Below are 60,948 nucleotides of genomic sequence, written 5' to 3'. Positions count from 1 at the left end.
TGGTGGTGGGATATTAATGTATAAAAAATCATAAAGACAAAAAAAATTTGGTATAGAACGTGGCAAAAATGTAGAAACAGAAATAACTTTGAAAAATATAAGAAGACAAGAAAAGATACAAAAAAGACCGTTAGTGAAGTTAAATATAAATCATTTAATAGTTTGTATGATAAATTAGCTACAAAAAAAGGGGAAATAGATATATTTAAACTTACTAAAGTTAGAGAAAGGAAGAGTAAGGACTTAGAAAATGTAAAATGTATAAAAAGTGAGGATGATATTGTCTTGGTTAAGGACGAAGACATTAAAGAAAGATGGTGAAATTACTTTAATAAGTTGTTTAATAAAAACCAAATAGAAAACTTAAATTTAGAATTGTCACATGAGGAAAAGACTAAAAATATGAGATTTATTTGCAAAATTAGAGTTAACAAAGTTAAGTTTACACTAAAAAAGATAAAAAATGGGAAAGTTCATGGGACCAGATAACATCCCAATTGAAGTTTCGAAATGCTTAGGTGATAACGGAATTATATGGTTAACTAATTTATTTAATAAAATTGTAAACTAAGAAAATGTCAGATAAATGAAGGAAAAACACTTTAATATCTATATACAAAAATAAAGGAGATATTCAAAATTATAATAACTATCATGAAATTAAACTTACGAGTCATACGATGAAACAATGGGAAAGGGTAGTTGAACAAATATTTAGCTTATAAACTAAGGTCTCAGAAAATCAATTTGGTTTTATGCTAGGGAGGTTTACCACATAAGTTATTTATCTTTTAAGAAGATTAATAGAAAAAGTTTAGAGAAAAGAAGAGGGACTTGCATATGATATTTATTGACCTTCAGAAAGCATATGATAGGATACCTAGGGAAGTTCTATGTTGGGTTTTAGGAAAAAAGGGTGTATGTAGTAGGTATACCGATATCATTAAGGATATGTATGATAGAGTAATGACTAGTGTAAGAACTATAAATGGAGAAACTAGAGAATTTCCAATTACCATAGGTGTACATCAAGGATCTGTTTTGAGTCCTTATCTTTTTGCTTTAGTGATGGACCAATTGACTAAAAGTATTCAAAAAGAAGTTCTATAGTGTATGTTGTTTGCAGATGATATTGTATAAATTGACGAAATTAGGGATGGAGTAGAGGCCGAGTTAGAATTATGGAGAGAAGTTTTGGAATTTAGAGGCTTTAGGATAAGTAAAAATAAGACAGAATATATGAAATGTAATTTTAGTAATGATAGGAGAAATATTGGAGACAAAGTTAAACTTGATGATTAAAAAGTAAATAACACTTGTAGATTTCGATACCTTGGATCTATTATACAAACTGAAAGAGAAATTGAAGATGATGTAATGCATAGAGTTAAAGCAGGTTGAGTAAAATGGAGAAGTGCTTCAAATGTGTTCTATGATCGTAGAATATCCTTAAAAATTAAAAAGAAAGTTTTAAAGGACAGCTATAAGACCAACTATGCTATATGGATCGAAATGTTGGGTGACGAAAAAACATAATATTCAAAAAGTAAAAGTTGTCAAGATGAAAATGCTTAGATAAATGAGTGGTATAACATTGAAAGATAAATTAAGGAATGAACATATTCGTGGTAAATTAGGTATAACTCCTATAGAAGATAAGATAAGGGAGGGACGAATCAGATGGTATAGACACTTGCAACGTAGGGCACATAGTGCACCTATGAGAAAATGACTTAGTTACTACGGGGGCAGTAAAAGGGATAGACCTAAAATAACTTGAGAGGAGATAGTGATTTAGTATTTAATATTCTTGAATTTATCAAAAGAAGTGGTCCATAATCGCATAAATTGGCAAAAAATGATTCATATAACCGACCCCACCTAATGGGACTAAGGCTTGATTTTGTTTTTATTGTTATTATTATTTCCTACTAAATTATATAATATCATAATAATTCACAAACTAAACAAAATTAGTAGATCCCGATTCTTATGTTTTTGTCTACCATATATTTTTTCAGACATGTATATCTCATATTACAATACAACTCTATTTCTGATTCCTATTCAATGCAATTCCTTCAGATTCAAATTTCAGTCAAAAAAGGAGCGTCACCTTAGTAATAAAAGCAAATATCCTTTGTCATCTTAGTGAGCGCAAAAGTTCAATTTTTGTCAGAATAAAATCATTAGTCCCTATGCTCTTAATCGCAACCTATTTTTAGTTCCTATATTTTCAATTATAGTACGCTTAAAAGCTTGTACTTACTAATTTTGTGCAATTATTTTTATTATGGTAACTAAATTTAAAAATATTTATAATTTTTCCTTATATTTATTGAATATTGTTGGACTAACATTACATGTTTTGTCACAATTACTTGCATGGAGCCTAAGGCTTAACAAACATTTCAAGAAGTTTTATATGTGAAGTGATTTTACTTCCAAGTGCATAATTAGTCTACAATGATTCAAAAACTTGTAATAATTTGGCCATTATTTTAGATGATTACTTTAATTGGACAATGTTATTAAGTATAAATCCTCAATTGTACAAATTAAAAGTATAGAGACAAACAAATTTGTTAATACTACAATGACTAACTTATCATTTCACTCTAATGAATTTGAAATTCAATTTTACAAGCCAAGTAATTGCTAACACAAGAACTTCGAAAGCTTTCATGAAAATTAAAAGTACTTCATGGTCCCCATTTCTACTCAAGAAATCAATTTTTTAAGCTTCCAATTTTCTAGTAAAGAACCCCGAATACAACCTCCTTATGGTCCAAATCATTTGCAGATCTTTGTAAGCTTTTACTATTTTGACAAGTTACAATTTGTACTATGAACTCGTTCCATCTTTGCATCAAATGATAAATTCAATTCTATTAAGTCTAATTTTATTCTATAATTTTCATTCATATGTTCTAGACATGAGTTCAGATACTGTTTTTTTGGCTGTTATTGTTATTATCATTATTATTTGAGTGTCGGGGTGCCAACAAGCTGTTTCTTGAGCAGAAAACCATGATATATCAGTAAAAGAGTAGAAATCAGAATAAAAACTTTACCCATTTCAGAGTAAATATAGTCCCCAATATTGAACCTATAATATAAATATATATCAAGCACAAGAATAGGAAAACAAAGAAAGATGTTACATGGACAAAGGTAAGGGTCAGCTTCAGCAGCACCCACTGGTTGAGGCATCAGATTGTGGGGGCTTCTGCTTAAAGATGTTCCTCTTCACACCCGCCGAGCCCTCAGCCAAAAGGCTTGGTGTTTCCAGAATCTGCATGACATATAGTTACCATTCAATTCCCACAACACATGAGCAACAAAATCAAAAGAAATGGCTATGTCAGCTAACACAAATGCATCTTATGAATTTACATTTCTAGTCTAGGTATATAACAAGTACCAATGTGTTGTGAATGCAAAACATAGTGTTTCAACCAAAAAGACTATTGGCTTTTTCAAAATACCACTAGTTACGAACCACACTGTCATATAATATAGTTGCAGTGTTGATACGAATTCTAGAATATCTCTAGTTACATATCTCCATCACCTAACAACCTACCATATCAAGAACATTGTCATTGTTAACAGTTATAGCCTTTATTTTTCTTGGATTTCCATGATGCCAAGAACTATTTCATCTAATTTCTAAATTATGTAAACATAACTGCATTTAGGATCAAGTTTGTCAGACCCTTTGAGTAGCTTAACATTACCAAGGTACACCAGCTTGAGATGGCCTGTCATGGGTTGTCTTGACAATGGTTTGTTGGTTAAACTATGTTGCTCTAGGGGGAGCACGTAGGAGAGAAGTTGCCTACTTGACATGGTCAGGGATGGACATGGTTGGTGCCATGGTTCTTGACAAGGTTGCTTAGGTGGCTGGCTTCGGTTAACACAGTTGGATGTGGTTAACATGTTTTGGATGGTTAACTTGGTTACATCAAATGCCTCAGTGACATTTGCTGCTGTTGGGAGATAGACAAGTCATGGTTAAAGGGAAATCATGCTAAACACAAGTATTGACTCATTGGGTCTACAATGTTAATTTCAACTACTCACAATGTTGACAGTTGACCATATAAGGCAGTTACTTGACAGTTTACCCTTTGCATAGCTGGCAAACAAGCTTGGTTAGTAAGTAAATTCGTGGGTAGACATTTGGGCATTTTAGCCATTTATTTGCAAGCATAACTTATTTTAGCCTCGTTGGCAGTTGTTGGTTATGTCCAGCACAACCTAGACAATTGGGATTGTCAACTGCAGACCCTATGCAATTGGAGGTGTCAACTCTGTATCAATTTAACATATAGTTGTAGGGAGAATGGTGGATGGACGAGTTGTGTGTTTCCTGTACATTTTGGTGTATTTCCTTGTCTTTAAATAAAAGAAAGATTAGGAGGTGTTGCTCCTGTAATGCTTGTTGCCTTATGAATGTTTACTTGAATTGTTATACACTTGTAGGATTCAACCAACCATTGTGTGTGCATGAGACATTGGCTTAACCAGGTGTCACTTGGTGCCGCACAGTGTCAAGCTTAAGCGCTATGATCTCAGACCCTGTGACAATAAACTTAACTGCATTATGACCAAGAGTCAGATTTACTTATCATTTTTTGCAATTAATGTAAGATACTACAGAACTTCTTGAAATAAAAAAAAAACCATACATTATCAAAAGCAAACATTTTGTAATTGGTATGATCTCTATCTTCCTCTCTTTTCTTTATTTTTTCGCTTAGTAAAAAGTAAACCCATTTGCAGGGCACTAACCCAAGTATAAAAATTACTCACAATTGAAAAAGTCAATAATAACTGCATCTATAACACGTTTGTCACTATGCCAAAAAATTCAAAAGGCCTATTTAGTTGTAAAATTAATTTTTTCTTTTTTTTTTGTATTCCTACAACTTCCAGTTTTCAAAAAAAAAAAAAAAAAATTAAAAAAAAGAAAGAAAGAAAAAGAAAAAGAAAAATCCACGCCATTGTTTTCCAACTATCCAACATGTGTATAGGAAACTAGGAAAACATATATTTTTAATTGTTTTCCGAATTCTAAAATGTTAAAAAGAAAAACTGAAATGGGAATAAGAAAACTATTTCACACAACTAAACGAGTCCTAAGCTTTTAACATTCTCCACCTTAAACCATGTTGGAAATATGTTAGAAGGCATTCAACATGAATTAGCCTAACCCTATGTTTAGGAAAGGTCTTGGATTTGGATTTGGACAAAATGCAATACAAAATTGTATTAAGTTTTATCAAATCCACCCAAATCCAAATACAACCATCAAGGCCTAAAATTCATGCTTCCAAATGCAGCATAAAATATTTTGAGGAATATGACTCCAAAATAATGAGTGGCTACATTTAGAAGCACACAGAAATCTTATGCGATTGTTATCCTAAATTCCCAAGGAATTCAAGCATTAAGATCCCCAACAGTAAAAAACTTGGGAATCCAAAACCCACCATCCTAGGTCATCTTGAATTGTCTTGAGAATTCAAATTAATGGGAGAAACTCCATAGCCACCAGAATTGTGCGTTTTCTAAAAGATTATCTGCTTATTATGGCTTGTTCTGAAATCTGAATCAATAATCACTCATAAACCAAATGTCTCTTCCTCTTAAGGATTCTTGCCTTATCATCTAAGTATTTGTCCACCAGTTAAAAGCGTGCTTTCCTCAAGGCATACTAGACTATCACCCTGTACAACCACTGCTGCTCTACCCACCAATTCTTGAATTATTGGCAATACTGTCACCATCGTTTTTCCTGCATCCCATCAAGGATTATCAGGGCTGCTTTAACCTTGATTTGAGAACCTTTGTAAGGCCATTAGCCCTAACTGTCCATAGCCAAGGGCTTATTTTAGTGAACCAAAACCTTGCCAGATTAAAAGTTCTCTTGAAACTAAAAATCTTCCTCTCAACGAGCAGCCTGTCTATTTGAGCCTGCATCTTCTCGTTAATCAATTAAAACTGATCAGAAATCGGGGCATTCAGCAGAAGAACTTAAGCACCAACAACGCACACCCACTCCATCTTTTTTATACATTCTTTTTGCCCTTCAGAGGTATGTGGCAATTAGTGAATTTGTTGCCTTTAGCATCTGTTAATTGGTTTTCTTTTTTGCACCTCCCCAGAACCCATATTTTTGTTATCCAAAGTCCTGAATCTTAGCAATATATCTCCTTCTCCATTGCAGATGCCCACTATCACAGAATCTCTCTTCAACCTAGAGCCTTGAACCAATAATCTAAAATCCATCAACTTCCCAAAAACTGCTCCCAACTTCAAGCTTCGTTGACATATGGAATATAAAACATCTGTACTGCACACTGAGGCAGAATTTTATCCAGCAACAAAAATCAACTATAATAACTTTCAGCCTGAGCAAAATCAAGTGTCAGAAGCCCTCAATGTTCTCATCCAATGGCTGAAATATAAGAAAATATGCAGCTGCAAGTGCCACCCTGTGTTTCACCTACACTCAATGTTCAGGAATAGACTGCACATTATTTTGTGATGATCAGACGTCCATCCTTCAAAAGAAAAAAAAAAGAAAAAAAAGAAAAAATATTTGATAAAAAAAAAACTACTTTCTGCCTTGGACATTGATTTTCGTGAGCAGCAAAACCATCAAATAAAACCATTTATCAGGGCCAGTAGTGCCTAACTACAATGTTTAAGAGCTGAAACTTCTAACAAAGTATTTCTCATATAACATTTGTTGTTGTTGTCATCCTCATTATAATCTTTTTCCCCTCTCGCCACATGGTATATTGAGAATGATTCATGAAAGAGAGGGAAAAAGTGAGAAGAAAAAGTAAAAAATAAAATAATTTTTTTGGCATAGCAGTCCTATAGCTGTTATGTAACGCCTGTAGCAGCCTTTACGTAATGGTTGAGGTCCATAACGGCCGTCGCTACAGCCGTGATTTTTCTTCTCACCGATTTCGCAATGTGTAACAGTATTGGTAACCCAAAAAATCATTACGTACAATAGTGGGCATTATTTAAAACCATGCCTATGTTATTTAATTTACAAGTGAATATATTTTATTAACATTAAATTTTAGAGTCATATTCAAGCACGGTGCAACTAGTGACATTAAATAAACAAGTAATTAGTTTGTTACTCATAAAACATTTTTTGGACTAGGTGACGTGCTACCGAGCAAAATGAGAGGTTTAATTCGTATGGATAAGATGAGTATTCCAAACCTTTGTATTTAATTGTCATCATTTAGTTCTCCTATGTTTTCCACGGGTTTTTTTTGTTTTGCAGGTATTTGACATCAGTTTGCAGGTAATTTTTTTTATTTGTGTTTGTTTGTTTTGATTACTTTTGGGCTTGTTTAGTTTGTTTTAGTTAGTTTTTGGTACATGTTTTGCTAGGCTTGTTTTGGTTTTGTAAATCCCTTATGACATGCTTGTAACCACGGTTTTCCTCCGCCATAAGTGAGGGCTATCAATAAATTTGGAGTTTTCGTTTAAAAAAAAAAAAAAAAAAACAACAACAACAACAAAACTAGACCTTAAGTCCCACTAGGTGGGGTCTGCTTTATGAATCTTTTTTCGCCAATTTATGCGATCATGGACCATTTCTTTTGATAGATTCAGGGATATTAAATCCTTACTATCTCTTTCCAAGTTATTTTAGGTCTACCCCTACCTCTTCTACTGCCCCCCACAGTAACTAACTCACTCTTCCTCATTGGCGCACTATGTGACCTACATTGCAAGTGTCCATACCATCTGAGTCATTCCTCCCTTATCTTATCTTCTATAGGAGCTACACCCAACTTTCCGCGAATATGTTTATTCCTTAATTTATCTTTCAGTGTTATATCATTCATCCATCTAAGCATTCTCATCTCGGCAACTTTTGTTGGATATTCTGTTTATTTGTTGCCCAACATTCTGATCCATATAACATAATTGGTCTTATAGATGTCCTATAAAACTTCCCTTTTAATTTTAAGGGTATTCTACAATCACAAAGCACACTTGAAGTACTTCTCCATTTTACTCAATCTTCTTTAACTCTATGCATTACATCATCTTCAATTTATCCTTCAACTTGCATAATAGATTCAAGGTATCAAAATCTACAAGTGCAATTTATTTCTTCATCATCAAGCTTAACTTTGTCTCCAATATTCCTCCTACCATTACTGAAATTACATTTCATATATTCTGTCTTATTTCCACTTATCCTAAAGTCTCTAGATTCCAAAGTTTCTCTCCATAATTCTAACTCAGCCTTTACTCCATTGCTAGTTTCATCAAATTAATACAATATCATCTGTAAAAAACATACACCATGGAACCTCCTTTTGAATACTCTTAGTCCCTTGGTTCAAATCACTAAATCAAAAAGATAAGGGCTAAAAGCAAATCTTTGATGTACACCTATGGTGATTGGAAATTCTCTAGTTCCTCTATCTATAGTCCTTACACTAGTCATTACTCCATCGTACATTCCTTAATGACATCAGTATACCTATTACATACACCTTTTTTTTTCTAAAACCTACCATAGAACTTCCCTAGGTATCCTATCATATGCTTTCTCAAAATCAATAAATATCATATGCAAGTCCTTCTTCTTTTCCCTAAACTTTTCCTTAAACTTCTTAAAAGATATATAGCTTTGGCGGTAGATCTCCTAGGCATAAAACCAAAATGATTTTTTGAGACCTTCGTTTCTAACCTTAATCTTTGTTCAACTACCATTTTCCATAGTTTCATCGTATCACTCATAAGTTTAATTCCACGATAGTCATTACAATTTTGAATATCTCCTTTATTTTTGTAAATAGGTATTAAAGTGTTTTTCCTCCATTCATCAGACATTTTCTTAGTTTTTATTATTGTATTAAATAAATTCGTTAACCATATAATTCCATTATCACCTAAACATTTCCAAACTTCAATTGGGATGTTATTTGGTCCTATAGCTTTCCCATTTTTTATCTTTTATAGTGCAAACTTAACTTCATTAACTCTAATTTTAGAATAAATCTCATATTTTTAGTCTTTTACTCATTTGTCAAATCTAAGTTTAAGTCTTCTATTTGGTTTTCATTAAACAACTTACTAAAGTAACTTTACTATTTTCTTTAATGTCTTCGTCTGTAACCAAGACAATATCATTCTCACTTTTTATACATCATGCATTTTCTAATTCCTTACTCTTTCTTTCTTTAACTTTAGCCAGTTTAAATATATCTCTTTCGCCTTCTTTTGTATCTAATCTATCATACAAACTATTAAATGATCTGTATTTAACTTCACTAACGACCTTTTTTGCATCTTTTCTTGCCTCCTTATGCTTTTCAAAGTTATCCCTGTTTCTACATTTTTGCCATGTTTTATACCAAATTCTTTTTGTCTTTATGTCTTTTTGGACATCTTTATCCCATCACCAACTTTCTTTGCTATTCGAGAATCTTCCCCTTGATTCACCTAAAATCTCTTTTGCTATCTTTTTACTAGAGCTAGCTAATCTACTCCAAAGAATATTTGTATCTATACCATCCTCTATAGTCCAATCCTCATCTTTGATCATTTTATCTTTAAATTTTATTATATTTTCTTCCTTTAGGATCCACCACCTAGTTCTCTTACACTGGTTTATTTTATCATTTTTCTTCCATTTTTTTATACATATATCTAACACTAAAATTCTATGTTGTGTGGTTAAACTTTTATCTGGAATAACTTTACAATCCTTGCATGATAAACGATCAACCTTCCTAGTTAAAAAAAAATCTATTTGACTTCTATTTTGTCCACTTTTAAAGGTTATTAAGTGTTATTCTCTCTTCTTAAAGCAAGTATTCATTATATTAAAATCATATGACATAGCTAAGTCTAAGATCATCTCCCCAGGCTCATTTTTGTCTCCAAATACATATCCACTATGTTTCCTCTCATAACTTTTATTATCTCCTTCCAACTTGTCCATTCAAATCTCCTCCTATAAATAGTTTCTCAGTCCCTAGTATGACTTGTATAATGCTATCCATATCTTCCCAAAATTGTTTCTTAAGATTTTCTATTAAGCCAACTTGAGGAGCATAAGCACTAATGATATTTATCATCTCTTGTCCTAATACCATCTTGATTTTTATAATTCTATCCCCTACTCTGTTTACATCAATAACGTTATCTTTTAAGTTTTTGTTTATAATAATTCTTACTCCATTCTTATGTTTTTCTTTTCCAATGTACCAAAGTTTAAATCTTGATTTATCAATTTCTCTAGCTTTCTCCTCCACCCACTTAGTTTTTTGAAGGCAAATTATATTAATTCTTCTTCTAATCATTGTGTTCACAATTTCCATCCTTTTACCCATAAGTGTCCCTATATTCCAAGTTGCTAATCTAATCCTAGTTTCTTGAACTAACTTCTTTACCTGCCTACGTCTAGAATGATGTAGGAATCCTTGCATATTTGACACTGTACCCGGGCGCCAACACAGCGTGTCGCTTCGGGGCGACGACCTAGCCCACCCTTCTTTTCTAGTTATTTTATATTTGTATTATTCGTATGTCTTATGTGTCTAATAGATTAATGGAGTACATAATGTATTTTATTTTATTGATTCAAAAAAGCACACATAAGAATTTATCACAGATAAGAACAATGAGAAGTATAAATACGCACACACATGTAATTTTTCTATCAATGGTGGCTTAAAACAAATGTAAACTTGTTGCCCATACCAAATAACTTAGTTGAACTAAAGGATCCAAAATACACAAACTTTTTCTAAGAAGGGTTAAAAGTTTAAAACATGCAAGTACACTAATATTCACAAGGTTGTGCGTGCTTGAAAAAAATTCACGGTCGTCAGATAACATTCGCTATTCCTGCTTCTCGTTACACCTGTTACCATTATGTTACGCTACCCGTTACCGCGATTTTAAACCATGAGCATAGGAAACATGTAATTAACATTATTCACTTACAAAATCTCACATGCAAAAAAGGTGAAATCTACTTACTGTGCGTGTAGAGAGAGTAATTTTATAAATTTCTTGGCAGAATAGTAATTTTTTTTTTAATTCTAAGTTATTTTCAGTGATTTACAAGGTAATTTCTTGAGAGATCTTAGTGAGTTTAGTTGTCAAGTTATTTGCTGTTAAGTCATGGATTGGTTGTAGAGATTCCTAGTTATCCAAGCAAATTGAATCCTACTAGAATTAGTAAATATGAATCCTTATCAAATATTCATTGAGGCGTCCCCCATGGGCGACACATTGCACTTATACCACCTGAGTGTAGCGAAAAGTGGGCGAGGGTGGTCTAGGTCATCGCCCGAAGTGATGCGACGTGTTGGCGCCCAAGTACGTTATCAAATATGCAAGGGTTCCCACACCATTCTAGACGTGGGCAGGCAAAGAAGTTAGTTCAGGAGACTAAAATTAGATTAGCAACTTGGAATATAGACACACTTACAGGTAAAAGCATGGAAATTAAGGATACAATGATTAGAAGAAAAATTAATATAATTTGCCTTCAAGAAGCTAAGTGGGTAGGGGAGAAAGCTAGAGAAATTGATAAATTAAGATTTAAACTTTAGTACATTGGGAAAAAAAAACATAAGAATGGGGTAGGAATTGCTATAGACAAAAACTTAAAAATAGTGTTGTAGATGTAAATAGAGTAGGGAACAAAATTATAAAAATCAAGATGGACTTAGGCCAAGAGATAATAAATATCATTAGTGCTTATGCTGCACAAGGAGGCTTATCAAAAAATCTTAAGAGGCAATTTTGGGAAGATATGGATAATATTATATGAGGCACATCAGGGACTGAGAAAATATTGATAAGAGCATATCTGAATGGACACATTGGAAGGGATAATAAAGGTTATGAGAGGATACATTGAGGATATGGATATGGAGACAAAAATGAGCCTAGAGAGATGATCTTAGACTTTGCTATGTCATATGATTTTATTACAATGAATACTTGCTTTAAGAAGAGAGAAAAACACTTAATAACCTTCAAAAGTGGACAAAATAAATGTCAGATAGATTTTTTCTTAACTAGGAAGGTAGATCATTTATCATATAAGGATTGTGAAGTTATCCTAGGTGAAAGCTTAACCACAAAACATAGAGTTTTAGTGTTAAATATATGTATTAAAAAATGGGAGAGAAAGGATAAAATAAATTAAGAAAACTAGATGGTAGAGCTAAAGAGAGAGAATATAATTAAATTTAAAAATAAAATTATCAAAGATGGTGACTGGACTATAAAGGATGGTGTAGACACAAACACTCTTTGGAGTAAGATAGCTAGCTCTATTATAAAAACGACAAAAAAGATTTTAGGTGAGTTAAGAGACAGATTCTTGTATAGCAAAGAAAGTTTGTGGTGGGACCAAGATGTTCAAAAAGTCGTAAAGGCAAAAAGAATTTGGTATAAACATGGAAAGAATGTAAAAACATGGATAACTTTGAAAAGTCTAAAGAGACAAAAAAATATGCAAAAAAGATCGTTAATGAAACTAAACCTAGATCATTTAATAATTTGTATGATAGATTAGATACAAAAGAAGGGGAAATAGATATATTTAAACTTGCTAGAGCTAAAGAAAGAAAAAGTAAGAACTTAGGTAATGTAAATTGTAGAAAAAGTGAAGATGATATTATCTTAGTTAAGGAAGAAGACATAAAAGAAAGATGGTGAAGTCACTTTAGTAAGTTACTTAATGAAAACCAAATAGAAGGCTTAAATTTAGAATTGACAAATGAAGAAAAGATCAAAAAATATGAGATTTATTTGCAAGATTAGAGTTAATGAAGTTATGTTTGCACTAAAAACGACAAAAAATGGAAAAGCTATAGCACTGGATAACATCCCAATTGAAGTTTGGAAATGCTTAGGTGATAATGGAATTATATGGTTAACTAATTTATTTAACACAAATATAAAAATTAAGAAAATGTCAGATGAATGAAAGAAAAACACTTTAATAGTTATATATAAAAATAAAGGAGATATTCAAAATTGTAATAACTATTGTGGAATTAAACGTATGAGTCATACGATGAAACTCTGGAAAAAGATAGTTGAATGAAGGTTAAGGCTAGAAATGAAGGTCTTAGAAAATCAATTTGGTTTTATGCCTGGGAGATCTACTACAGAAGTTATATATCCTTTACGAAGATTAATGAAAAAGTTTAGGGAAAAGAAGAGGATTTGCATATGGTGTTTATTGATTTAGAGAAAGCGTATGATAGGGTACCTAGGGAAGTTCTATGGTGGGTTTTAGAAAAAAAAAAAAAAAAGGAGGTGCATGTAGTAAATATACTGATGTTATTAAGGATATGTACGATGGAGTAATGACTAGTGTAAGGACTATAGACAGAGAGACGAGAGAATTCCCAATCACAACAGGTGTACATCAAGGATTTGCTTTGATCCCTTATCTTTTTGCTTTAGGGATGGATCAATTGATTGGGAGTATCTAACATCAGGTAGCATGGTATGAGTTGTTTGCAGATGATATTGTATTGATTGATAAAACTAGGGGTGGAGTAAAAGCTAAGTTAGAATTATGGAGAAAAGCTTTAGAATCTAAAGGCTTTGGGATAAATAGAAATAACATAGAATATATGAAATATAATTTCAATAATAGAAGAAAAATTGGAGACAAAGTTAAACTTGATGATATAGAAATAAATAGCACTTGTAGATTTCGATACTTTAGATCTATTATGCAAGCTGAAGTAATGCATAAAGTTAACGCAGGCTGGATAAAATGGAGAAGTGCTTCGAGTGTGCTTTGCGATCGTAGAAGATCCGTAAAATTAAAAGAAAAGTTTTATAATATGGCTATAAGACTAGCTATGCTATATGAATCAAAATGTTGGCCAACTAAGAAACAACATATCCATAAAGTGAAAACTTCCAAAATGAGAATGCTTAGATGGATGAATGGTATAACATTGAAAGATAAATTAAAAAATGAACACATTCGTAGTAAGTTAGGCATAGCTCCTATAGAAGATAAGATAGGGGATAGACAACTCAGATGGTTTGAGCACTTGCAACGTAGGCCACATAGTGCGCTAATGAGGAAGAGTGAGTTAGTTATTGGAACGGGTAAGAGTAGACTTAAAACAATTTGGAATGAGATTGTGATTAAGGATTTAATAACCTGAATTTGTTGAAAGAAATTGTCTATGATTGCATAAATTGGTAGAAAAGGATTCATGTAGCCGACTTCACCTAGTGGGACTTAAGGATTGGTTTTGTTGTTGTTGTTTCTTATAAAGGATTGTATTCTTTTGCTTTAGAGAATATTTTATAGCAAAAGAAAATTTATCAAGAGAACGAAAAAAGAGATTTTAAAGAGATGAAGGAATAAGAAATTTTAACATTTGTGCTTTCTACTTGCTAAAACACCAAGGTGGATCTCCTATGTTCATGTTTTTTTTTCTTATTCCTCTTTCTCTTTTTAATAGTTAAAGAAATATATTTTGGGAGACAAAAAAGAATATCCATCTAAAAGAGGTCATAAGGTTAGAAACCACTTTTTAACTCCTCTCCATTGTAACTTATCAAACACTACAGATTAGCTAGCTCATGTTTTTTTCCCCCCTAAGATGGACAGAAATTGTTGAGATTTTGGGTAAAATGAAAGACTTAACATAAATGATAACTCTAGTAAATACTAATAATGCTAAATGACCAATTATACTGTCAAGACTCCCCCATCAAGCTAGAGCATATATATCATATAATCCTATCTTGTTATCAATGAGCTTCATACAAGCACCTCCCAAGGCTTTAGTAAATAATTTAATTAACTGCAATCAAACTTCACAAGAGTGTTCATAAGGAGCTTTTGCACAAGTTTCTCCAGAACAAAGTGACAATTAGCTTCAATGTCTTCGCTCATGGAAGACCGAGTTGGAGGCAATATGAATAGAAGTTCGATTATCACACATCAACTGCATAGGCTAAGAATGTGGAAAAATCAGTTCTTCAAACATGTTCTTCAACCAAGCAAGTTCACATGTAGTGTGAGTCATGGCCCTATACCCTGACTCTGCACCACAGTTTGTTTCTTACTCTTCCAAGCAATGTTTTAATAGGCTCAGTCGAGGCTCGCCTCAAAGCAAGGCATGCTTAAAACGCCTTGAGGCTCAATCTAAAATACCAAATTCCAAAAAGGCTAATGCATTACATGCTGAGGCTTACGCATTTTAAAAAAGCAAGCCTTTTGAGCCTTTTTAGTTGAGGCTTACACATTTTGGGTGTGTGATTCTCAAGTTAGAATTGGTTAGAATATTTTAACTACATGTTTGTACAAAAGGAATGTCATAATATGAGTTTATTTCTATAACTCTTGAACTTCAACCTTTCCAAAATAACTGGACTTGTATCTTATGTCATGAAAATAGCTTGAACTTTGTAATAGTATAGCTATCAAGTTAGCAATTTTTGAATGGCCAACAAGTATTTTGCGAAGTAAATCTATTTTTTCTTTTTTACATTATATTTGCGATTTTCTTAATTTTTACTTTATTTCAAATATATATAATTTATTTAACAAATTTTTATCTTAAAAAACAAATTCTCAAAAGGCTTACGCCCCAATGCCTTAAGGCTTATGTCTCATCTGTTGAGGGTTAAAACACCTCGCCTTACGTCTTCGCCTTTTAATACATTGCTTCCAAGAAACCAAATTACCACCAAGGATACAATAGCGGTTGTGGATCTTTCATTGGAAGGTGGCTCGACCAAATCTACATTAATACATCCTTGAATACAAGTGTGTCCATAGTTTTGATATAAGAAACCTCACCCAAGTGCATCTTTGAGATATCTCAAGATGGCGAATTATTGCGTCTCAATAACTTGTCCTCAAAGAATCCAAAAATTGACTCACAACATAGCTGAGTGACTAAGGAAAATTCAACTTTCCAACAAGTCTCCAATACCATCCCGAGTTAGGCAACATATCACCTATATATGGCCAACAACCTAGTCTCATCTAAAAGATCAAGAACATAGTTACTCTATGACAAGACGACTTCCATACGAGATCTTGATACTTCTATACCAAAGAAATACGTTAATGGTCCCAAGTCCTAGGTATGTAATTTAGTCTGTAAGAAAAGCTCCTGAATGCCTTGATCATCATCACTAGTAATCACAACATCATCCGTATACACAATAAGCAAAATCCTGTTAGATGAAGTACGATGATAAAATATAGAATGATCTACTACACACTGTCGAAGGCCAAACTTAAGTACTACAACACTAAATTGACCAAATCATGCTCTAGATGTTGTTTTAAACTATACAATGATTTCTTGAGCCCACACTTTGAGCCTGACTCCCCCTAAGCAACAAACCCAGGTGGTTGCACTATATATAACTCCTCCTAAAGATCACCAATAGGAAAGTATTCTTCACATTTGACTGAAGTAGACACCAATGATAAGTAGTGGCTAAGAAGATGAACAAACATATTAAGACAAGTTTAGCGATTGGAGAGAATGTGCATGAATAACCCAAACCGTACACATAAGCATATCCCTTAGCAACAAGGTGGGCCTTCAAACAAGCCACAAAACCATAAAGATTGAATTTCACATTGTGCACCCAGCGACAACCAACAACAGATTTATCAAAAGGAGGAGGTACCAAAGTCCAAGTATCATTATCATGTAGTACATGCATCTCTTCAACCATTGCAGTTCTCTACCCAGAAGATAAGGCTCCAAAAATAAAATTTGGAAAAGCAATACAGAGTACTAACAAAATACTAATACAAGGGTGACAAGAAATCATGACAAACAAAACTAGAGATTGGATGTTGGGAACAAGTGCATTTACCTTTACTAATAGCTACAAGGGGAGTAACATCAGGAGAAATAGGATCTCTGACGAGGGAACTATAGGCACAAAAGTAGACGCTAGAGGAGGCTCTCCTTCATTGAGTTGCCATGTGTATAACTGCAAATTGGGATGATCCAAGCAATGAGAAGGACTCAAATTGGATGAAGATGTAGGAGGATTGAGTATAAATAATTGGTTAGGATCTGGAGAACAAGGCAAAGGAAGGGACTCGTCAAGGTCAACAGAACTCGAGGGATTAGAGTAGTTTAGTGTCATCAACAGAGACAAAAGAATCGATGTAAAGTAGGGCTATAACATTGATATCCCTTTTGAGTATAAGAACAAATTCCTTCGAGAAGATAACTAAATATGGGATTTTATCACCAAGGATATAGGATGACATTTTATTGTTGAGTAGATAGCACACCACTCAAAAAAAATTTGGGGGCATTCATTTGGTACAATAGGGTACAAGTGACTTCAAGAATATGTTTGCTTTTCCACTCTGCAACGCCATTTTGTTATGAAGATCAGGCACAATATGTGTGATGGATCATACCAAAATTAGTCATAGGTAGTGAATTGGGTACCAAAGTACTCAAAATTATCACTATGAAGTATCCTGACTGGCATATCAAACTGAGGAGTCTTTATTTGAGAACAAGAGGCATAAAAGATAATGAACAATTTAGAACAATCTTTCATCAAATAAAACCAAGTCATCTTGTAGTCATTGACGAATGTAACAAAGTACCGAAACCCCAATTTCGACGTGCCACAACTAGTACTCCAAACATTGGAATGGAATGGACTAGAATGAAAGGACTAATTGCCCATTTGTTGACCTGAGAAGCAAAGGGAACACAATGATGTTTTCCCAATTGACAAGACTTATACTCAAGATTAGACACAGAATTCGAGGCATGAACCAACTATTTCAACTTGTCAATGGATGACCAAGGTGACAATGGATTAGAAGTGGTAAAGTAGTAGCTGTGCACGCAACGGGAGAAGAGAAAGACAAAGTGGTAAAGTCCACAAGCTTCACATCATGTGCCAATTGTCTTTCTCATCTTTAGATCCTAAATAAGCACAAAATTAGGAAAGAAGATTACTAAACAATGTAGTGACTTCGTAAGCTTACTAATTGACATGAGATTGAAAGGGGATTTAGGAATATTCAAAACAAAAGAAAGAGAGATGGAGGAAGTAGGATTTATTGTTCCTATCTCCTTAACTATAGTAGTGTTCCCATTAGCATGGGTAACTTGAGGTAGAATTTTAGGATACCGAAGGGCAGAAAATAAGTTGGTTACATATGTCATATGGTCAGTTGCAGCAGAGTCAATAACTCAAGGACTAGTGGGAGAGAAACCAGAAGACCTAAAAACTGTAAGGTTACCCTTCTGAGAAAAAGATGCAATGTGATGAGATGCTTGTTGTGATGTCTGATGCTGTAAGAACCTTGAATATTTTTTCCTCTGAGACGGTAATAGTATGCTTACCTAAATAAGTGCCTGATGAGGGAACACACTTTTGGGATTTGGGGTCGCCATCCCAGCACACACACAACATCGATACAGCAAAAAATCAGAAATACACAGCAAACAAAATGCTCTTAAGACTCACAAACTCCATCCAACACACAAATGAAACCAACAACAAACAAGGAGAACTTCCAAAAATAACCACTAGATTAACCACAAATGAGTCACTGACCACCAGACATAGCACTGTGTCACGGGCTAAGCTTGTTCAGGGCATTATGCTTGCCTATGACCGCTTATCTCGTGTGTTTGGGATGGGTTTCCATCATGTAAATACTAGTGTAGGGTTATTTTCTAGTATTTCTTTCATTGTAAGCCAAATAAGGCAGTATGACTCCTCGGTCACTTTGATGTTTCCTAGTGCTAGAGTGAGAATGGCCTAGAAAGCTCTTTAGGGGAGGGTGAGTGTTCATCAGTCATTGTAAAACTCACTAGCAATTGTCAACGTGCTTAGCCTACTTGCCTCCCTCGCTAAGTACAACATGTCAACGGAGGATTTATTAATGAATTACGTTTGCTTCAATATTTACTGCTTGGTTACCACGGCTTTCATGAATTGATTATTATTTCCGCTGCTATCTGATTGAATGTTAATGAAAGTGCTTCGTGGATGAATGTTGGTAAACAAAAGGCTGGCTAGTTAAGCAAGAGTGCTTTAGCTAGCGCCGCACGGCCCTTCACAACGGTGTGAAAAAGGCGGACCGTGACATTTGGTATCAGAGCCCAAGTCGGTGACACTTGGTGAGAGCCCAAGGTTGAGTTGCTACGTGAATTCGATTGCCTTCGTTGTTGGGTTTGGAAAGCTTTGGTAAGTGACCATGGCACCAAACAATGCTGAGAGGATCAGCGTGCTGGAAGCACAGGTTGAAGAGTCAACCAACACTATGGCCGCGGAGGTGGCCCAGATGAGAGAACTTGTTGATGAAGTGAGGGGATCACAAAAACATCAAGCAGGTTTGATAGGCGACATGTCAGAGGACTTTCGCCACACTGTGGAAACTTTGCAAGCCCGGATGGCAGATCTGGATGCAAAGGTAAATGTGATGGTTCTTGCTATGGGGAACTCCAACACTCCGGGAGTTAGCAAGACCAAGGTGCCAGAACCCAGGACGTATGGGGGTGCCCGAGATGCCAAGGAGTTAGAGAACTTCTTGTTTGATGTGGAGCAGTACTTTCGCGTTGTGAGGATGGCCTCAGAACAGGCAAAGGTGGATACTACGACCATGTACTTGATTGGTGATGCCAAACTGTGGTGGCGTACCAAGTACAGAGAAATTGAAAATGGAAGCTGTGTGGTTGATAGTTGGGCAGACTTGAGGAGAGAGCTCAAGGCCCAATTCTTTCCTGAGAATGTTGAGTATAATGCAAGGAGAAAACTGAGAGATCTCAAGCATACGAGTTCAATCAGTGAATATGTGAAACAATTTTCTGCTTTAATGTTGGATATTCGGGATATGTCGGAGAAGGACAAGTTGTTCTATTTTCTTGAGGGGATGAAACCGTGGGCAAGAACTGAACTTCATAGGCAAAGGGTTCAAGACTTGTCAACTGCACAAGCGGCTGCAGAGCGCTTGACAGACTACGCTGGTGATGAGACCACTTCGTCCAAACGGTTTGGCGGAGAGGGAAACGGTGGAAAGTCTTTCAAGAATGGCAAACCCAAGAGTGGGGGAGCCGACCCGAAATCATCAACCTCACAGGAAGTTTCGTCGTCTCAAGGGTTCAACACACCCTATGGAAAGGGGAAGAGTAAAATTGAGTGTTTCTTGTGTCGGGGTCCTCATAGAGTTTTTGAGTGCCCTCACAAAGCATCACTTAATGCCTTACAGGCTTCTATTGCAGAACAGGCAGTGGAAGACGATGGGGAAGAGGATGATGCCCCGAGGGTGGGTTCAGTGCGGTTAGTGAACGGATTGGAAAAGCAAGCCAAAATACCGAAAGTTACACGAGCAAAAGGGTTAATGTTTGTGGACTTAAGGATAAATGGGAAGAGTACTCGCGCTATGGTGGATACGGGAGCTACTCATAATTTTGTTTCGCAGTTGGAAGCAGGAAGACTCAACTTATCCTTAGAGAAGGATACAGGACGCGTGAAAGCAGTTAACTCTGTAGCCCAGCCTACTCTGGGAGTAGCCAAGCAAGTGGTGATAAAGCTTGGACAGTGGGAAGGTCATGCGAATTTCACAGCGGTGCCATTGGATGACTATCCAGTCATTCTAGGAATGGAGTTCCTAATGGGGACGAGGGCAGTGCTGATGCCTTCGGCTGGTTCCCTGTGTCTGATGGGAGATCACTCGTGCATGGTGCAAGTCGTTGCAACGAAAGGAGACAAAGGGAAGTCCCTTTCAGCCATACCACTCAATGAAGGATTGGGTCAGGGTGAGCAGACACGTCTAGCCACGGTGGTGGTAGACAAAAAAGTAGGCCAAGAGCTGGAGCCTACGCCCATCCAAGCGGTGTTGGATGAGGATAAGGAGGTGTTGCCGGATAAGCTGCCTCAAAATTTGCTTTCACGACAGACTGTGGAGCAAGAGATCAAGTTGTTATCAGGAGTGAAACCACCTGCTAAAAGGCCATGTTGGATTGCGCCTCGAGAGATAGTAGAGTTGGGGAAACAGCTTGATGAAGTGGAAGCGGGATGTGTTCGCCCTTCCAAAACACCGTTGGGAGCATCGGTGTCGTTTCAGAGGAAACATGAAGAGCATCTACGGAAGGTGTTCGGCAGGCTGAAGGGAAACAGTCTGAATTTGAAGAAGGAGAATTTCTCTTTCGCTCGGCGGAGCAACAAATTCCTTGGTCAAGTCATTGAACAAGGTCGTATCCGGAGGGGTATGGAGAAGGTAAGGATGATTCAAGAATGGAAGATCCCCACGACAGTGAAGGAGTTGCGTTCCTTTCTTGGCCTTACTAGATGCTGCAGGAAGTTCGTTAAGGGGTATTCGCGGAGAATGACTCCAATGACAGGACTACTGGGGAGGTATTATTGGCCGCACACACGGGATGATGTGGTTGATTATACCAAAACTTGTCTCACTTGCCAACAAGACAAGGGGGAGCGGAAGAAGTATGGTACTTTCATGGCCGCACCAAAGTACTGTTCGGCAGAGGGGACGACACAATTGTTCCATGTGACTGTTGTGAAACATTGGGGTGTTCCCCAATTTATTCTTTGTGACCAAGATTTAATGTTCACTGACAACTTCTTGATAGAGTTTTTCAGGATATTCAGGTCACACCTTAACATCTCTTCGAGTTATCATCGACAGACAGACGAACAGATGAAGAGATTCAGAGAGCTGCTAGATGAGTACTTGTGCCATTTTGTCAACGACAACCAGAAGAATGGCGTGCAACTACTTGATGTGGCTCCATTCTGTGACAACGCCCAAAGGCGCTCCACGACCAACAAGAGCCCTTTTGTGCTTGTTATAGACCAGCTGCCGCTGTTACCTCACATAGTGGGCGAGCCGTACAGACGAAAGAGTCCTAAGGCGTACATCTTCACCAGTGAAGGGAGACAGAATGCAGACTTTGCCCAAGCCTATCTGGAGAAAGCTTCTAAGCAGATGAAGAAATGGGCAGAACAAGAGAGAAGACCGCAATTTCATGTCAATTGCCTCAAGCCATTCAACGCCAACACCAACAACCTGAGCAGGAGTCAGTCAAACAGCGTAGAGTTGAAGACAGTGCCACCCGACAGACATGATGTTGAAGAGATCCTTGCAAACAGAATGTTCATATCCTCAAGGAAGAAGCGGCAGAAGTTCCTAGTGGAGTGGAAATGCCTTAATGACAAAGAAATCAGCTGGATTTCTGCGGAAGATATTCAACTGTTCATGGACAAATTTGAAGTGTACCTACCGCTAAAAGTCTACGAGGACGTCGACCGCATAAGTGGGGGAGAATGTCACGGGCTAAGCTTGTTCAGGGCATTATGCTTGCCTATGACCGCTTATCTCGTGTGTTTGGGATGGGTTTCCATCATGTAAATACTAGTGTAGGGTTATTTTCTAGTATTTCTTTCATTGTAAGCCAAATAAGGCAGTATGACTCCTCGGTCACTTTGATGTTTCCTAGTGCTAGAGTGAGAATGGCCTAGAAAGCTCTTTAGGGGAGGGTGAGTGTTCATCAGTCATTGTAAAACTCACTAGCAATTGTCAACGTGCTTAGCCTACTTGCCTCCCTCGCTAAGTACAACATGTCAACGGAGGATTTATTAATGAATTACGTTTGCTTCAATATTTACTGTTTGGTTGCCACGGCTTTCATGAATTGATTATTATTTCCGCTGCTATCTGATTGAATGTTAATGAAAGTGTTTCGTGGATGAATGTTGGTAAACAAAAGGCTGGCTAGTTAAGCAGGAGTGCTTTAGCTAGCGCCGCACGGCCCTTCACAACGGTGTGAAAAAGGCGGACCGTGACACACTGCCACAACATCCTAAAATTTAGCTTATACAAGGCACCAATCAATAACCTTAATAATACTAGACAACCACAAAAAAGGTTAATCACCAAATCAACCACGAACTAATCACCAAAAACCAAACATAACAATGCCACAGCCTCACAAAATCAACGTATGAACACTGCGACTCCTCCAAGAGACTCACCAATGGCCTTTACTAACACTTAACAACTAACAAATTGCGACGATTGCATGATAAAAAAAGATTGGATCTTTGGATAGAACACATGCCCAACAGCTTGACACTTAACAACAACTAACAAATTGCCACGATTTCATGATAAAAAAAGATTGGATCTTTGGATAGAACACATGCCCAACAGCTTGATATTATGGTCTATGGAAGGAATCAGAACATGCTGGAGGAAAAAATTAGAAAAAAGGCATCCTGAAACTGTCTCACACGCTGGTGCGTGGGGTCAGGACTGCTGGCAGTCAGCTGCACACGGGATTGTTTCTGGTGATTGGGATTTTACAGGTTTATAGTTTGGAGGGTTCTGCTTTTGGCTATGTGACTGGTTTTGTGAAATATTGAAGGGTTGTGGTAGTTCTGAGAAGGGCAGCCATGGGAGGGTGTTTTCCGCAACAGCTGAGTTTGGTTTGGTGGTAGTGTTTAGGTTGGATCTTGCTCTGATACCATGTTGAGGTTTTGGGTAATGAAAACCAAGCATAAATGATAGGCCTTCCCCTCTATTTATAATATATTTCAAGTAGAACATACCGATAACCATAATAGCCTTACTTAACATAACTCTTGTACATACTAATAATGCTAAATGACCAACATAACCATCAACATAAATGTGTTAGAATGGAGGAAACATGCATCATAAGAAGGTCTCCTCCAGTAACAAAATGGAAAACAAAAAAGGAAAATGAAAGGGAAAAAAAATACAAAACTCTAGCGAAACAAAGAAATCCAATCATGCTCCAGATCTTCTAGAGAAACATTCCTAAACAAACTATTTTCCAAGCACCAAAGGGATTCAAGAAACACGTTTGTGTGATGCAGAAAACACCACTCAACTGCAGGCCTATTTATGACACATCACAATACAGCTTAAAAATTCTGGTATTCCTATACAAAAAATATACCAAATGATAGCAAGGATGATACATTGCCACAAAGCTATCCTCTCCTTTCCCATCCTAAACCCCTAACACAAAAATCCTCCAAAGTCGCAGAAAAAATTCTCGTATAAAATACTAAACAAATTATTCCAAAGACACGAGAGCATGTATCACCTATCATAAAGCAGAGGACACAAACATCAGGACTCAGGAGACAAGGCCTTACTTGGTTTTTTCTTGTATTGATTTTCATAGGGATTACAGTCATTGTAAAGACCTTTATTCCTTAAGGAACTTCAGATTTCCAAATAAAAGAATGAAGCAAAAAGAGGAATTAATGTTAGGAGCATGAATCAAATGATCAAAGAAAGACTTGCAAGAAAAATCCCCAAAACTATCTAGCCTCCAAATTCTTCCATAACTCCCCAAATGAATTTGAAAAGAACCACGCACATTTATTAAAAGGCCAAAATCATTTGTCTCTCTCTCTCTCATTGAGTTTCCTCACACAATGAAAATCCCAAGAATGCCCGCCCTCACTCAAGAGAAGAAAATCAGATATAGGCGTATCATGAAGAGTAAACAATCGAAAAAAAAAAAAGAGGGTACATGCAAGTCAGATGAGCCTCCCCAATCCAATGATCCTCTCTAAAATACGAATTTCCTCCGCAATTCAAACTCTAAACTGAACAATAAGGAAGAAAATAAGATAAAATTGAGGTACAAACTTCCAAGGACTTGAGTAAATAATCTTATAAATCCAACTTCAGCATCCTAACCATTCTATTTAAGTCCAAATTTACTACAAATTACCCCATGCCATGCCAGACAGGGTTAGGTTCTAAGGGATAGTGCAATAACCACTTCCTGCCAAGGAAATGTTTTTGGACACCAAATTACCTAGACCCAAACCTCCCTCCTTTCCTCCCCTATCTCAAACATACTCAGTCGCCCACTCCACGAAATGATCTTTAAACCCCACAACACCCACCCCCCCCCCCCCAACTCTTATCCTTTTCTATTTTCCTTCTAGTCTAAAACCCATAATCTCCCAAATCTACATCCACAACTTAGAACCTCAAAGCCTACAAATCAAAACACTAGTTACCCATTTTTCATATCCCCAATTTTTAGCATACCTACAACTTCCGTGTGCTCCAAGTTTCTACCAAAAATTTCACCCATAAAAAACCTAATTTATTTGGGTCAAGCAACTGCTTTCCAACAACCCTAATCCCTAGATGCTTTTGCAGCCTTAACATACAATATATTTTATAGGAATAATGTTCACAAGAAAAAATAAATGGCAATATTCAGACCAAATAGTTTAGGAATAGTAATTCCCAAATATTTCCATGGAATATCAATTTCCCAAATATTCTATGTTGGTTAGAATGCACCAATTTTTTTGTATCCATTTTTCTTACAAAAGAACCAACCTTTTTTTAGTAAAATTTTATGCTCCTACACATTAGCTACTCTAGTCTACTCCACGAACCAAATGTAACGTTGCAAAAACATACTTGGATTCAATTTCAGGATTTGAGACGTTTTTCCTTTTCTTACTAGTTGTCTTATGTTTTTTAATAGAAAAAAGAAAATATATTAGAAGGAAGAGGATGTATAGCAAAGAGGAACATGCAAAAAGAAGAAAAATAAATATAAAATACAATCAACTCAATCAAGTCTTCTGATCTCGCTTAACATCCTCAAAACAAGTAATCCTTAAAACAGCCTTGCACTAAAAGCCCAAAAAGACACCAAATACCCTATCCTATCCCAAAGAAAATTTAAATTACAATTTCTTTTTGAAAAGGTAGATGCATTCCTTTCTGACTAAACCCCCAACATAACAATAAATAATACACAGCTACACAAACTAACAGCATCCTCACTCGTCCTAAATCCTGTTAAAGAAATGCCCAATACCTCTCCTATTGTTTTCAGCTGATCGAAAGTTCAGGAGGGTTCAAAATGAGATCATGTTCCAATTTCTTTCTTCGAATATCAGCCAAATTTTCAAAATTTCAAAATAAGAACTAGAGAAAGAGGAGCATGATTTGAGTTTTTTTATTTTGTTTCTAAATTATTCACAATCACTTTTAATATTCACAAAATTTTATTCATTGCAATAGGTAGCTAACAACCAACATAAAACTTGTCAGTTCTCTATGGTATAAACCCTTAGCAAAAAATGGGCAAGGGTGGGCTAGATCATCAACCAGAAGCGACGCACCATGTCGGCGCCCGAGTACGGTGTCAAATATGCAAGGACTTCAACATCATTCTTGACGAGGGCGGGTAAAGAATTTATTCTAGGAGACTAGGATTAGATCAACAACTTGAAATAACACTGAAAAAATGAAGATGTTGACAATGTGCCTTCAAGAAACTAAGCAAGTAGGGGAGAAAGCCAGAGAAATTGAAATGCCAAAATTTAAACTTTGGTACGTGGGACAGGAATCATTTTAGACAATGACGTAAAAAATAATGTTGTAGATGTTAAAAGAGTAAAGAATACAATCACATAAATCAAGATAGTCTTAGGACGAGACAATAAATGTTATTAGTGTTTATGCACCTCAAATAGACTAAGTAGAAAACTTTAAAAGACAATTTTGGAAAGATATGAATACTATTATACAAGGGATATCAGGGAGTAAGAAAATATTTATGGGAATTAATTTCAATGGACACATTGGAAAGGAAAATGAAGGTTATGAGAGGGCGGATAGAGGACAAGAATATGGAGATAAAAATGAGCCCAGTGATATGATCTTAGAATTCACCTCATGAAATGATCTTATTATAATGAATACATGTTTTTAAGAAGAGAGAACAACACTTAATAACCTTCAAGAGTGGACAAAATAAAGTCAAATAAAACATTTATACAAGTTATTTTGAATGGACACACTGGAAAGGAAAATAAAGATTATGGGAGGGCATATAGAGGTCATGGATATGGAGATAAAAATGAGTATGGTGATATGATATTAGATTTCACCATGTCATATGATCTTATTACAATGAATACATGTTTTACGAGAGAACAACATTTAACTAGGAGGATAGATTGTTTATCATGTAAGGATTGTAAAGTTATCTCAAGTGAAATTTTTACACAATATAGAGTTTTAATGTTAGACATGTATTTGAAAAAAAAAAATGGTTGTTATTGAAGCAAAACATAGAGCATATAACATTTATATAATAGATAAGATATACAAGAAGGGGAAACAAACATATGTAAACTTGCTAGAACCAAAGAAAGAAAGAGCAAGGACCTTAAGTAACATAAAATGTGTAAAAAAAAAAAAAAAAAAAAAAGAGGATGACAGTGTCTTGGTTTAAAAAAGTGACATAAAAGAAAGATCACTAAGTTACTTTAATAATCTATTTAATGAAAACTAAGTAGAAGGCTTGAACTTAGATTTGCAAATGAGGAAAATGCTAAAAATTTGAGATCTATTTGCAAAATTAGAGTCAATGGAATTTGCATTCAAAAAAAGAAAAATGGAAAAGTTATATGACCAGATGATGTCCCAATTGAAGTTTGGAAATGCCTAGGTGATAATAGAATTATATGGTAAACTAATTATTTAATGCAATTATAAAAACTAAGAAAATGCTAGATGAACGGAGGAGATGCACTTTAATACCTATCTAAAAATAAAGAGATATTCAAAATTTGAATAATTGCGATGAAAAAATTAAACTAACAAGTGAAACAATGAAATTAAGGGAAAGGGTAATTGAGCAAAGACTAAAATTAAAAATGAGGGTCTCAAAAAATCAATTTGGTTTCATTTTGGGAGATCAAATACACAAGCATAAATCATTAGAGTAATGACTAGCTATAGATTGGTTTTGAGGTCTTAACTTTTTGCATTAGTAAGGGATGAACTTGCAAGGGAATATCCAAAATGAAGATATTGTCTTGATCAAGAAACTAGGGATGGAGTAGATTAGTAGAATCTAAGTTAGAATTATGAAAAGAAGCTGCAAAATCAAGAAGTTTTAGGATACGAAGAAATGAGACAAAATATATGACATGTAATTTTAGTCATGGTAGGTGGAATATTGGAAAAAAGATTAAACTTGGATGGTCAAGAAATTAATAGGACTAGTAGATTTTGACACCTTAGATCTATTATGGAAGATGAAGGAGAAATAGAAGGTGTAATACGTAGAGGTAAAGCAGGTTGGGTAAAACACGTAAGTGCTTTGGGCATGTTGTCTAGTCGGAGAATACCCTTAAAATTAAAAGGAAATTTTTTTAAGACAGCCATAAGACCAGCAACAATATATGGATCAGAATGTTGGGCAACTAAGAAACAAAATATACAAAAAGTAAAAGTTGTCGAAATGAGAATGCTAAGGTAGATGAGTGGTATAACATTAAAAGATAAATTAAGGAATAAGCATGTTTGCAGTAAGTTAAGCATAGCACGCAGATATAGGAGATGTGGCCCAGATGGCTTGAGGCCTTCAGGCATTTGCAACATAGGTTAATGCTGCAACAATGCGGAGAGAGTCAAGTACTGTTAGTGGTAGTAAATGGAGTAGGGGTAGGGGTAGACCTAAATAACTTCAAATGAGATAGTAAAGATTTAATAGCCCTCAAATTGTCACGGACGAAATTGCCCACGAACATGTAAATTGGAGGAAACTGATTCATACAGTTGACCCCACCTAATGCGACTGAAGGTTTTGTTTGTTGTAATTGCTTTTGTTATTATAAGTTACCTTGTCCTCCACACACAACCCCCCTTCCCCACCACAGGGCCCGAGAAAAAATATAAAAATAAAAATAAAAAGATTCCTTGGCTTCAAACCTAAATTGTCGTCCAACTACACATATAAAGCAAAATTTGGTGATCATAACCAATCCTACTTATTGAAAAAAAAAAAACAAAACAAAACAAAAAGGAACCAGGTGATCATTAACCAAACAAAATGAAAAGCATTTTACAAACCTTTAAAACAAGCTCTTCAAAACATTGCTCCACATTGACTCGAGTTTTTGCACTGCATTCCAAGAAAAGACATCCATATTCCCTGGCAAAGTCAATTCCCTCTTTTTTTGTGACAACCCTCTCACTTTCCTAGAAAATAAAGAAATAAAATACCTTTATTACAAACTCCACAAGAGAATCTATATATCCAATATTTTAGTGAAAACTAAACGAAATAATTTCCTTTAAAAATTGGAGTAAATGAGTACATTAATACTGCAGCATTGAATTAAGAAATGCCAGCTCTACTTAAACACTAGATAAAATGATAGAAAATGCAAATTTCTAATTGATATACCTTGTCAACTTTGTTGCCAACAAGCATCTTGATGCAGTCTTGATTGGTTGAGTACAGGTCAATTTCTTTGGTCCATATATCAGATAAATTTGTAAATGTTTCTCGACGTGTTACATCATAAACTGTATCAAAACCACAAGACATGAGGCAACAGTGAAATCAAACAAAGGCAGACAAAGCCATTACTCACAGAAATCAAATGGGGTTGACTCTTATATTGTTGAAAAATACATTGTTTAACAATCCGTGCATGAAAACTACTCTAATGGGGGGAAATCGCAGCGAGAAACGAAGATGATGAAATGACATACCCATTATTACCCCTTGTGCTCCTCTGTAATATGAACTGGTTAGTGTTCGGAATCTTTCCTGTCCAGCTGCATGATGAGGCATTAGAATCTACTCAACTTATACTTGCAACAAAAGTTTTTTTTTTTTGGTAACTTACAGGTTTAGCACTAAAATATAGGATGACAATGCTCCCCCCCCCCCCCCCCCCGGCACCCCCACACCCACAAAAAAAAAAGTTTGTGTTTATACCAAAAATAAGAATAAAAAATGCATCTGCAAACAACACATGTCATGCTCTTTGATGCATGCATTTAACTTGTGAACAAAATTGGATTTGTACTTTTATCCAAATCTGAGCAAAAAATAACGCTGCAATTGTTATTTTTGGCTTTGGTGTCATTTAAAAGGGGACCTTATTTCGATTCACACTGTAATGGCCTTTGCTCAATAAGCTTGGTCTGGTCAGAAGACTAAAAGGTTATTCTTTTAGATCTGATGGGCCCAATCAATCCAACTTGAATTTGCCCCATCAAATGATCCACTTCCTCATAGGCTCAGTTTATCAGGGCCTGAAGAAGTTTTCCACTCTCTAAACTACCTAACTCACTTCTAGTTCAGAGTCAAATGGTGGAAAGTCATGGTGATGAGTCAATTGCAGTGATAGTCCCCTAGCTCTGAAAATCTGCAATAGCTTCATTGCAGTAATTTAGGTTCCTGAATTGGGTTCTTAATGGAAAAAACATACACATGGGGAACAGAGAGATCGACCACCACAGTAGGTTATTGCTCGTCAATTAACAGAAGTCTACTACCAAGGGAAAAGGAGATTGAATGATGAGGGGATTGATGTGAAAATGAAAGGTAAGGAAGTGATTCTGACCTCAAATAATTCGATGGCACCATAAAGACTTCAAGGAGGAACACGATAATGCTTCATCCACTTTACAATTTCGAAGATGATGATTTGTTATGTTTGTCATGGTGAATAGGCAGCCTAGTAATTGCTTTTGTGCTTTTCAGGAATTGAAGTAATAGATCCTCTTTCTCCTTTCTTGTTTACTTTAGTGGTTGATGTGTTGAGAAGAATGCTTTTTCATGCCAAGGAGCTGAGGAGATTAAAGGGCTTAGAATTGGTAGGGACAAGTGCGAAACGTTACATCTTCAGTTCACAGAAAATATTGCAATATGTTTAGAGGATTATGTGGAGAGATCCTATGAGGTTCTTATTTTGTTAAAAAAAAAATTATGAGTATGTCAGGCATGTAAAACAATGATGTGCCCAGTATTAATATGGCTCATTGAAAATTAGAGGTGTTTACGTCCTTCTTGGTGTACTATTTTTTATTGTAATTCGGGTCTTCCTCTAGGAGGGTAATCTTAGATCTGTGAGTCGGAAGAGGGGCTCACTAGTCTTTAAGACGTCACATTACTCTTATTAGTTCTTGTCTTTCAAATATCCCCCATTTACTGATTGGCCATTCTAGAATCATGGTTAGTGTTGCAGAGAGATTAGAGAAGATTATGAGGGGGTGGTTTTAAATAGCGACCACAATCGTTACTAACACCATTACATAACGGTTTTAGGGTTCCTAAAACTATTACACACCCTGCTAAATTGGTGGGTAGAAAATTCACAACCATCTGGCTGTTATGGACCGCTACCATTATGTAATGGCTGCTACAACCATTATGTAACTGCTACATGACTGTTATGGTAGAGTGCGTGTGTGTGTATGTGTATATATATATATATATACTTTTTCTTCTCAAATTTCTTCTTGTTTCCTCTTTCATAAGCCATTTTCAGCAAGCTATCTGAAAAGAGGGGGGAAGAAGACTATAATGAGGATGATAATGACAAAAAAATTATTAATTTTTATTAATATTTACAAGAGAAGCGTTAATAAACAATTTGATAGGAAAATTATTTTGCTTAAAAAAAATATTTTTTTTATTATACTAGTAATTTGATATATTGTTTTTCTATATTTTTCAACTTAAATCATCTTTTATTTCTAATTTTTTCTGTGTTCAAGTATTTATAATTAATTTATGTAATCATAGATGTTATGATTATATATTATAATTTTAAGGCTTAGTTTATAGCTATACAAATATAAATTGCTAGTCAAGACTCCAAATTTTTTAAAATTTTAAATTTTTATTACTTAAACAAATAAAATAATAGAACTTTTCTAATTTATTGTATTTTTTGTATGCCTAATGTGCCTATGGAGTGTATAACATATTTTGTTTCATTAGTTAATTTATCACACACGTGATTAATTAGAGAGAGAGAGAGAGAGAATGCATCATTTTTCTATCAATGGCAGTTTAAAAACAAATGTAAAATTTGTTTTTGATACTAAACAATGTTAGTAAGTTCAACTAGAGGATCCAAAATGCACTAAAACTCTTCTAAGAAGGGTTAAGAGCTTAAAGCATGCAAATGTGTGTGTGTGTGTGTTTGAAAAAAATTTACAGCCATTACACCCACTACTGCTATTCAAAACCACGTGGGAGTATTTTTAAGTGAATTGGGATGTGGTTAGGAGTGATAAAACAGAAGTGGGGTTAGGACTTGGTAATTGGTGTCTAAGAAAATCACTTGAGTGGGCAATGATCATTGAGATTTTCCTAAGAAGTTGATTCCCTATGGCATGAGGTAATGTGGTATTCATTGAAATGGGTGAGATGCAAGGGGGTGTGGCTGTGCTTCTTATGCATGGCCTTCTCATGCATGCTCTTGGAAGTGTCAGTGATGTTAGATTTTGGGAATATTCATGGGTGGGTGAGACTCCTTTGTTGGCCATTCTTTGTTTGGGTTGGGGCACATCGGTTCAGAGCAAAATCTAAGGGAGCTGAAATTTTTTGGTTGAGCAGAAACAACCAAACCAAAATTCTTTAAAACCAGACACCGTGCCAACCAAATTAGCAGTTTTAGAACATGAAAACCAACCGACCCATCTTTTGCTTCCAAAATCCTATGTGAATTCATTTTCATTGAATAACTCAAAAACATGGAGGAACTGGACTTGGTTTCAATATGGAGCAACAAAGCAATACACACGGTTATTAATTGTGTTGCCTCAAGTCCTCAACTATCAGTCTACTTTTCTGCATAAAGCCTAGCAAAACTTGATTGTTTTTTTATAGACACCACAATCTATATATAAGTAAAACACAACAACCTATATATAATTAAACTAAAACATGGGCAAGTGAGGCTTTGATAACTGTTCATCTGCAGGTTGCAGAAACAGCAGCTAGGAAATGGAGTTGAGACTTGTTCAAGTTCAAGAGATTAATAAAACTGACAGAATATGAGAAGAAGAGAAACCTGAAATGCCAGATTCAAGAGTTGAGCCTTGAGAGAAGAATTGAGGTAGTCAATTGAGACTTGATAACTGAGACTTAAGCAAGTGAAAGGGCTGCTGGCCAATGGCAGAGAGCCAAGAGCCAAGTAGCGGATGCAGCCTGCAAGCACAGCAGTCAGCAGGGGCAGCACTGCAGCAGCACGCTGGAAGTTGAAACCCTGAGAGCAGGAGGTGACTGGCTAGGAGAGGATGAGAAATGCTTGATATGAGCATCCAGTAGAAAAGAGATGTAGAGAATGTGTAAAGGACAATGTTTTACGGAGCCATATACACACGTATTTTTGTTTTTGGGTCAGTCGGCCTTTTGACCTGTAAAACCAAGACGAAATGAAGAACAATCAATTTTACTTTTTTAACTGAACCAAACTATCTAGTTCACTCAGTTTATAAGATTGAATTGATGATGCACAGGCCTAATTGAGAATAATGGATTCTTTTGCTCTTTCGATGTGTGAATTAAATACTAGTGGGATTCTTGATTTTTTCTTCTAAATAAATTTTCCTCTGTTTCTTGAATTCTCCGATTTCTTTTTCTTCCCCCAAGAAAATGTTATTTGGAAGGCCAAGACACCTTTTAAGATCAAGTCACTTGCTTGGACTTTGATCCTCAACAGGATTAATGCTAATGACGTATTGAAGGTGAGCCCCCCTAGAAAAAGTTATTTGGACGGCTAAGATACATTTTAAGATCAAGTCACTTGCTTGGACTTTGATCCTCGACAGGATTAAAGCTAATGGAGGTGAGGAGATACTTAAAAGAAAGATAATTGCATGCAGTGTTTAGAGGCTCAAGAAACAAATGAGCATCCTTTTTTTTTTAGCATTGCACTTCTGCCCCCCAAGATAAATGTTATTTGGGAGGCTAAGATACCTTTTAAGATCAAGTCACTTGCTTGGACTCTGATCCTTGACAGGATTAATGTAATGACTTATTGGAGGTGAGGAGATCATAAAGGCAAGATATTTGGAAGCAGTGTTTAAAAGCTCAAGAAACATATGCGCATCTTTTTTTTAACATTGCAAGGCGGTGTGACAACGTTAATATCCATTTTTTTTCCCTGAGTATGCTTATGTGTGGGTGCTCCCAATAACAGTAGATAACTTCATGTTAGTGAAGTTTTGGGGTTCTGGGATAAGTAAGAAAGGGACAACTTTGTGGACTTGTGCTTTGAATGCTATTTTATGAACATAATGGATGAAAGGAACACGAGAATTTGACAGGGTGATAGAGGACCACCAATGGAGAATTTTAGATGCTTATACTGCTATGACCTTAGAAATTAGGATATTTATTTTAGTTTGGAATTTTTTTGTCATTTTAGAAGTCTAGTCAATTTAGGGTTATTTTATGTATTTCACTTTGGGGTTATCTAGTAATTATCTGCTTTGGTTGTAATGTTGGGTAAACTTCTTAGTGTATAAGTACTTAATGTTGGTGTATAAGTACTTCTTCTTCTCCTCTTTTTGTTTTATTCCTAAGTTCCATTCTGTCCAACAACAATCTCTCTCTCTCTCTCTCTCTCTCTCTCTCTCTCTCTCTCTCTCTCACACACACACGCACACACACACACACACACACACACACGCACTGCACACATGAAGAACAGAAAAATAAAAAATGCAAGAGGGGAGAACAAGATGTCCTCCAAGGAGCCAAAGGGACACAGCCAAAAAATTACAATACTGCTTCCTGCCAATTCCTAACAAGATCGGGCAGCATCAAACCCCTAAAAAACCTGAAGGAATGGGCCCAGAGAGAGGTCAAGAGCACTGCTCTGTACCAAGCAGACAAGGAGAGGTTGTGCAGTCTTTGACGGTTCTCGCATTCCTCTCAATCCATAAGGTCCACAAAATAACAAAAACCACACGATGCCATAACACCTCTCCCTCCCTTCTCTTACTAAAGCCCCAATACCTCAGAATCAAAAACTCACCCACCTCCCAAGGTGGCACTCAAGCTTCACCAAAACAAGAAAAGAGGGCTCCACAGGTGGGTTGCAACCGTACAATAAAAAGGAGGTGAGCATTGGTTTCATTGGACTCGCAGCACATCATATATATGTCAGGATTGAGAGCCTTAGTAGGGCCTTCTAAAGCTCAAGCAAAACATGTGTATTTATCTTTTTCAAAGTCCCTGTCCAGATAAGAGTCCAGGCCTTGAAGAGAACCTTTGCCTTTCAAACAATGTGGCTTCTAGGGTTATTGAAGGAGATTTCAAGAGGTGGGTTGCAAGAGGAGGTGAGCATTGGTTTTATTGGACTCACGCACATCATATACACACCAATTGGGAGCCCTGTAGGGCCTTCTAAGCTCAAGAAAATCATGTGTATTTATCATTTCATCCTATTCCAAGTCCTTGTTCAGATAAAACTCCAAAATCTTGAAGGGGACCTTTGCCTTTCAAACAATGGTGGCTTCAAGGGAATAAATTGGTTGAAGGAGATTTGAGGAGGAGAAGGAAAAAAGAATTGGTGGAAAAGAGGCCAAAGGAATCATCAATCCACACACCCTCGTCACCCCATTAGAATAAAAAATAAAAGGCACTAATGGGTGCATTGTGAAGGTGGAAGGTTTAAACAAGCAAGGCACCATCAACTCCATTGAAATGTGGAAAAGAAAACTGAATATTCCACTCACTTATGAAAAAGATTACATTCCCTTTAAATAGATGATAATTCTCATCTAATTACAAAAAATATTTACAACCTACTGAAAATAGAATATCCTATTTAAAATGGAGAGCCGTAAAATAGGAAAGATTATCTACAGAATTGGGTAACATGCTACCCAAATCCCCTAGGATCGTGGAACCAAAAATAGCTAACAAATCAACTGATTTGTTAGCTGTAAATCTCCTAAAGATCGGCCTCTATTAAAGGCTGACAGATATCTAATAATTCTACACTCCCCCTCAAGTTGGGCTGTAAATATTGATTAGGCCCAGCTTGGAACTTTAATCATCAAAATCTTTCTTGGCAGAGCCTTGGTAAGGATATTGGCTGTTTGGAGACATGTAGGCACATACAACATCTTGATTATTCCTTTATTTTTAATTTTATGAAATGTCGATCAATCTCCACGTGTTTTGTTCTATCATGATGCATTGGGTTCTTTGCAATGCTGATGGCAGACTGATTGTCACAGAACATCTTCATGGGTTCTTCACCTGAAATCTTTAATTCCTTTAGAAGCTTTCTCAGCCATATTCCTTCATAGATGCCATGTGCCATTGCCTTGAATTCAGCTTCTGCACTACTTCTTGACACAACTGATTGCTTCTTACTTTGCCATGTAACTAGGTTTCCCCACACATACATGCAGTACCCAAAAGTTGACCTTCGATCATGTATTGATCCTCCCAATCTGCATCACTGAATACTTCAATATCTCTTCTTTGATTCTTCTCAAAAAATAATCCTTTACCTGGTATTAGCTTCAGATATTGTAGGATTCCACAAACTGCCTCCATATGCTCTTCATTGGGATTGTTCATAAATTGACTCACCATACTAATAAAGAAGCCAATATCAAGTCGGGTGTGAGACAAACATATAAGTTTTCCAACTAGTCTTTGATGTCCGCTTTTATCCACTGGTGCACTGTCTTCCTTGGCTCCTAGTTTGGTTGTTGAATCCATAGGAGTATATGTTGGCTTGCATCCAAGCATCCCAGTATCTTTCAAAAGATCTAAAACATATTTCCTATAAGAGACAAAGATTCCCTTCCTTGACTGTGCCACTTCCATGCCTAGGAAGTATTTGAGATTCCCAAGGTCCTTGATTTCAAATTCTTTAGCTAGAAGACTTTTGAGACTACTCATTTCCTCCTCATAATCTCCCGTTAGAATGATGTCGTCCACATATACAATGAGGATAGAAATATTTCCTTCAGGAAAGTATTGAACAAATAGTGTATGATCGTATTGACATTGAGAATAGCCATACCTCCTGACTACCTTTGTGAATCTCTCGATCCAGGCTCTTGGGGATTGCTTGAGCCCATATAAAGATCTTCTGCGTTTGCAGACTTTGTTGCGTGTAGCTTGTGTCTCGAATCCAAGAGGAATTTCCATGTAGACTTCTTCAGCTAGGTCTCCATTGAGGAAGTCATTCATGACATCTAGTTGGTGAAGAGGCTAGTCTAAATTTGCTACCAAATATAAAAGGACCCGCACTGTATTTAACTTGGCTACAGGGGCAAATGTCTCTTTGTAGTCGATTCCATATGATTGAGTGAATCCCTTTGCTACCAGCCGAGCTTTGAATCGGTTAACACATCCATCTTCATTGTATTTCACAGTGAATATCCATTTGCAACCTATTGGACGTTTTCTAGTTGGTAGTTCTGTGATCTCCCATGTTCCATTCTTTTCTAGTGCATTGATTTCTTCCCAAATAGCAAACTTCCATTCAGGTGTACCAAGAGCCTCTTGTATGTTATTAGGAACCTGGATTTTGTCGAGGTTGGCAACAAAAGATCTAAAATTCGATGACAGCCTTTGATATGACATAAAAGTGCATATTGGGTGTTTTGTGCATGATCTCACACCTTTTCTCACAACAATAGGACAATCACTATCATCATTAGTTAACTCATTATGGGAAGTCTCGGGATTAGAGTTACCTGGTGGATTTTCACTTGATCTAGGGCTCGGATCAGACTCTTGGATGCTTGTTGTTCTATCTCCTTTTGGCTCTTTCTCCTCCGTGAATAGGTAATCAACTCATCATTTTTTGTTGGTTGAATAGTGTCCAAATGTTGATGTTCCACGGGAGATTCTAAGAAGGGATGTGAAGGAGAAATGGAGTCTGTAGTTGGAATAGATTCAGAAATTTGTGATAGGTGAGAAGGGCCAAAATTAGAAGAAGGGTGAGATAACTCTTCCATATCCCAAAGCTAGAATTCTTGTATAATCTCCCCATGAATTTCAGATTTGGGGTAATATGGTTGTTGCTAAAAAAAGGTGACATTAATGGAGTGATAACATCTTTTAGTAGCAGGTGAATAGCATTTATAACCCTTTTGGTTTGGAGAGTACCGAAGAAAAAAGCACTTGAGGGCTATAGGATCAAGTTTAGCCCAGTGTTGACTATGAACATGAACAAAAGCTGAGCACCTGAATACTTTGAAGGGAATAGTGGAGATGAGTCGAGTATTGGGGAAGGACTAAAGTAGAGTTTGACAGGGAGTTTGGAATTTGAGAACGCGATAGGGCATCCTGTTTATGAAGTAGGCTGCAGTGAGAATGGTTTCACCCCAAAAGTGTTTCGGTACATGTGTAGACAACATGAGGGAGCGGGCAACATCTAGTAGGTGCCGGTTTTTTCTTTCGGCAATTCCATTTTGCTGAGGAGTGTCAACACAGGAACTTTGGTGTATTATACCTTGACTCAAGAGATAATCATCAAGAATGGATTTGAAATATTCTTTGGCATTATTAGTTTTCACAATCTGTATTTTTGCTTGGAATTGTGTTTGGATCATGGTATTAAAATTTTTGAAAATCTGACTTGCCTCTGACTTTTCTTTCATGAGGAATATTCAGGTAAGTCTAGTGTGATCATCTATAAAAGATATAAACCAGCGAGATCTAGTAATATTCTTGATCCTAGATGGCCCCCACACATCATAATGAATCATTGAAAAGGGTTGGGATGCTTTGTAAAGTCGGTTGGGGTAAGAGTTGCGAACATGTTTTGAAAATTGACACATCTCACACTGAAAATCATTTGGATTTTTATTATTGAATAATGAAGGAAATATTTTCTCGAGATACAAGAAATTTGGATGTCCTAACCTATAGTGCCACAACATAATTGCACTATCATTATTAAAACGAATGACAAAAAAATAATTTTGACTTCTAGACACTAAACAATCAGATTTGTGAGTTGTTCCTTGAGGAGGATCATTAACCTCGAGAAGATAGAGCCCTAAACACATCTTAGCACTGCCAATCGTCTTCCCCAAATCCAAGACCTGAATTTCACACAAATTTGGGAAAAATTTAGTAACACAATTGAGATCCCGAGTGAGTTTACTAATAGATAGTAAATTGCAATCCAAATTTGGCACTAATAGAACTGAGTTGAGTGTTAGGTTCTAAAATTTTAACAGAACCTGAACAAGCCACCTTTGAGAGTGAACCATCTGCTATCCTGAATGTTAAATTTTCATAACAGGGACTATTAAGTAGAAAAAAAAATTCCTATCTCTGGTTATATGGTCTGATGCTCCTGAGTCTATAATCCATGGACCTAGTTTCTCCTTTTTAACATTAAGAGCACTTAAAAAATCATCTTTGTGTGCCAAAGAACCGGTACCAACCAAAATAGTAGGAGCTACTCAATATTGGCTTAACATTTTCTGCAATAATTCTAGCTGCTCCTTGCTGAAGAGACTGGGCTTGGGTGGTGTTGGTTATTCATCTACCGAGATGAAATTTCCTCGTCCTTCTCTGTCGTTGGCAAAGCGGGAAAGTTTCCAATATGCCGGTTTACTGTGGATTTTCCAGCAAGTGTCCTTGGTGTGACCAAGACGTCGACAATGGTCACACCACGGCCTCCCTTTCTTCGGTCTAGTGTCACTACTATTATATGGATTTCCTTGAACCGCAACGGCTGAACTCTCCAGGTTTGTTGCAGAATCTTGAGGCCCATCATTATCTTCTTTCGACTCTCCTCTCGGCGAACTTCTGAAAACACTTCTCGGATGTTTAGCAGTGGTTTGGATCCTAGGAATCTTCCTCGTACTTCATCAAGATTTTTATTTAATCCAATCAGAAATTTGTATATATATATATTTTCAACAATTTGTTTATAACTGATTCCTTCTTCAGGACAGCTCCAAAGGTGCTCCTCGAAAAAGTCTAACTGTTGCCAGTAGCGGTTGAGGGTGTTGAAGTATTGGGTCACTATCAAATCTTCTTGGAGTAAGTCATGGAGAACACTTTCCACCTTGAATAATTAAGATGTATTCTCATTGTTAGAATATGTTTCCTTGGTAGCTTCCTAAATCTCCTTTGCTGTTTCGTAGAGAAGAAATTTTTCTCCAATGTCATTTGTCATGGAATTAATGAGCCATGACATGCCCATGTTATTTTCCGATTTCAATGTTTTGAGCTTCGCATCATCCTTTGCTTGGTTGGGCTGCAACTCCTGAGAGATAATCATCCATACCCTTTCCGCATATAAACATCATCATGGAATGGGACCACTGGAGATAGTTATTCCCATTAAGTTTGTCTTGTAATGGGCATGAGGCTGCTATCTGAACTGTTGTTGTTACCTGAAACTATGGCTTCTTGATTGGTGGTGACATCTAAGACTGAAAAGGCGGGGTCGCGTCTCCCGATGGTCATACCGTATTTGGTCATATGGGAAGATTGGGGTTCAGAGGTTGCTCTGATACCATGTTGAAATGTGGAAAAGAAAACTGAATATTCCTGAATATTCCACTCACTCATGAAAAAGATTACATTCCCTTTAAATAGATGATAATTCTCATCTAATTACTAGGGATATTTACAGCCTACTGAAAATAGAATATCCTATTTAAAATGGAAAGCAATAAAATAGGAAATACTATCTACAAAATCGGGTAACATGCTACCCAAATCCCCTAGGATCGTGGAAGCATAAATAGCAGATTTGTTAGCTGTAAATCTCCTCAACATCAGCCACTAATAAAGGCTAACAGATATCTAATAATTCTACAAACTCCAACAAGCCCTCACCCCCAACCAAGTATCATCCAAAAACTGTACCATGTTGCCATTACTAAATTTGAAATGGGCAAGGGGGAAGAAAAGACCAGCAACTTGAAACACAAACTACCAGAGGCTAGCATGAGAAACAAAGCCACTTCCTCTACAAACCCACCCATTTCAATGAACCCACCCAATACTTACTTTTGATCACCATATGCATAAGGAGTTAACTTTAAGAGAACCTCCACAACCATTTCCTAGTCAAAGATCTGCTTTTGGAAACCACATTACCTAGACCCATGGTTTTAAATTTCCACGAAATTGTCGAAATTTCCATCCAAATTTCCGATTTCTATCACCCTTGAAATCGAAATGGCAATTGATTTCCGTCTTGCATAATTTCCATTGAAATCTCAACAAATCATCCGAAATTTATTGAAATTTCTAAATTTTAGCGAAACTTGTCGAAATTTGAACTATGTAATGAAATATCCTCAGAATTCAAATGAGGGATTTAGGAGTGAAATGTAATTTTTCTTTTAATTTATTTTTATTGAAACAAATGATTATTACAAGTGCTTTTGAAATTATATGAAAAAATAAACTCACAACAACATTTTATTTAACCATTCATTTCTAAATTATCATTATTTGTATAGTAAACAATATTTAAATGATTTAAAAATTTCATTTGTATTAACTGATTCACTAAATATGTTTAATGTACATTATCTTATAAATATGTTTGACACACATATTATATTACAACTTCTCCACCTTATACACAGCATAGATGTATTTACTTGTAATATATTAATCCTAAAACTTACATTATTATGTCTATTAATCATTTCTAAAGCTTCATAAAAGAATTCCATGTTCTACTATTGGTTTCTCGTACTTTTTCAAATCGAAATTGAAATTTCCATACTTTTGGAGCTTTGAGATTTGAGTCAAAATCGAAATTTAAGACCTTGCCTAGACCAAGATCCCCTTCCAATTTGGGTCTACTACAACCTCCAGCTAACATTTGATCTCTCTTATTCTCCCTAAAACCTAACCAAAAAATTCACACATCATCCTTTGAAGGGTCCTAGCTACACTGGAGCACTTTAAAACAAGAGAAGAAGTAAACATGGACGCTGTTGTAATATGTGACTCTTATGTTGAGTGGAATGCATGTACAAAGAGAAAACATAGTTGAAAATAGAGTTGTTGGTCATGCAGGAGGAAACCGTCGACAGCTTCTTGAAACCGTCGATGATTTTGCCAGGTGCAGAAGAAACAGTCGACAGTTTTTGTCTTGTTACATCGATTGTTTGGTCTCAGCTTCAAACCGTCAACGGTATGTTTGAAACCGTCGACGTTTTTGCTCGGTTACTTAGCGTTGGTTTTCAAATTTTGAATTGGGAAGTTGTATAGTTTGGGTTTCGGGGGAAACCTTCGAAAAGGCTATATATACATGTTGTATGTTGTAATCCATGTCTTTGGACATAAGATAGTAAAAATTCACTGCCATTTTCTCCCGTGGATGTAGGCATTGCCGAACCACGTAATTCTTCATGTCATTGTTTTATTGCTTTCGTTATAATCTGTGTGATTGTGTTTTCTGTATATTTCATTGCTAGTTGCTGCGTTGTAAGATCATTTGTTACCGCTGCACATTAATTTGCACAACAAATTGGTATCATAGCAAATTGGTTATAATGGCTTCTGGAATTTCTTCTGCAAAGTTCGATGTTGTTAAGTTCGATGGAACGGGTAATTTCGGACTATGGCAGAGAACGTTTAAGGATCTGTTAGTGCAGCAAGGTATGGTAAAGGCATTATATGGAGGTCAATCGGAAGGCATGGATGAAACAAGTTGGAAGGAATTGGAAGCAAAGATTGTGGCAACTATCAGACTTTATCTGGCCGATGGCGTGTTGTATCACGTCATGGATGAGAAATCTCTGGTAGAAGTTTGATAGAAATTGGAAAGCCAGTATATATCCAAGTCTTTATCGAACAAGTTGTTTCTTAAGCAAAGATTGTATTGGCTTAAAATGGCGGAGGGTTCGGATTTGAACCGACACATCAATGTATTCAATCATTCATATTATATGTGATTTGATTCGGGTTGATGTGAAGTTAGAGAAAAAAGACAAGGCGTTAATGCTATTGAATTCCCTACCTGTGTCTCATACATATGAAAATCTGGTTACAACTCTAACATGGGGCAAAGAAACCCTAAATTTAGAAGAGGTAACAAGCGCTTTGTTGGGTTTTCATCAAAGGAAGAAAGCCTACGATGAAATTTCACAAGGTGAAGGGCCTCTGGTAAAGGGTAACCAGGAACGTGGGAGAAGCAAGTTCCAGAGCGGATCAAGTAATTATAAATCTCGGTCGCAGTCCGGGAAGAAGAAGGACATAAGGTGTTTTAAGTGCGGAAAAATTGGGCACATAAAACCGGAGTGTCATGAGTGGAAGAAGGGAAATGCAGAAAATCAAGAAGGTTCGTCAAAATCTGCGAATGTAGTGGAAGAAGGAGACTCGAGGAGTAGTGATGGTGATATGCTTTCTATTTCATCGGGTTTAGAATGCCTCAAGGATTCTTGGATCCTAGATTATGAATGTTCTTATCACACGACACCAAATAAAATTTAGTTCAGCACCTACAGGTTAGTAAATTCTGGTTCTATTCTAATGGGAAATGATGCTTCATGCAAAATTATTGGAATATGGAACATCAGAATTAAAACGTATGATGGTATTGTGAAAACATCATGTGAAGTAAGGCATGTACCGGATCTACGGAAGAATGTGATTTCATTGGGAACTTTAGATTGTGACAGGTTTAGTTACAAGTCTGAGAGTGGGGTAATGAAAGTGTAAAGTCATTCTAACGGTGATGAAGGGGTGGAAGTTAGCGGGAAATATCTATGCACTGTTGGGTATTACAGTTGTAAGTGGAGCTGCAGCTGCAGATTCTGAGTCAGATAATACGATTTTGTGTTGTACATATTTACTTCGTGAATTTATTACGAAAGGTCTGGGTGTACTTCATGCGGCACAAGTCAGAGATGTTTGTCAGGTTTAACTTGTGGCTGAGGTGGAAAACCAAACTGGGAGAAAGATCCTCAAGTTAGACAAAAAGAACTGAGTACACTGGTGTTCAAGGAGTTTTGTGAGCAGCATGGCATAGGGAGACACTTCTCGGTACGTAGGACACCAAAACAGAATGGTGCTCGGTATCTCAAGTTGTATGCAGGACTTGCAAGGAACTTCTCGGTAAAGTCAGTGAATATGGTGTGTTTCTCGATTAATCGATCGCCAAGGGCATCACTAGATGGGAAAGTTGCAGGAAAGGTGTGACAGGTAATGCAGTAGACTACTTTGGTTTAAGAGTGTTTGGATGTCCAGTAATGCACGTTTCTAGTGAGGTGAGATCTAAGCTTGATGCAAAGTTTAGAGTCTTTAGACGGTACATCTTTCTGAGATATCAAAAGGGTGGGTTCAAACTGTGAGATCCAATGGTAAGCAAGGTGGTAATCAGTGGAGACATGATTTTTGATGAGAAAGCCATGGTGCAGCGTACTCAGGTAAAAAAAGAAAAACAGGTGTCAGAAAACTGCAACAGCAATGAGCATATGATGCAGGTGGAGTTGAAAGCTCAAGGCAGAGATGACATTGTTCATAATGCAGGGAGTTCTAACTCGGAAGACCAATAGTATCACAGTATAAAATGCAGCAAAAATGAGATTGTGATGCAGGTGGAGTTACAGACTCAGGGCAGAAATGACATTATTCATAATGCAGGGAGTTCTAGCTCAGGAGACCAGCAGGATCACAATGGGCCTATATGCACTATCAGGCCACCACCTAGGTACGAATTTGATGATCTGGTGTCTTATGCATTCATTACTAGTAGCAAGGTTCTTACTATTTTTCAAGAGGCGGTGTATGGTCAAGGGAAAAGTATATGGATGAGTGCTATAGTGGAAGAAATGAAGTTACTGCATAAGAATCGGATGTGGGAGTTGGTGGAGTTTCTAGAAAGGGGAAGGCGATAGGATGCAAGTGGGTGATTTCTCTGTTGCTTTATGTGAATGACATGTTAATTACTGGGAAGACTTTGACTGAGGTTAATCAGTGGGAAACTCTGTTGAGAAAAAAATTTGACATGAAGGTTTTGGGTGCAACCAAGAAGATTCTTGGGTTAGAGATTCGCAAGGACAAAGTTGCAGGAAGATTGCGGTTATCTCAGAGCAGCTATATGGAGAAGGTGTTGGAGAGGTTTGGCATGGTAAATGCAAAACCGGTGTGTACACCATTGGCAAATCTTTTAAAATTGTCTATCGTTCAGTGCCCAAAAAATGGATGATGACATTCGTGACATGTCAAAGGTCTCCTATGCTAGTGCAGTGGGGCGTTTGATGTATGCTATGGTTAGTACAAGACCAAATCTAGCACAAGCTGTTAGTGTGGGTACTTCGGACTATGGCATTATGTTCGGCAGACAACAGAGTGATCCGTTAGTTGTGGGATTTGTGGACGTAGACTATGTAGGGAATTTGGATGACATAAGGTCTAGAATAGGGTATGTATTTACTGTTGTGGGAAGACCAATTTGTTAGAAGTTCAGGGTACAGTCTTTGGTTGCACTATCTACAACTGATTCGGGGTATATGGCAGTAGCCGAAGCTGCCACGAACAAATTCAAGAATTGCTTGGACTTGGTTTATGTTTCCAGTTGCTAGACGAGAGGCAATCCCAACTTATTGTCCTAGGTAGAGCAACGGGTTATGTTTTCGATTTTCTCCAATTTTCTCAAAAGGGGTGTATATTCGCCTAGGTGAAGATTGTTATAATATGTAGCTCATATGTTGAGTGAAATGCATGTACAAAGAGAAAACATAGTTGAAAACAGAGGTGCTAGTCATGCAGGAGGAAACCGTCGATGGTTTTGCCAAGTGCAGAAGAAATAATCGACTATTTTTGTCCTATTACATCGACTGTTTGGTCTCGACTTCAAACTGTCAACGGTATGTCTGAAATTGTCGACGATTTTGCTCAGTTACTCAGCGTTGGTATTCAAATTTTGAATTAGGAAGTTGAATAGGTTGAGTTTCAGGGGGAAACCTTCGGAAGGGTTATATATACATGTTGTATGTTGTAATCCATATGTCTTTGGACACAAGATAATAAAAATTCACTATCGTTTGCTCCCATGGATGTAGGCATTGTTGAATCACGTAATTTTTCATGTCATTGTTTTATTGCTTTCGTTATAATCTGTGTGATTGTGTTTTCTGTATATTTCATTGTTGGTTGCTGCGTTGTAAGATCGTTTGTTTCCGCTGCGCATTAATTAGCACAATAGACACTAGAGAGGGCAGCACTAATGAGGGTGGCACAACCCTCTAAGGATAAGTTCCCCATTTCCCACCCCTTAATCCTCCTACTAACCCTCTCAATCACAAAATCATAAAAAGCCACAGAACTAAGTTTGCCTCCCAGAGAGAGGCCATGATAGGAGAATGGCTAGTCTATAGTAGCACCACCAAACAAGGCCTTAAACCCCTCTAAATCCTTGCCTCCGACATTAATGCCTACCACCTCTCTTGGACAAGTTGATCTTTAAGCTTGAAATTTAAAAAAAAAAAAAAAATTAACTTAATAATTGCACTGAAGAATTTCACAACATTGTCCTTAGGAAGCCACATAGCATTCAGCGAATTGGAGTCACCACCACTTCCTTGCCAACAAAAAGGCCCTTAATAACCCTCAAGCCTTGTGCATGTGAGAACATGCTTCTCAAGAAATCTGCCACCCAAGAAAACAATATCAAAGACAACAAATCCCTTTTCCTAAGCCCCCGAAAAGCTCTAAACCACTTTCTAAGTTGCCTACAAACAATACAAAAATTAATCCATTTCCAACACACAACCCCAAAGCCTTTCCTACACATCACTTTATCCAAAGAAAAAACCCAGTTCACCCCATCATAAGATTTCTTCACATCCAACTTCAAAATTAGCCCCCTCCTACCCATCCTAATATGGGTCATATCCTCTAGCACTTCATTGGCCACGAATACAGCATCTAAAGTCCTGCCCATCTTTAGTGATGAGGTCATGGTATCCCCCAAAATATCTCTCAACATCTTAGATAAAACTTTAGACAAAATCTTGTAAGGGCTCATGACCGAGCTAATAGGCCCAAATCCCTCATCTTTACATGGAAAATGGGCAGATTTCCCGGGCATTGAGGCATTCCATCATTGTTGTAGGCCGTTCACTCTCATTCTATCAATGTGGACTGCCTTATAAAATAGGAACACAAATTTTCCAAATATTTGTAATTAGTTGTCAAGTTTGACATCATCTTGCTTTGAACATAGGAATTGTTAAGAGTAAAATTTGGGGGGAAAAACCAATGGTAAGGGAAATACTTCAAGAATTCATGCAAGGTTGTCCAATTCTTCTCCATCCTTTTTTCTTCTTCTTCTTACAATTTCTCTCCCTCGATTCTTTCTCAACGTTTTCGTTTCCTATTGTTCATAGAGGTTGTGGGAACGTGTGGGCTTCCTTGCTTCCTTGGGGCATTTGCCTCCGCAATGTTTTGACTATTTCTATGAATGATTTGCAAAGAGATGGAAGGCTGCAATCTTGTAAAAGTTTTTTCTAGCTTCTTTTAGGACTTCTTGTTTTCCAATTCATGTATTTCTTTCCTTCTCTTTGTTTCATGAAGCTCACTTTTTTAAACCCCCCCCCCCCCCCCCCCCCCAAAAAAAAATGTAACTTCTCTCTCTGTGTATGTGTGGGAAACTTATAGAAATGTGAATAAGAGTTATGTTTTTGCATTTTTATTCCACAATTACTCTCACACCAATTCATTTTTCCAAAGACCCTATTCCTTACCACAGGACACATATGACATGCTTCTTCATCCCACTTCACAACTCTAAAAAATGAACACATTCTATTCTTTTTGTATATATGTATATTTCGAAACTTTCTTCACTTTTAAGAATTGGATTTTTTTTTTTAAAAAGAAAAAAAAAAAAAAAAGGATGCCTTTATACATAATAGAACTTTTTGCATTTTCCTGGCATAAGTTTTAAGATCAGTTTGGCCCCTCTTTTTTGCCTCAAATTCTTCTTTTGAAAAGTGAAGTTAAAGCCAGGTATTAACACATTGGTAAACATCTTTTTGAACTTCTAAAAAGCCAACTTTTAGCCTTTTGAAGGAACTTTTAAAAGCTATGGATCTTCACTCCCTTTTCAAAATTCCAGCCGAAGGATAGCAAAAACTTTGGAGAGGATTATGAGGGATTTTTTATGCTCATGAGTTGGGGATGGTAAGAGAGACAATCTTGTTAGCTGGGATGGGGTTTGGGACTAAAGAATGTGGTGTCTAAAAATGTCTTGCTAGTTGGAAAATGGCTTTGGAGGTTGACTTTCTTTGGCACATGGTGATTAGAAGTAAATATGGTTTGCATGAGAATGGGCAGGATAACAGAGGAAGTGGATGCACTTCTCATGCATTCCCTTGGCAATTCATTTCTCATATAGCCCACTTATTCTACCCTCTTACTTACTTCCGAGTTGGTAATGAAAATAGCAATTTTTGTCTACAAGATACGTGGTGGGTGATGTGTTGTTGGAGTCTTCAGCCCCATGTTTTTAGATTGTCTAGGTTGAATTTTCCCTAAATTTTTTATATGATTTCTACACTTAGGAAGGGGGCTCTCTCTCCCGAGATTTTCACTTTTTAAAAGATCTCAATGAGAGAGAGGTTGTTGCCTTGACTATTTTGTTGAGAGTGTTCTAGTCTTTCTCTCCCCAAGCGAGAGATGACTCTGGGATTTTGGTAGGGGACTCCTCTAGCTCTTTCTCCACAAAATCTTTTCCCAGCTTATGAAATCCTCAAGTCCTTTTCCTTTCCCTTTGAATAATTTCATCTTGAAGGCAAAGTTTCCTTCAAAATAGGAGCCTTTATGTGGACTTTCCACTTTAGTCCTTTACAGGCCTAATACCAATGATTTGTTGCAAATGAGGAGGCCATATAAAGCTATAAGGACAAATATATGCTTCATGTGCTATGAGTCAAAATGTCAAATGAAACAATCGACCACTTCTTCTTGCATTGTCGAATGGCTAAGAGGCTTTTGGCTCTTGTGTTTTCTATATTTGGTGAGGTTGTGGTACTTCCACAGAGAGTTGACAGCTTCTTGAAGGTGTGTTACAACAGCTTCAGGAGAGGTGAGGAAGGTCTGGCCCTCTAGAGATGTGCTATCATTCCCTCTTTTGGAATATTTTGATGGAACTGATTGCCAGGATTTTAATGGCAAAGCAACCCCATCTCGTCTCCTTTGGAATAGAGTGGTGTTCCTTGCGCCCTCTTGGGCTCACTCTTTCAGTTTTTTTTCTTTTCTTTTTCAAGGATTATTATTGTCAAATCTTCAGCGGGACTTGAGGGGAGCATTATTGTAATTCCATTTGTTTTTTGTTTATTCTTTTGAGAGGACCTCTTATCCAGCCTTGTAAACTCTTCTCATTCTTGTTAATGGATTTCTTTTTCATTAAACAAAAAGGGCAAAAAAATTCTAGCTTTTATCCCAACAAATTACTGTACTCCATTGTTGTCCTTAGTTTTTTTTTTTTTTTTTCAAATATTAGAAAACTTTCAATGCATTAATTACATTTCCTAAAAATACAAATCCAATTTAGCCATTTGAAAATTTTTTTGGCACTTTAGAACTTTTTCATCAAGCACTTAAAATTTGCTTTTTGCTTCTAACAACTCCTTTCTCATAGGGGATAAACAGTTTTCACAACAATCTCAATCAGCTCCTTCTCATCAATTCCTTTTTAAAAATTCTACTTCAAAAGACATGGGAGGACCAAACTAAACCTTTTCTACAATAATCCTGAGCCCCAAAAGAGAAAACACGAAAAGGTTGAATTTCTAGTAGTGCCACTGGCAGAGTCCAAAAAATTTGTGATTTATTAGGTGAAACCACGAAAAATGTAACATCCAACCCTAATAAGGTCATTTTCTTATCACACATATGGGCATTGTTATTAGAAAAAAAAAATTCCAATTATCAACTCCTAAGATTAAAGGAACTGCACTATAACTGAAGCAACACAGTAGCCACTAAACATTTATTCAGCTGTATGGCTATGCTCAATGATCAGTAAACCATCTACTCTCAAGTATATCTATCATGTCTGCAGAAATTGTTAACTTCTTTTACAGAATCATCGCCAATCAATCTAATCCCTATCTAAAGATGTTCTTTTATGCACTGTAATTTATCCATCGGATGCAAAAGGACAGGACTTAACAGGGAACACAATCTAAGGAGGTGGGGAAAAGACTGAAGAAAATCCTAAACAGCAAACAGACCTCTTGTTACTTTGTTTCAAAGCAAGTAGCAAAAACAAGAGCGTTACCAGTGTCCCAAATTGCAAGCTTCAACTTTTTTGCGCCAACAGTGACGTGTTTCACCTTGAAATCCACACCTACAGCCACCGCCCCATAACAATTAAGAAAATAATCGATGGTACCAATTTATCTAACAATGCGAACATGCACCTAAATACAAGATCAGAATATCCAATTAGCAATAGGAAAGAAGAGACAGAGAATGGCAGCGCTACCAATGGTGGGAGAGAGATCTTCAAAGGCATTAGAGGTGAAACTCAAGAGGAGAGTACTCTTCCCGACCCCAGAATCACCTATCAACAACAGCTTGAACAAGTAATCGAACTCCGGCTGGCTCGATGACGACGAATCCATCAAAATTCAATCCTGGAACCCTAAATCAACCACAACTGCTCTTTCAATTTACAACCAATAAAAAAAATGAAATCACCGAGAAAGGGAAAGAGAACTGCAATTACCTGTCAAATTGACGACTTCCACTCTACGATCATAGATCAGATCCGAATCTCTGAAGAAGAGTGTAGCATTCAGCAATAAACCGAACAATTACATATGTTATCTGAGATGATATTTATGATTTTGCAGAAGGAGGAAGAAAGCTCGAAAGTATTCTACAATGGCCGTCCACCGACCTCTTGAAAGGTACTAATGGGTTGCATAACCCGAACCCGCCCCAATAAAAATAATCCGCCCGCCTACCGAATCCGCCCGCATAGTGCATTAGGGGATCCGCCACCCGGAGATCCAAATCAGCCCCGCAAGCTTTTAAAACACAAAATTGTTTTATTTTTAAAGAGAACAACAATTATATTTTTACACTATTAAAATAAAATAACCTATCTCATTTTATTTCAATTATAGTGTTGATAAAACTCATGATCCATTTAGTTCTGAAAAATGTTTTTATTTTTTTTATTTTTTTTTATTTATCAAAAAAATTGTATTAAAAACGTATAAGTAAAGAGATTGTGGTGCAAAATGATTTTTTATTTTCTATTTCTAGTTTTTAAAATAATTATAAAAAAGACAACTTAATTTACAAATTTTTAAAAATTATATAAGAGAGTATTTAGGACCGTGGATTGTGCAGATTTAGAAAAAAATTTAATATATAATCTGTATAAATCAAATTTTAAAATCCAAATTTCATACTCTCATTGGCATTGTAAGAAGTCAAAAATTTTAGGAAAAAAAAAAGTTTTTCAACTCTCCTATATAAGTTCAGAAAAATTGGAACACAAAGTCGCATTTTTTGAATTATATAAAAAATTAGAAATGTCAAATAAAATTATTTTCACAAGAAAATAGTGTCAATACCTTTTATTGTTGTCCACTTATTTCATGCAAATGTTCTTATGCTAGCAAATTAGCAATTTTTTTTAATTTTTTTGAAAAACTAAAATGAAAAAATAAAAATAATATTTCATAACTCAATGGGTTCTTAGCTTTTTTAGTAAAATAATATAAAATAAAAGAATAATATAGCAAGGTAGAAACAATTAAATGAAATTCTATTTATATTTAGACACACATGTATAGACATGTATATACATGCATGTATATATATTGTTTATTTATTTATTTATTTATATTTGGTAGTGGACTCAAGTTGCGTTTTATTTAAGCATAGTGTTATGGGTTGACAATGTAATATGGGTTAAATGGGGAAGAGAAATGACTCTACATGTATTCTTCAAAGATTTTGTTTGTCTTACAAGGTTTAAAATCTTATTTTAATGATAACAAATAAAATGAAGTTAACATGTTTTATTAAGAAACGTTTCAAGGCTCAAAAGTTTTCATAAAGAGATCAAGCTCAAAAGTTCTTATAAAAGATCGAGTTCCTAAAAGATCAAGTTCAAGTGTTTGTAAAGAAGTTCACATGAAGATTATGCTTAAAGACTTGACCCATGATGAAGCAAAAGACAATTGAAGAAAGAAAAGCCGAAGAGAGATACAAAGAATGGAAGTCAATACATGAAGACTTAGAGGTTAGAAAGTTAAAGTTTTAAGAAGTCTCATGTAAATACTTCAAACGATTTCAATATGAATGTATGAAACTCTTTAAGTAAATTTATTGAACCTAGCTACCTTTTAAAATACTTGAAAAATATTTTTTATAAGGTTAAAAGTTATTTCGAAAAGGTTTAAATTATTTTTGGAATGAAAAACACCAAAACAGGATTTTCCAAATTCTGTTCTTTTTTCTATATCTGCATTGATGTATAGTTTTCTTTGTCAATGAATTTTTATCTTAAAAAAACATGAAAGTTGTAAGATTTTTTCTTAGCTTTCTTTTGATATCAAGAACGTCTAATTTGGAGTTATATAAAAAATGTTATGATTAGAATACTCAAGGGTGGTAGAAATTGTTAGGCGACTGACCATATCTGTTCAGGCGACTGACCCATCAAAGCCTATTTGACTGTGTAACGACTTGCTATTTATTGAACATTTTTTTTTCTAAATATAATAAATGTCATCTGTTTGTAATACTAAAAATAACATCCCAGACCCAAAGAACACCGAGGAAATTTTGTCTGTCATACATATCTAAGCAACGGTACACAAAACTAGGAACTGTTATGTATAATACAATACCAGAAAACTATAGAACTCTGAAATATAATTACAATACAAAATACCCAGTGATGTCACTATATTCTGGAAACTATCCCAAAACACTGTTATCTAAAAAATACCTACCCTTCCCACAAGGGCAGCTCAAATCAACCTCTACTTGCAAGCCTAATCTGCTCGCTTAACTGGATCTCCTGAAAAATGATAAGTCACTGGGATGAGACAATGCTCAGTAAATGGAAATATTCTATTACTAGTGTGTGGCAGCTGAGTTACATATTTAAATTATTGAAATAATACTGAAATCTAAGAAAACTGATAAACTGTACAGAATATATCTATCTATCATGTAATCTTTAAAATATGACTGTGTATATGAGTTTGCTATCTGAAGGTACTGCTAGTATAATAATATAAATTAATGTTATGTGATATATTTGTACATAGGAACTTTGCTATACCCTGAGATCTGTATATCATGATATATCCCCTTATGATAGGGTTGTGCGACCCGTAAGCTGGACTTACTCTAGTTGGTCTACTAGGTAAGTCAATCTATATCTGTACATCCTCCAATCTGTAATGATCTATGAAGATCATAGCCCACTGCAATCTCTCCTAGCACGGTTAGATGAAATCCACATGCTATTTGAGTCATGTGGTTGCACGTGTCTGAAACTAGCAATGATACCGTGTTCTGCTGTAAATATATCTGTCTGTAATTTCCACAGGGGTCTATAACTGTGTAATACTATATACATATATAAATATATAATAATCTTGCTGCTTTTAACATGATTTCAAAAACAACCATAAACTATAATTTTGAACTGTATTATCTTAGATATCTGACTGAAATATATAGAATATAATCTGTCTGTAATATTTGTGTTTTCAGTATGTACTATCTATAATATCTGTATAAGATTTCTATATATAATACCTGTATACTCTGTATATAATATCTGTATGCTCTGTATATAATATATGTATTGTAACGACCCGAAGAATAATGGTATTTAAATAATAAAAGAAAGGGAAATGGAAACTGGAAATAGAAGAAGGCAGTCGACTTTGTTGACGAATACAGTGGACTCGTTGACGAGGGTATAACAAGAGCTCATCGATGAGGGTTGGAGTTCGTCGATGAAAGTATAACTGGGCTCGTCGACGAGGAAATACCGAGAGGATGATTTTGGGGTTTCTGAATTTTGTTGACGAAGAGGAGAGTTTGTCGACGAATTTTGTATTGACCTCGTCAACGAGGTGACGCGGCTCATCGATGAAGGCCACAATTTAAATAGGCCTAAAGTTCATTTTTGGACGAAATTTTCTATGCAGAGCTTTTCTCTCTCCTACCCTTCGGTCCCTCCTCCTTCTCTCTTCGATTTCGAGTTAGATTTCTGCCGATTTGAGGATCTGAAGCCACCACGACGCTTCTGGGAAAGTTCTCTGCAAGTCTGCCGGAGCGGATCGTCGGTGGGGCTGAGTTAGAAACCATCCCAAATCCAGGGTAAGGCTTTCTACTCAGTATATGGTTAATTGACAATTGTGGGAAGTGATATACGTGTAGAAATACTGAGCTTTAGTTCTGGGGAATGCTGTTTCCATGGCGTTAAACAGGGAACCCTGCGGGTGTGGTACAAATTTTCTTAGGGACTTTTCAAGAATCAGGTAAGGGGATAAACTAAGCTAGTTCTTTTTGAAAAAATATATGTATATATAGCATTTGATTTCAGGAAAGTAAATATGTTCATATATATATATATATATATATATATGATTTATATTTGAGAAAACACTATTGAAAATGATGGTATATTGAATATACGGAAAACCTGTTAGTGTGGCATGAGTAGAAATTGTCTTGAAATACTGTTTTCTAAAAATGTGATTATGATACGGATTTTTATAATGGAAGACCGGCGTACGGGCCGAGATTTTTATATGTATTGCCGGTGTACGGGCCGTGCTATGTGTATGATTTGCCAGCGTACGGGCTGAGCTATGGATATATTTTGCCGACGTATGGACCGTGCTATGGATGTGATTTGCCAACTTACGGGCTGTGCTATGATATGATTTGCCGGCGTACGGACCGAGTTATGGATGTGATTTGCCAGCGTACGAGTTGTGCTATGATTTGCCGGCGTACATGCCAAGCTATGGTAAAATATGAAATACCGGCGTACGGGCCGATGATTTTCATGACATACGTATATATGCAAAAAGATATGATTGATTTGATAATTAATGATATGAAATATCCATGTATCACAGTTTCAGTATATGTTATATGATATCAGAACCTGGTTGGCTTGGTCTAGGCTAGCACTTGCACGGTACCGTTGCTATGTGTCCATGGTCTTCATGATCATGATATTTTTGTTAACGTCGCTGTACGGAGTGGTGTGAGATTGGATGGTTGATGTGATTTTTAAGAAGTGTGTGAGCACCCATGGTGTACGGACCAGGTCTGGCAGACCCATCATACTTACAGACTGTACTTTTGACTTGGCAATGGTCGGCCAATCATTGTTAAGTCTCACCTTCGGGCCACATAACCCAGTCATGTGGGGGTAATATATGGCAATAGCCAGCTAACCTACCAGGAATCTTTTTGTATTATTATTATATGAGATGAAATATGTTTATGAAAATGCATTATGTTTTTCCACGTTTTGATGATATATATGTTTTCCCAGATTTGACAAAACAATTACTGAATATGTTTTATATGGTATATGTATAACACGAAATACTCATGTTGTCACACACTGGTATTAGTTTATTTCCCTTACTGAGAAGTGTCTTACCCCAAAATTTTATAAATTTTTTAGGAGCTCTTAATATGAGAGCGGGTAAAGCCCCGCTAATCTAGTACGGTAGATTTGCCCTTCCAAAAGGGTGAGTATTATGATAGGGTCGGATGTATTATGTGGAAATGGCCCTAAGACATCTTTTTGGGTTGAGTGTTGTCTATTTATATATATAGTGATTGTAATAACTCTGGTAATGTGATGTTTGGTATAATGAGATGTATATGATTGTATGTTTCCTGCTGCTTAGGCTTCCATTTTGTGCTCTGATGTATTCCTGGTACCCACGGGTCTAGGTGGATTATGATTTGCTGAGTTGGGATTTGTGATATTGAATTTTATTATATTTTGAAAAAATAAAAATAAAAAATGTGAAAATTAAGCAGGTCGTCACATGTATACTTTGTATATAATATCTGTATATTCTGTATATCTGCTATAGCATCTTGATGCTATCACTATATAATCTGTCTAAACAAACTATCTGAGTGTTATGGTCTAGAAATCATGTTTTTCTTTGAAAATACCATAAGTCTCATTCATTTCTAATATTCTGAAATATTTGAATATCTATATATCTGTAACACTATAAAATCTATATATGGAGTACTGTAATAAACTCATGCCACACATTTGAATAAACGTAGTCTCATGCTCAATTTCTGTAATTCTGCTATATAAATAATATTCATAATCTTCTGGAAAATAATATGATATACATGCTTGTAATACTCATTCATAATATTTTGTATACATATTAAAAATTGTTAGCATAGCATATTTCCCTTACCTTAATTCTGAAAAACCCCTACTAAATTCGAGCCCTATATCCGCAGGGTTCCTAACTCAACATCCTGAAAACAATATTCCCTAGAACAAAATATCAGTATTTTCTTACCTACAACATTTCTTATAACTACAAGGAAAATATAATCTGAATAAAATACCTTACCTTGGATTTGGGATGAATTTCAAATCAACTTTCCCCACGATTTGCTCCGGCAGACTTGCAGAGAACTTCGCTAGGAGTGTTGTGGCGGCCTCAGATCTTCAATCCGACAACAAATGGGGCTAACATCGAAGAGAGAAGGGGAGGGGGTCGTAGAAGAGAGAGAGAAGGGTTATACGCTGAAGATTTTGGTTAAAAATCTGAGTTTCAGCTATTTATAGGGCAGGATTCGTCGATAGGATGTTTTTCTATGTACAGTTATATGAGGTGATTTATATGTATGGAAATTCAATATATTATACCATGTTATGAATATATATGCTTTCCAAATATGATACAGATAGATTTTTCAAGTATGTTTATGAACTGTTATATATATAACACGAAAATACTCATGTTGCCACACATTGATATTAGTTTATTTTCCTTACTGAGAGGTGTCTCACCCCAAATTATATAAACATTTCAGGAGTCCCAGATAGAAGAGCGGATAAAGCTCTGCAGCACTAGAGTTCTATAGTCCTACCTTACCTGAAGGGTAAGTCTTTTTGTTAGGGTCGGATGGATTTTGGGAGGTGACTCTAGGACCCTTTTTGGAATTTGTATAATTATATGACAGTTGTAGTAAACTCTGGTAATGTGTTGATTGATAGTTTGGTATGTATATGATTTTACGTTTCCTACTGCATAGGCTTCCATACTGTATTTCAGGTGTACTCCTTGTACCATGGGTCCAGGCGGATTATGATATGTCAGGATTATTATATTGTTATGGAAAGGAAAAAAAATAATTTGTAAAATAAGCAGGTCGTTACAGTTTGGTATCAGAGCCTAGGTTGCTAGGTTCTATAGACTTTAGAGTGCAGCAGAAATGATACCAGAGTATAGGAAAAGGATTTAAGGTGTTGTTCCATAGTCTAAAGGAAGGACTTCCATAGTGGTTTCTGTGTTTTTCCTGGGGTGACGATTTCAGGAAAATCATAGTAAACTATTGTCGAGATGTGTTCCTAGAATATAGGACTTGATTTAGAAATAAGATGGGGATGTTAAAATAGGGGATTATGTTAGGCAAGTAAATTATAAGGAAAGGGTTTCTAAATCACGTTTATTATTTTCAAGATGGACCCAGGAGGAGGTAGTGCTCATGCAAGTGGTAGTGATGGAGCAGGGCCCTCGAGTGCAGGCGGGACCGATTCTGATGTGGTACTACGCAGCGTGACTTAACAGGTTATGACTGAAATCGTTAGGAGCTCCAGAGAGCAGGGAGGCCCATCTGCAGGTCATGGGTGCACGATAGAGAAATTTACCAAGATGAATCCTCTGGCATTTTCGAGAGGAGTTGATCCTGCAGCCACTGAGAATTGGATGTAGGAGATTAAGAAAGTCTTGGTCGTATTACGGTGTACGGAGAAACAGAGGGTTCTCTTCACCACTTATAAACTGATAGGGGAGGCCAAGAGGTGGTGGATTGCAGTGAGACTTATGGAGTAGCAAAGGATGATGCCGATAGCTATGACATAAGAACGATTTAAAGAGCTATTCTTTGATAGATACTTTCCAGCCACTATCAAGGAAGCTAAAGTGGAAGAGTTTCTAAATTTGAGGCAGGGACAGCTGTTGGTCTAACAGTATGCGGCACGGTTTATAGAGCTTTCTCGCTTCGCTCTATGTGTTATTCCTGATGAAGTAAAAAATGCGAGATAGTTTGAAAGAGGCTTGAGGAGAAGCATATACAAGTAGGTGGTAGTGCTAAAGATACATGACTTCGCTGAGCTAGTCGACAGAGCAGCCTTAGCTGAGATTAGTGAGCGTATGGACGTAGAGGAGCAGGGATAGAAGAAGAGATCTGCATCTTTAGGCTTCCAGTAGGGACCTAGGCAGGGTCAGTGGAGGAGAGGAAACTATGGCAGGGGATAGAGGCAGGAGACTAGAGGTCGTGAGGTTTAAGCAATGCAGAATTTTCTTGTTTGTCAAAATTGTGGGAAAAGGCACTAGGGAGAGTGTCGAGCGGGGAGAGCTGTCTACTATCGCTGCGGTAGATAGGAACATCTAGTGTGAGATTGCCCTACACCACCAGACATTGCTCCTACCCCCAGACCGTACCAAGGTGGTTATCAGGCACCACGTGGGGGCCAGCAGAGGAATATAGCTCAAGCTAGAGTTTTCATTTTGACGTTAGGTTATGCTGAGACAGCCAGTAACTTGGTGACAGGTATGGTTAGCATGCTTTCTTTTAAAGTTATTGTATTATTTGATTCAAGAGCCACACATTCATTTGTTTCTTTGGAGTGCACTAGGCTATGTGGGGTAGAAACACAGTTATTAGACACTGAGTTGTTAGTAGCTACACCGACCGGGTCAGTAGTAAGATGTAGTAGGGTGCTTCAAGGCTCTCCAGTCAGTATCTAGGGGAGATTTTTATCTGCCGATCTGATAGTGCTACACATGCACGGGTTTGATGTAATATTCGGCATGGACTGGTTGGCAGCTAATTACGCTAGCATAGACTGTTGTTTGAAAGAATTAATATTTAGATCTCTAGGAAAACTAGAATTCAAGTTTATAGGGTCGTGAGTGCAATCTTTGCCTTAATTAGTTTCAGCTATTCAGGAGAGGAGATTGCTCCTAAGTGGTTGTCAGGGATTCATGGCATTTGTGAAGGAAATGACAGGGAATTGAAGCTCACTAGTACGCTAGTCATGAAGAAGTTTACGAATGTTTTTCCAGATGAGTTACCAGGCTTGCCATCTGATTGAGAGGTAGATTTTCCTATTGATCTGCTTCTAGGTACAACACCAATCTCTAAAGCACCTTATCAAATGGTGCCAGTAGAAATGGCAGAATTAAAGAATCAGTTGCAAGATTTGCTTAACAAGGGTTTTATGGCCTAGTATATCTCCGTGGGGAGTTCCAGTGTTATTTGTGAAGAAGAAAGACGGAACCATTAGGATGTGAATAGATTATAGGGAAATTAATAAGGAAACAATCAAAAACAAATATCCTCTACCCTGTATAGATGATTTATTTGACCAGCTCCAGGGTAACTGGGTGTATTCTAAGATTGACCTCAGATCAGGCTACCATCAGGTGAAAGTAAGAGCACAAGATGTCTCAAAGACAAATTTTAGGACCAGATATGGGCATTATGAAATCCTCGTTATGCCATTTGGTCTGACAAATGCTCCTACAATATTCATGGAATTGATGAATAGGATCTTCCACCAATATTTAGACCAGTTTGTTGTTGTTTTTATTGATGATGTACTGGTCTATTCGAGGAGTTATGAGAAGCATGAGACACATTTGAGGCAGGTTTTGCAGACACTTAGGGAAAAGAAGTTGTATGCCAAGTTCAGTAAATGTGAATTTTGGCTCAAGAAGGTTGTGTTTTTGGGACATGTCATTTTAGGGGATGGAATTTTTATGGATCCTAGTAAAATTGATGCTGTAGTAAATTGGGCTAAATCGAGGAACGTACAGGAGATCAAGAGTTTCATGGGGCTAGCTGGTTATTACCGTCATTTTATTGAGGGATTCTCAGCGTTATCAGGGCCTCTGACAGGACTGACTAGGAAGAACGTCAGATTTGAATGTGACGACAACTGTGAGCAGAGTTTCTAGGAATTGAAGTAAAGGCTTGTCACAGCGCCGATGTTGATCATCCCGTCAGGGTGAAAATTATGTTATCTACAGTGATGCGTCCTTCAAGGAACTTGGCTATGTATTAATGCAGCATGATAGGGTGGTAGTATATGTCTCTAGGTAGTTGAAAGAATATGAAAAGAACTACCCTACCCATGATCTTGAATTAACTGTTGTAGTACATGCATTGAAGATCTTGAGGCATTACTTGTATGGCGAACGATACGAAATCTTCTCCGACCATAAGAGCCTAAAATACTTTTTCACTCAGAAAGAGTTTAAAGGTGGTTGGAGCTTATTAAATATTTTGATTGTACTATCAGTTACCATTTAGGAAAAGCAAACATGGTAGCTGATGCGTTAAGCAGGAAGTCTGTGGGATTAGCACTGGTAGCTATGGAGATTCAGTATCTGATCATGATGGATCTGGAGAGACTAGACATAGAGTTGGTCAAGGGTGGTCCTTCGGTATGTATTGCCAGTTTAGTGGTGTAGCCTACTTTGTGGGAAAGGATTAAAGCTACTCAAAAAGAGGATCCAGAATTAACAAAGGCAATGGCCAAAGTACAAGGTGATCAGAGAGAGGAGTTTTGTATTACAAATAACGAGGCTTTGCGGTTTCGTTCTAGATTATGTGTGTAATGACCTGCTACTTATTAAGCATTTTTTTTTTCATCTGCATATCATATTATCATCTGTCCGAAATAGAACTGAAAATAACTTAGGCTCAAGAGAGCACTGAAGAAACTCTATTTGTCATACATAACTAAGCAACGGTACATAAAACTGAGAACTGCTAAACACAATACCAGATAACTACTCTGTTCTAAAATATA

The 60,948-nt window shown here is 36.5% G+C and overlaps 1 protein-coding gene across 1 annotated transcript; it reads right to left on the bottom strand.

Annotated features, from left to right (window-relative positions):
- Positions 1-3,012: 3,012 nt before the first annotated feature.
- LOC131163075 (ras-related protein RABC1) lies at positions 3,013-50,777 on the bottom strand. The gene is made up of 7 exons (XM_058119780.1): positions 50,581-50,777; positions 50,338-50,496; positions 50,131-50,199; positions 29,624-29,689; positions 29,313-29,434; positions 28,976-29,104; positions 3,013-3,295 (listed from the first exon to the last, which is right to left on the bottom strand). The coding sequence occupies exons 2-7, from the start codon at positions 50,474-50,476 to the stop codon at positions 3,188-3,190; spliced, it is 633 nt and encodes a 210-aa protein (XP_057975763.1). The 5' UTR covers positions 50,477-50,496; positions 50,581-50,777; the 3' UTR covers positions 3,013-3,187.
- Positions 50,778-60,948: the final 10,171 nt, after the last annotated feature.

Source organism: Malania oleifera, chromosome 8, assembly GCF_029873635.1.
Source record: "Malania oleifera isolate guangnan ecotype guangnan chromosome 8, ASM2987363v1, whole genome shotgun sequence".
Taxonomy (NCBI): Eukaryota; Viridiplantae; Streptophyta; class Magnoliopsida; order Santalales; family Ximeniaceae; genus Malania; species Malania oleifera.
This window is presented reverse-complemented; position numbering and strand designations above follow the sequence as displayed.

Bases quoted from the DNA above. Each gene is read 5' to 3' on its own strand.
- LOC131163075 (XM_058119780.1), bottom strand. From the start codon at position 50,476: ATGGATTCGTCGTCATCGAGCCAGCCGGAGTTCGATTACTTGTTCAAG. The intron at 50,200-50,337 runs GTAGCGCTGCCA...CGGTGGCTGTAG, and splicing joins AGATCTCTCTCCCACCATTG to GTGTGGATTTCAAGGTGAAA. The intron at 29,105-29,312 runs GTATATCAATTA...TTTATTTTCTAG, and splicing joins TTGGCAACAAAGTTGACAAG to GAAAGTGAGAGGGTTGTCAC.